The 71,158-nt window shown below is 51.4% G+C and overlaps 1 protein-coding gene and 1 long non-coding RNA gene across 2 annotated transcripts; one reads left to right on the top strand and one right to left on the bottom strand.

The window, feature by feature from the left end:
* Positions 1–25,864: 25,864 nt before the first annotated feature.
* LOC146764532 (uncharacterized) lies at positions 25,865–27,739 on the top strand. Its single transcript, XM_085564520.1, has 2 exons — positions 25,865–25,871; positions 25,965–27,739. The coding sequence occupies exons 1-2, from the start codon at positions 25,865–25,867 to the stop codon at positions 27,737–27,739; spliced, it is 1,782 nt and encodes a 593-aa protein (XP_085420646.1).
* Positions 27,740–59,980: 32,241 nt separating this feature from the next.
* On the bottom strand, positions 59,981–63,082 carry LOC146764531 (uncharacterized). Its single transcript, XR_014950726.1, has 2 exons — positions 62,297–63,082; positions 59,981–61,175 (listed from the first exon to the last, which is right to left on the bottom strand). It is a non-coding gene; the product is annotated as an uncharacterized LOC146764531 (long non-coding RNA).
* Positions 63,083–71,158: the final 8,076 nt, after the last annotated feature.

Below are 71,158 nucleotides of genomic sequence, written 5' to 3'. Positions count from 1 at the left end.
AAGTCACGGGTTATTAATTAGGTTAAATACGCTTGATCTCTGTTCTTTTGCTAAATTGTGAAGTTGAAGGTATCAGTTTATGTGAAGGTATAGGTTACGTCCTCTTAAGTTTGAATACAGTAAAGCTTTAAGGCCATATTCCTTTCATCCTTGCCCTCACTGTCCTCGTGTCACACACGCACAGGGACAGTTCTTGGTTCATTTCTGGTTTGATTGCCTGGATTTTGTTTGGTTTTGTTGCTGCTTTGTTTTCTTGCTGTGCCTGAAGTGTCCAGTCAGGAGCAGAGTGACTCTTGCCAAGGAACTTTGTGCTGCTGTCACTTTAATATTAAATCTGGTTTTTGCTGGGGATTTTTCAGCACTCTCAAGCCCTCGTTGATACCAGGCTGAAGGAGCCCTGTCCCAGGCTCTGGCCCTGGGGGACACAGGGACGCTGCCAGGGGGTCCCTGTCTTCCTGTCCCACCCCCCACGGCTCTAGCCCCGTTCCCCATGTCAGGCTCTGGGGTCAATCTCGTGGAACATCCTCTCGGGGATGCTGCGGCGCCGGGGGTGGGGGGACCTGGGGGGACAGGGGACCCCGCTGTGCACGAGCAGAGTTGGACTTCTCTGGGGGAACTGGGAGGGGGGCTGGGGCAGAGTGACCTCCCCAGTGACCTCAAAGAGCCCCTGTGATGTCACTTAGCCCCTGTGATGTTGGAATCCGTGGTATTGATGATTCCGAGATTGTAGAAAGTCTCTGTCTTTCTGCCCTGTTGCCAAAGAAGAAGCCATAATTCGTCTGTGCTGGTTTAGAGGTTGTTTATTCTGTTTATCTCTAACATGTTCTGCTGCCCTGCCCAGCTCTGTCCTGCAGGGCAGCGTGTGGGGCTCTGCCCTCAGTGGGATGTTACAAACATTAAATACCAGAAACTCCCTGTGCTGGATTTACAACAATAACGTGCCAATATCTGTCACCTACGTTGAACAGTGTGTCCCCAGCCTAAACCAATAGAAAAATGCCAACACTACAGTGAAACATGGAGGGCATGAAGAAGAAGGAAAAGGACAGGACACCCAATTTCCTCCATCTTGCCCCCTTTGAACTCCTAATCTAGAATCCTAAAATTTTACTTTTGCACCTGGGCCACACTTAATTATTACTCATATCAAACACTCAGAGCTTGTAATTCATTCTGTAAGATTGAAAACTCTTTTCCATGGACAGAGATCACAGACAGTGTCTCTCGGGGCTCTGTACAGGGAGGTTCCTGACCCCCTGCCAGAGTCCCAGACCTGCCAGGGAAGCCAGATTCCCACACTCTGATATCACAGAGCCAACTCTGAGATGTCACCCTGTGATATCATACAGCTGCTCTGTGATGTCACAGATGATTCTGTGATGTCACAAAGTCTCCCTGAGATGTCACTGTCTGTACTTTGATGTCACAGCCTGCTCTATGATGTTACACAGCCACACGGTGATGTCTCAACCTGTTGTGGCGCGGCATGCGCTCCTCGCCGCGGCACCCCGAGCGGTGCCGTGCTGGGCGGTGAGGGAAGAGAACGGGCGGCCGCTTTCCCCCGCAAGCTCTGCAGTTTCAGTTCGTGGCGCGCGGGGACAGACGAAGGCGACACGGGACTTGGGGGGGGGAACGAGATGGTTTTATTCCATGAGCCCCAAGACCCCGGCGGGCGGGGGGGCAAAGGTTTTATACAGAACTCAGGAGGACGGGTGTAGGAACAGTAACCAATGAGGGAATAGGAGGGGAGGAGTTTAGGGCAGAACTAACATCTGGAAGCTGAGGAGGGGGCTAGAATGAATGACAGGGAAGGTTCTAGGGAAAGGGGCAGGGAAAGGGGGGTTGGGGGGGGGGAAACAGATATTAAACAAATATCAAATGAAAGAAAAACACACCACCGCATCTCCCTCTTTTCCTTTACAAAAAGAAGGAGAATTTTGTGGTTTAAGCAAATTAATAAAACATGCAAATAATATAAAATCATATGATAACATTGTAAATTACTTAAAGGGCATGAAAGACACATTATTGCATTTATAGGGCAGGAAGAGTAGTAACAGCCTAAATTAGACACAAGACTGCACAAAACTTGCTGTTTTGCTGCTCTGGGTAACAATTTAAAATAATGTAAATAATTGAAATAATTGAAATAGAATTGAAATAATTGACAGAAATTAAATTTTAAAATTTAATTAGAATGATTAAAATTACAATTATCTAATTTAAATAAAATAATTAAATGGAATTATTGGAATTAAATATAATAAAAAATCAACTAAATATAACTAATAAATTTTTAAATTTCGCAGCAATGCAGCAAGCCTGAAGCGATATAGTAGCTGAGTGATTCCTGTAGCAATAATGGTTAAACACAGCCTTTAAGTCAAAAAATATCAGAAAAGACTGAATTAATTATAATTATAACAAAACAACTTAATATAAAATCAAATTGTAACATTACATATTATTAAAAAAACATAAATTGAAAGACATTAAAAAATGATAAACTAATTGTGATTACAACATATGAAACATATAAAAACTTCATCTGGAATATATAAAATTGTCCTAAATCAAAGTCCAAATTAAGGGTACAAAGCACAGCAGGATTTGTGACTTTATCTGATTTAGAATTTGCTTCGTCGCGGCGCTTGTGATGTTCAGCTTCTTAAATTTTTAAAGCAGAGTCAGCGGATAACGGCGCTTGTTTTAAAGTAGAGTTAGCAGATAGCGATGTGGTTTGTTCAATTTGAATGTCCGTTTGAGAGGTGGGCATAATATCTTGAGTATTAATTAACTGGGATGGTATTTCTTTCTATAAAATATAACTCAACAAACAGATTATTCAAAAATAATCAAAAGCAAAAAGAGGAATTTGTAGTTAAATAAAAAGGAATATTGGGTAGGGTACATTAAGGAATAGGATAGGGGAATCAGACAATCACTTAATTAGTGATTGCCATGATTAACAGGGGGTATCGGTAAGGGGTGGACCGGGGCGCCGCCATTTCAGGGGGAAGACAAAATGACGGATCCCCAGTCCCGGGTTTCGGCTCCATTTCCTCGGGAGAAGATCCCTCCCGACCCTCCCCCCGGAGGACGAGCCCGAAGAAGGATGGGGGAATATCCAACCCCGCCTCCCCACAATAGGGACTAGCCTCGTGCAGGGACGGTGCAGGGCTATTGGGAGAGAAATGGGACTGGCGGGAAACCAGGGGCGGAAAAGAAGGGTCAAGGCGGGAAATGGGTCCCGAGCGGCGTGGCCAGCGCCATCTTGAGAGGGGGTGCCAGATACACTGCACTTGGCCTGAGCAGTGTCCGGCAGGGCACTTGGGGCGGCTCGGCCACAGCAATCCCCAAGGGAGGATAGGAAAGGGTTTTAGGAAAGTCCGAGGGGATGGGGGCATAGGGAGCTTCACAGAAGCAAAAAGGGGAAATTTATAGGAGGGGGGGGGGGGGCCGCCCGACGCAGCTGGATGTCGGCGCAATGCGTGGGTGTAAAGGGCCCCTGTTAACAACTCTCCTATAGCTAACGTGTCGTCTTCTTAGCTGATCCCTACTGGTGTCTTTTCTACCCCCTCCGTCCAGCCCAGAATGGGGAGGGGAGGATAGAGAAGACAACTTTTTCGAGGAGAAGAAAAAGCGATCTAATCTAGGTCCCCACAGAAGACTAGGCGAAGGATAGCACTCAGTGCTAGCTTCCCCCAGAAAAAGAAAACCCACCCGCTTGCCAGGGACATGCACGGCTACAGCCCCAGTCTGGGCGCAGACGGGGGTTAAAACGCGAGAAAAAAAAAGGTGGCAGACCCAGCCGCCCGTCGGGGCGACCCCCACCCCGTGTAGCCCACCTTACCTTGCAGGCTCGGACGGAGATGGCTTGAATCTTCTCCTCGACTCGATGGAAAAGTCGCGCTAAAAACTGGGGATGTTCCTTCCTGGTTTTGGCCCTTCCGGAAGCCTGGGTGTTCCCGTTAAACCAAGACTCGTCCCCGAAGCCTTGGTTTCGGCCACTATCAGCCTCCGGTGGTCTCGCTGCAGATGCTGACCGAGGAACCTCTTCTCGGTCAGTCCCTCTTCAGGCTCCCCCGAGCCGCTGCCAAAACCGCCCTCTGTGTCCTCGGGTAAGTCTGCCCGCCAAAAAGCTCTGCAGCCCGGCTGCCCGTGCAGCGCGGCTGCTCCCGGGCGGGAAGATGGCGAGAACAAAGAGGGTCCCGGAGCGTCAGTTTTTCGCTCGGCACTCAGCTCCTCTTAGCATCAGGCAGAGCTTTTACGGCCGTAGATGTTCCTCTTCCCTCCTTCTTTTTCTGTGAGGCGGGCGCCCCCACGAATTTGCCCGTTTTTTCTACAAGACGAAGGAGGGAACCATCCTCTGCTACCATATGTTGTGGCGCGGCATGCGCTCCTCGCCGCGGCACCCCGAGCCGTGCCGTGCTGGGCGGTAAGGGAAGAGAACGGGCGGCCGCTTTCCCCCGCAAGCTCTGCAGTTTCAGTTCGTGGCGCGCGGGGACAGACGAAGGCGACACGGGACTTGGGGGGGGAACGAGATGGTTTTATTCCATGAGCCCCAAGACCCCGGCGGGCGGGGGGGCAAAGGTTTTATACAGAACTCAGGAGGACGGGTGTAGGAACAGTAACCAATGAGGGAATAGCAGGGGAGGAGTTTAGGGCAGAACTAACATCTGGAAGCTGAGGAGGGGGCTAGAATGAATGACAGGGAAGGTTCTAGGGAAAGGGGCAGGGAAAGGGGGGTTGGGGGGGGGGAAACAGATATTAAACAAATATCAAATGAAAGAAAAACACACCACCGCATCAACCCACTCTCTGATGTAACAGAGCCACCCTCTATTATGGCAGAATCTCCTCTATGGCATTATACCCTCCTCTCTGATGTCACAGCCTGCTCTGTGATGTTAAAACCCCCTCAGTGATGTCACAAAACCCTCCCTGTGACGTCATACTGCCACTCTGTAATGTCACAGCACACACTTTGACCTCACTTCCTGCTCTATGATGTCATACAGACATGTCATGATGTCACAGCCTGCCCTGTGATGTCACACAGTCCCCTCTATCATGCCATAGCTGCTCAATGACCTCACACAGCCCACTCTGTGATTTCATAGCCAATCTGTGACCTCACACAACCCAGTGTGTGCTGTCACACAGCCCCTTTCTGACATCACAGCTGCTCTGTGCCCCTGTGGCACAGCCACAGAGGTGCTGCTGTGACACAGCCCCCTCTGGGACATCCCACAGCCCCTGCCAGTGCTGAGCCCCTGTGAGCTCTGTCTGTGCCCTTCTCGTGTCCCTGGGATGCCCTGGCAGTGCCCCAGCCCTGCTGGGCTGTGCACAGGAGCTGCTCCTGGCCGCCAGAGCTGTCTCTCTGCAGCGCTGCCCTTGCCAGGAGCTGCCTCTGGGCCAGGAGCCTGGCCCAGCTCAGCAGCACAGACACAGCACAAGGGCTTTAACAAGCCTCCGGGGCTTTGGTGTTCTTTGCATCAGACCCATACCCTCAGAGTGTGCTCAAAGAACTTCTTGAGAACTCCAAGTGAGATTAAAACACTGAAGTTTCTATGACCTTGAAGAGATCCCTGTCAGGGACACGACTGAGAAAGTGTCCCCAGGTTCCAGTTAGAGCAGAACACTGGAGGCAGAGATGACAGCTGGGGACAAGCAAGGCAAAGGTGTCTCTGGTGCTGAGCAAACCTGGATGTGTTTCAGGAATGCAAAGGGCCCAGGCCTGAGCCCCAGCCCCTGGCAAGGCAGATCCTGTCTCTCCCTCATTGCTCAGGGCTCTTCCCAGGATGAGCACTGCCATGTGGGGATGTGCAATGCCAAGGGCAGGACCATGGGGCGGCCCTGCCAGGCTGCTGAGCAGGGACAAGGAGGCACTGAGGCCCCAGGGCTGCAAGGGTCACTTGTCCCCTCGTGGCTCAGGCCCAGGGCCAGCAGCCACGGCCAAAGGGCTGCACAGATTGGCTCTGTCAGGGCCTTGCAGCTGCTGCACATCCCTGAGCCCTCTGCAGCCCAGGCTGTCCCACGGTGTCCCTGCCCTGAGCCTCTGTCCCTGCAGGCTGTTGTCACCCCCGGCTGCCCCACCTCGCTGGCCCTTCCTTTGCTGGCAGCTCTGCCTCCTGCCTGCCCCTGCCTGGCCACACAAAGCCTTGGGCTGCTCCAGGCTCCTGCTGGGGACGTGTTGCACCACAGCCCTGCCCTGGGAGGGAAATTCCTTCCTCCTGGTGTCCAGTCTGGACCTCCCCAGCTGTCCTTGGCATTAATTCTTTCTTTCTCTGGCTGTTCTCTACTATGTCAGAAGGATCCACCATCTCTAAAACCACCCTTCAGTCCCTCCCAGGGCTCTCCTCTGCTGTCTTCAGTCCCCACCCTACTGAGCACAGAGATCCTGTGTCCATATAGAGTGGTCAAGTGCCTGAGGCCAACAGCATCTGGACAAGAGGGACAGTTCTTTTCTTCAGGAGGGAAACCACAGAGCCCCAGGGCTTTGAAGGCAGATGTGAAGCTGTCACCAGTGACCAAGGCAAGCCTGACCTGTCTGTACCTGCAGCTTCTGTCTGAAAGCAGCCTTTGGATATATGAGGAGTTTTAGGGTTGGAACTCCATTTCAGCTGTGGGTTCCTGGACTGGAATGACAGCTCTCATGGGAAGGAAAGGGTGGAGTCCCAGTGTTTCAAAGGCTGCTTAGAGGCAGCCCCAAGGAGGGCAAGGCAGCCAGACCTGCCAGCCAGATCTGTTGTCAAGGAAGAATTCTTGGATAGATATAATCTGGGAGGCCAAATCCCACTTTTGACTATGGGCATTGAGACAAGAAGGACAATTCTGTTCCATACAAAGGAAAATACACAGCCCCAGTGTTTGAAATGCATGTGAGACCTGGCCCAAGGGAATCTAGACAGTCCTGGCAGCTTTTGTCTGGGAGCTGTTTATGGATATAAGGAATTTTGGAGGTGCATTCTCAATTTTGGCCATGATTTTTTTTTTTTTTTTTTCATGGGAAGAAAAGCACAGCCCTCAGTGTTTTGAAGCCAGATGAGAGGTGGCCCAAAGAGGCCAAGGCCAGCCCAGAGTTGTCTGTCCTGGCAGGTTTCACATGGGAATAATCTTTGGATATAATCAAATTTGGAGGAGTAATCCTAATTTCAGCCATGAATAACTGGAGGAGAAGGACAGTTCTTTCCCACGGGAAGGAAAGCATGTAACTCTAGGGTTTCAGGGACAGATGAGAAACAACCCTCAACATGCCAAGGTCACTTGGACCAGCCAGGCAGCCCCCCGGAGGCCCAAACAGACAGACCTGTTCCATGTTCTTGGATTCTTGGGGCCCTACGGCATCACATTTTCTCCTTGGTTCTATGTGGCCCTGTAGGATCACAACAGATTTTTGTTTCCACGAGGCCCTGTGATATCACAATGGTTTCCTTGGCTCCACAGTGGCACAATGGCCCCTTGCTTCCATGAGGCCTTGCAGTGTCAAAATGGTTTCCTTTTTTCCATGGGAAAATGCCACAATGGCCCCTTGGTTATGTGAGGTCACGGAGTCTCAAAATGGCTCCTTGGTTCTGTTGGGTTCCCCAGGATCACAATGGCCCTTTGGTTCCACCAGGCCTGGATGTGTTACACTGGCCCCTTGTTTCCATGGGGATGCAGTGTCACAATGGCCCCTTGCTTCCATGGGGACTCGGAGTGTCAGAATGGTCGCATTGATTCCGTGGAGCCCCGCAGTGTCACAATGGTCTCTTTTGGTTCCACAGTGTCACACTGGCAACTTGGTTCCATGAAGCCCTGAAGTCATAATGGATCCTTGGTTCCATTGGGCTCCTCACTGTTACATGAGTCCTCAGTGCCACGGAGTCCTGCAGTGTCACAGAGCTCTCCTGGGTTCCATGGTGCCACACAAGGTCACCACGGCCCCTCAGCTCTACAAGGCCCCACAGTGTCACAAGGGCCCCTTGTTCCCATGAGGCTGGGCCATGTCACAATGGTCTCATTGGTTCCATGAGGCCCTGCAGTTCCACAATGGCCCTTGAAGTGTCACCATAATCTCGGTGGGTTCCCCCCCGGGTTCACAATGTCCTCCTTGGTACCATGATGCCCCATAGTGTAACAATGGTGTCCTTGGTTTCACAGTCAGAATGGCCCTGTGGTCTCATGGAGACCCACAGCCCCTTATAGAGCCCCACAGCCCCTTATGGAGCCCCACGGCCCCTTATGGAGTCCCACAGTGTCACTGTGATCCCCTTGAATCCATGAGGCTGTGTTGTGCTACCATGGCCCCGTGGTTATACAAAGCCCCGCAGTAACACAATGGCCCCTTTGGTTCTAGTGAGTCCTGAAGTGTCACAATTGTTGAAGAATGATTGTTGGAACAAGGCCATGATTCTATGGAATACTTGTTTTAAAAAACCTCTGTTTAAGACCCCAGAATCAGGCTGTGTCTGACCTGGGAACAGAGCTTGGGAACCAGGTTCTGTGTCTAGGCTTGGGAAACCGCATTCTGTACAAGGTCTAGGAATGAGATAATAAGGACAGGTATAGCCTTGAAGATATGCTATGATACAAGGACAGGCTGTAAGATATGTTCAACAAAGATGAAATGTCCTTGGAAGACATGATGTAGAGATGAGAATTTAGCTTGAGAAACTTAGCTGCAGCTATAAGTGCACATAGGAGAAATAAAACAAAGACCTTTGTAAATTAACCAATGAGAGCTTACTGCTGATTATGCTTGTAGAATACCTATATATGTTAAGTGGCTTTTTGATTAAAGTTGGAGCTTGCTATCAATCATATTGATTGCATGCCTTTTTCCCCACCACCCACATCACATAATGGTCTCCATGGTTCCATGAGGCCCCACAATGTCACAATGAACCTTTGGTTCCATGAGCCTTTGTACTGCCAGCAACAGTCTCCTTGGTACCACAGTGTCACAATGTACCCTTGGTTCCATGAAATGCCTGGCCTCCCACAGCCCCGCCCAGGCGTGGGGCCCCTCATGGCCCCTCACAGCCCCTCACGGCCCCTCACGGCCCCTCATGGCCCCTCACAGCCCCTCACAGCCCCTCACGGCCTCTCATGGTCCCTAACAGCCCCTCACGGCCCCTCACAGCCCCTCACAGTCCCTCACAGCCCCTCACGGCCCCTCACAGCCCCTCATGGCCCCTCACGGCCCCTCACAGCCCCTCACGGCCCCTCAGGGCCCCTCACAGCCCCTCATGGCCCCTCACGGCCCCTCATGGCCCCTCACGGCCTCTCACAGCCCCTCACGGCCCCTCAGGGCCCCTCACAGCCCCTCACAGCCCCTCATGGGCCCTCATGGCCCCTCACAGCCCCTCAAAGCCTCTCACAGCCTCTCACAGCCCCTCACTGCCCCTCACGGCCCCTCATGGCCCCTCAGGGCCCCTCATGGCCTCTCACAGCCCCTCACAGCCCCTCACGGCCCCTCATGGCCCCTCACGGCCCCTCACAGCCCCTCACAGCCCCAGGCGTGGGGCTCCTCCCAAAGGAGAAGGGGTCGGGCCCTGCTGTTCTCCTTTAATTTCAGTCCCTTCCCAGTGCCGAGCAAAGAAAGGCTGGAATGGAGCCTTTCCCAGCCTTTCGCTCTGGGCTGGCTGCGGGCTGAAGCTCTGTGCCGGCGCTGGCCGAGCACCAACAGCCCTGCAGCCCCGGCCTTTGCTGTGCCGTGTCCGTCCCTGTCCCGACCCCGCCCGGCTCTGGCAGCAGCAGCAGCCGCAGCACAGCGGGCGCCGGCCCGGCCCGGCCGGGGCTCCCGGGCAGGAGCAGCAGCAGCGCCGGCCCCTTCCCGCCTGCTCCTGCCTCGGCTGCCGAGGGCTTTTCCAGACGGACTCTGGAGCAGAGCAACAAGCACCCGCACACAGCCCTGGCTCCTCAGGGCCCGCCTGTGCTGCCCCGAGCCAGCCCTCAGGGGAAGGAAGGATCGGGTTCCAGCGCTGTTTTCAGCACTGTTTTACTCACCCTGAGCTGACAGCAGGAGGCTGCTGCTGCCTTTGCCTTGGGAATTGCAGATCACGGCTGCTCTTGTCCTTCTACTTACCACCTGAATTTTATCCATAAAACTGCAAGTGCCTCTTTCAGTTGGTGCTACCCACAGTGCTTTCATGACAGTGAAGTCAGTATTTTTGTCACAGGCATGAGGATCAGCAGATACTGGAATGCCCACCAGTTCCTGAGCACTAAGGTGAGGGGAATTAAAGCCACAAAGGCCACATTTGCAGTACTCAAACACAGCCCTGTTGCTGGTGCTGATGAAATAGAATAAACTGAAAGAGGCCATCACAAAAATTGCCTCTGTAGTATGGAATTGAATTTAAAAACCCACCAGGAGAAAGCAGAACTTCTCGATTTGTTTCATTGCTTCTTCCCAGCAGCAGGAAACTTAGATGCCCAGAGGTGTTTTCCCTGCTGGTGAGCACAGTGAGAGCCCAGCCTGTGCCCAGTCCCAGCGGGAGCCTGAGCCCAGCCCAGGGAGCTCAGCGCACGCGGGGCCAGGCCCAGAGCCCCGGGCACGGCCGCCCATTGCGGGGCAGCGGCGCAGATGGAATGTCCTGCGGCCCAAACCTCCTGCTCCTGCCACACAGCGCTCAGCACTCTCCCCCTCCTCATCCTCTCCCAGCACGACACAAATTCCAGCTCGGAGGAGGCTTCCCCAGAGAGGGCTCCGGCTCCTGTCTCAGCCTGAGTGTCCCTGCAGAGGAACAGGGCATCTTTCAGGCACTTCCACAAGCTCACGCTTCTCACTTCATGTGAATCTGGGGTGGAAATGTGCTTGTTAATAAAGCCAAAAGCCATGGGAATGGACTAGTAATTATTAGAAGAAAAACACTCTTTTCCAGGGAAGGTTCACCAAGTCATTGCCTGCATTTGTCCTTTTCAGATTCTTTCAGTTGGCTACTCTGAGAAGTCCAGCTTGTTCTGGTGCTTATCAGGAACTGATTGTACTCTTGATTTATGCATCAATGCACCAGATGTGGAATCATCTACACTGAACTCAGAAACAAACTCCCTCTGTCAGAGCATTTTCACATTCCAGATCATTTTCAAGATGTCCACTGACAAGCTGGAATGATTATTATTACACAACTCTCCAATTTGGGCTGCAGGCTCTGGAGATTCTTTCTCTGAATTCAGCCAGGTTTGTATTCTCTTAACAATTCATGGTAACACCTCCTGTTTTCTTAGCCTCGAACAGTAACAATGAAAACCTTACCCCCAGCACAACTCCCCAGCCCACCAGTTAAAGAAAGGACAAGCTGTCAACTTCTCCAAAGCTTTGTCCTGCTCTGCTGCAAGAGTCCGGCGGCACACAGGGTGTGGAAACCCAAGAGAAACTGCAGTTGGTGGCACATCCTGTGGCAGGAGCTTGACCTCACTTTCCAGGAAGGGTTCTTGAGAAGAGCAAACAGGACTGTGGAGAAGATTCCTGAAAAAACTAAAACAGCTTTCCAGAAGTGAAATGAAAATGAAAAGAAACAATATGAAATGTTTTCCCCTATTTATTTCTATGCTCCCCTTTTCCATCTTGTTTTCCATCTCATAAACTCCAAATGCATCTCACATCTAAGATCAATGACTTAGCAAGTTTTAGACACTCTAACATACCATGAGCTACACACAGTTTGCCTTCCCCTGTGTCTGCTGGAAAGCAGTGCTGGAGCCATAAGAGCAGTGCTTGGGTCGGGCACAAATCCTGCAGCCAGGGAATGTGCCCCGCCAGTGTGAGACCCTCAGCAGGGACAATACACAGCAGCGTTGCTGTGCTGGGTCTCCATGGAGCCATCCCAGGAGCAGCTGCTGAGCTCAGAAGCCATCGCAGCCACCGCCCTGCTCCAAAAACCCTTGGCAGGGTGGGCTCCTGGCCTGGCTCTGTGTGCCAGGAGCCGGCAGCGCTGGGTGCAGGCAGCCCAGGGAGGGCACAGAAACGCTGGGTGAGAAATGCTGGGGCACAGCGAGATGGGCAAGTGCAGCCGGCCAGGGCACAGGAGCAGCGTGCACAGGGGACACAGCCCCAGGACAGATGGGCAGGGCTGGGCAGGGCTGGCAGGGCCAGAGGCACAAATCAGAAAGAAAGAGTCTACATTTTTTCATTTCAGGGGAGGGTCTTGCCTTTCTCAGCACACACCTGTCATTCCAAACCAAAACAGCTCCTTTCTCTCCTGCCTTCCTTTGCCTGCTCTGTTTCTCTCTCAGTGTCTCCCCTGACCCAGGGCAGCTTTCACCAAAGGCCCTGCCCTAATTTCATCCCTATTCCACCAGCTACAACAACCATGGGTGAACTTATGAAGGCTGGCAATGAAATGTCACTGTAAGATCTTACTCCACTTGGCTTTTGGGCCTTCCATAAGAACTTTGCCTTCAAGGGCAGGAACATCTTTTCCTGACTGGGAACTGAAATTCCAGGCCCTGGTAGTGTGTGCCATGGATCCCAGAGGGGCATTCCCGAGGCTCTCAGGGTGCTGCTCCTGCCGTGCCTCCCAAGGAGCTGTGCAGGACAAAGGACAAGGTGCAGCAGCTGTGTTGGTTCTGCAGTGTCACAACAGCCCCTGGTTCCAGGAGTTTCCATACTGCCAACAGTGGTTCCTGGGTTCCATGATGCCCTGCTATGTCCCCATGGATATTTGGTGCAATGAAGTTCTTCAGTGTCACAATGGTGATCTCGCTCTATGAGCTTCTACAGTGTCCAAATGGCCTCCTTGGATGGGCAGTGTCACCATGGACCATTGGCTCCATGCAGCCCCGCTGGGTCACCATGGACTCCTTGGTTCCATGAGGTTCTGGGGGTGTCTCCATGGTCTCCTTGGATCCACAGTGTCACAATGGACCACTGGATCCACGTGTCCCTGCTGTGTCACCATGGCCCCTTGGTTCCATGGGACCCCAGGGACACAACTGACTTCTTGCTTCCACGTAACCCCCTCAGTGCCAAAATGGCCCCTTTGTTCCATAGGGGACACAAAAGATTTATAGAAACATTGAACAAATCCTGCTTAACACACATGGGAACACCTGTTTGCCTTCCAAAGAAAGGTTAAAGGTGAGGATGGCCCCAGCAGCTTCCATCTGCAACAGAGATCCAGGGAAAGGACAGGGACAGAGAATTCAGCTGGGAGACTCAGAGAATTCTACTTCCAGAGATCATTTCTGGTCACACTGTCCCTTGTAGAAAGGTGACACCATTCCAGGCAGCCTGTACTGAGCAGGTGGCTCCTGAGTGGGGTTTGTTGTTTAGGAAACCTGCTCAGGCTTTTCCATTCTTTGCTTCCTAGTAGGAAAATCTCTCCTGGGTCTGTGTGCAGGCAGAGCGCTGAGGAGAGCAGGTTGGACACGGTGCAATGGGCTGGGACATGGAGCTGCAGAGCTCAGGGACAAGGTTCTGCTGTAGGGCACAGGGATGTCAGTGCCAGGTGGGTGATGTCAGACATGGGGAGGCTGGGGGTGAGGGGCAACTTGTCCAAACAGGGTCAGCCCTCATTGGGCTCATTCTTCTACATGCCCAGACCTCCTAATGAGACACTGAGCATTAAGGTCACCTGGGGAATGCTTCTATCAGTTCTTCTCTGAACTGAAAAATAAAAAAAAATACTCACTTGATTAAAGAAAAAAAGTCATGAATTGCACTTTGAAATCTTCCTCCTTAACAAAACTCCAGACTGTGTCCAGTGAGCTGCACAAGCTCTGGAGATTTGCAGACCATTGTAGGAAGACAAAGCACCCTTGAGGGCTTTGTGTACTTTAATAAGCCCTACAATGGATCTTCAGCTGAGTCCAGGAGCCTCAGGCACTGAGAGAAGGCTGAAAAAGCTGCTCAAGGAGTCAGGAGCAAAACTCCAAGTCCTTTGGAGCATCACTGGGCCCCATAGAGGGCAGGGACTGCCAAAGGCTCCCAGGCACTGGAGAGAGCAGATCCTGGAGGCCAGGATTGCAAGGAGCCCAAGACTCAGAGCAGGGAGCTGCAATGCTGAGCAAGGCCTGGGCTGGCTGGGGGAAGCAGAAAGGCCAAGCCCTGAGTCCAGCCTGGCACAGCAGGGCCCGTCCCTGACGGGTGGCTCGGGGCTGTTTGTGGGGCAGGGGGATGTGAGGGGCAGCAAGGACAAATGCCATAAACCTGCAGCCCCTGCCAGCCTCCTCAGGGAGGGCGAGGGAGAAGCAAAGTGCAGCCCCTCCGAGGGAAGTTCCTTCTGTGGGGCTCCCGAGGCACTGCCCGAGCCCAGGGACAAAGGCCTGGGTGCCTCTGGCCCTGCCAGCCCTGCCCAGCCCTGCCCATCTGTCCTGGGGCTGTGCCCCCTGTGCGCGCTGCTCCTGTGCCCTGGCCGGCTGCACTCGCCCATCTCGCTGTGCCCCAGCATTTCTCACCCAGCGTTTCTGTGCCCTCCCTGGGCTGCCTGCACCCAGCGCTGCCGGCTCCTGGCACACAGAGCCAGGCCAGGAGCCCACCCTGCCAAGGGTTTTTGGAGCAGGGCGGTGGCTGCGATGGCTTCTGAGCTCAGCAGCTGCTCCTGGGATGGCTCCATGGAGACCCAGCACAGCAACGCTGCTGTGCATTGTCCCTGCTGAGGGTCTCACACTGGCGGGGCACATTCCCTGGCTGCAGGATTTGTGCCCGACCCAAGCACTGCTCTTATGGCTCCAGCACTGCTTTCCAGCAGACACAGGGGAAGGCAAACTGTGTGTAGCTCATGGTATGTTAGAGTGTCTAAAACTTGCTAAGTCATTGATCTTAGATGTGAGATGCATTTGGAGTTTATGAGATGGAAAACAAGATGGAAAAGGGGAGCATAGAAATAAATAGGGGAAAACATTTCATATTGTTTCTTTTCATTTTCATTTCACTTCTGGAAAGCTGTTTTAGTTTTTTCAGGAATCTTCTCCACAGTCCTGTTTGCTCTTCTCAAGAACCCTTCCTGGAAAGTGAGGTCAAGCTCCTGCCACAGGATGTGCCACCAACTGCAGTTTCTCTTGGGTTTCCACACCCTGTGTGCTGCCGGACTCTTGCAGCAGAGCAGGACAAAGCTTTGGAGAAGTTGACAGCTTGTCCTTTCTTTAACTGGTGGGCTGGGGAGTTGTGCTGGGGGTAAGGTTTTCATTGTTACTGTTCGAGGCTAAGAAAACAGGAGGTGTTACCATGAATTGTTAAGAGAATACAAACCTGGCTGAATTCAGAGAAAGAATCTCCAGAGCCTGCAGCCCAAAGTGGAGAGTTGTGTAATAATAATAATTCCAGCCTGTCAGTGGACATCTTGAAAATGATCTGGAATGTGAAAATGCTCTGACAGAGGGAGTTTGTTTCTGAGTTCAGTGTAGATGATTCCACATCTGGTGCATTGATGCATAAATCAAGAGTACAATCAGTTCCTGATAAGCACCAGAACAAGCTGGACTTCTCAGAGTAGCCAACTGAAAGAATCTGAAAAGGACAAATGCAGGCAATGACTTGGTGAACCTTCCCTGGAAAAGAGTGTTTTTCTTCTAATAATTACTAGTCCATTCCCATGGCTTTTGGCTTTATTAACAAGCACATTTCCACCCCAGATTCACATGAAGTGAGAAGCGTGAGCTTGTGGAAGTGCCTGAAAGATGCCCTGTTCCTCTGCAGGGACACTCAGGCTGAGACAGAAGCCGGAGCCCTCTCTGGGGAAGCCTCCTCCGAGCTGGAATTTGTGTCGTGCTGGGAGAGGATGAGGAGGGGGAGAGCGCTGAGCGCTGTGTGGCAGGAGCAGGAGGTTTGGGCCGCAGGACATTCCATCTGCGCCGCTGCCCCGCAATGGGCGGCCGTGCCCGGGGCTCTGGGCCTGGCCCCGCGTGCGCTGAGCTCCCTGGGCTGGGCTCAGGCTCCCGCTGGGACTGGGCACAGGCTGGGCTCTCACTGTGCTCACCAGCAGGGAAAACACCTCTGGGCATCTAGGTTTCCTGCTGCTGGGAAGAAGCAATGAAACAAATCGAGAAGTTCTGCTTTCTCTTTCTCCTGGTGGATTTTTTAATTCAATTCCATACTACAGAGGCAATTTTTGTGATGGCCTCTTTCAGTTTATTCTATTTCATCAGCACCAGCAACAGGGCTGTGTTTGAGTGCTGCAAATGTGGCCTTTGTGGCTTTAATTCCCCTCACCTTAGTGCTCAGGAACTGGTGGGCATTCCAGTATCTGCTGATCCTCATGCCTGTGACAAAAATACTGACTTCACTGTCATGAAAGCACTGTGGGTAGCACCAACTGAAAGAGGCACTTGCAGTTTTATGGATAAAATTCAGGTGGTAAGTAGCAGGGCAAGAGCAGCCGTGATCTGCAATTCCCAAGGGAAAGGCAGCAGCAGCCTCCTGCTGTCAGCTCAGGGTGAGCAAAACAGTGCTGAAAACAGCGCTGGAACCCGATCCTCCCTTCCCCTGAGGGCTGGCTCGGGGCAGCACAGGCGGGCCCTGAGGAGCCAGGGCTGTGTGCGGGTGCTTGTTGCTCTGCTCCAGAGTCCATCTGGAAAAGCCCTCGGCAGCCGAGGCAGGAGCAGGCGGGAAGGGGCCGGCGCTGCTGCTGCTCCTGCCCGGGAGCCCCGGCCGGGCCGGGCCGGCGCCCGCTGCGCTGCGGCTGCTGCTGCTGCCAGAGCCGGGCGGGGTCGGGACAGGGACGGACACGGCACAGCAAAGGCCGGGGCTGCAGGGCTGCTGGTGCTCGGCCAGCGCCGGCACAGAGCTTCAGCCCGCAGCCAGCCCAGAGCGAAAGGCTGGGAAAGGCCCCATTCCAGCCTTTCTTTGCTCGGCACTGGGAAGGGACTGAAATTAAAGGAGAACAGCAGGGCCCGACCCCTTCTCCTTTGGGAGGAGCCCCATGCCTGGGGCTGTGAGGGGCTGTGAGGGGCCGTGAGGGGCCATGAGGGGCCGTGAGGGGCCATGAGGGGCTGTGAGGGGCCCTGAGGGGCCGTGAGGGGCCATGAGGGGCCGTGAGCGGCTGTGAGGGGCCATGAGGGGCTGTGAGGGGCCATGAGAGGCCGTGAGGGGCCATGAGGGGCCGTGAGGGGCCATGAGGGGCTGTGAGGGGCCATGAGGGGCTGTGAGGGGCCATGAGGGGCTGTGAGGGGCTGTGAGGGGCTGTGAAGGGCCATGAGGGGCTGTGAGGGGCTGTGAGGGGCCATGAGGGGCTGTGAGGGGCTGTGGGAGGCCAGGCACCTCATGGAACTAAGGGTCCATTGTGACACTGCAGAACGAAGGAGATCATTGTGACACTGCAGAACCAAGGAGATCATTGTGACACTACACTGCCCCATGGAATCAAAGTGTCCATGTTACGCTACTGAACCTCATGGAACCAAGGGTCCATTGTGACACTGTGGTACCAAGGAGACTGTTGCTGGCAGTACAAAGGCTCATGGAACCAAAGGTTCATTGTGACATTGTGGGGCCTCATGGAACCATGGAGACCATTATGTGATGTGGGTGGTGGGGAAAAAGGCATGCAATCAATATGGTTGATTGCAAGCTCCAACTTTAATCAAAAAGCCACTTAACATATATAGGTATTCTACAAGCATAATCAGCAGTAAGCTCTCATTGGTTAATTTACAAAGGTCTTTGTTTTATTTCTCCTATGTGCACTTATAGCTGCAGCTAAGTTTCTCAAGCTAAATTCTCATCTCTACATCATGTCTTCCAAGGACATTTCATCTTTGTTGAACATATCTTATCTTACAGCCTGTCCTTGTACAAGCATATCTTCAAGGCTATACCTGTCCTTATTATCTCATTCCTAGACCTTGTACAGAATGCGGTTTCCCAAGCCTAGACACAGAACCTGGTTCCCAAGCTCTGTTCCCAGGTCAGACACAGCCTGATTCTGGGGTCTTAAACAGAGGTTTTTTAAAACAAGTATTCCATAGAATCATGGCCTTGTTCCAACAACCATTCTTCAACAATTGTGACACTTCAGGACTCACTAGAACCAAAGGGGCCATTGTGTTACTGCGGGGCTTTGTATAACCAAGGGGCCATGGTAGCACAACACAGCCTCATGGATTCAAGGGGATCACAGTGACACTGTGGGACTCCATAAGGGGCCGTGGGGCTCCATAAGGGGCTGTGGGGCTCTATAAGGGGCTGTGGGTCTCCATGAGACCACGGGGCCATTCTGACTGTGAAACCAAGGACACCATTGTTACACTATGGGGCATCATGCTACCAAGGAGGACATTGTGAACCCGGGGGGGAACCCACCGAGATTATGGTGACACTTCAAGGGCCATTGTGGAACTGCAGGGCCTCATGGAACCAATGAGACCATTGTGACATGGCCCAGCCTCATGGGAACAAGGGGCCCTTGTGACACTGTGGGGCCTTGTAGAGCTGAGGGGCCGTGGTGACCTTGTGTGGCACCATGGAACCCAGGAGAGCTCTGTGACACTGCAGGACTCCGTGGCACTGAGGACTCATGTAACAGTGAGGAGCCCAATGGAACCAAGGATCCATTATGACTTCAGGGCTTCACGGAACCAAGGTGCCAGTGTGACACTGTGGAACCAAAAGAGACCATTGTGACACTGCGGGGCTCCACGGAACCAATGCGACCATTCTGACACTCCGAGTCCCCATGGAAGCAAGGGGCCATTGTGACACTGCATCCCCATGGAAACAAGGGGCCAGTGTAACACATCCAGGCCTGGTGGAACCAAGGGGCCATTGTGATCCTGGGGAACCCAACAGAACCAAGGAGCCATTTTGAGACTCCGTGACCTCACATAACCAAGGGGCCATTGTGGCATTTTCCCATGGAAAAAAGGAAACCATTTTGACACTGCAAGGCCTCATGGAAGCAAGGGGCCATTGTGCCACTGTGGAGCCAAGGAAACCATTGTGATATCACAGGGCCTCGTGGAAACAAAGATCTGTTGTGATTCTACAGGGCCACATGGAACCAAGGAGAATTTGTGATGATGCAGGGCCCTAAGAATCCAAGAACATGGAACAGGTCTGTCTGGCTGGGCCTCCAGGGGGCTGCCTGACTGGTCCAAGTGACCTTGGCATGTTGAGGGTTGTTTCTCATCTGTCCCTGAAACCCTAGAGTTACATGCTTTCCTTTCCATGGGAAAGAACTGTCCTTCTCCTCCAGTTATTCATGGCTGAAATTAGGGTTACTCCTCCAAATTTGATTATATCCAAAGATTATTACCATGTGAAACCTGCCAGGACAGACAGCTCTGGGCTGGCCTTGGCCTTTTTGGGGCCACCTGTCATCTGGCTTCAAAACACTGGGGGCTGTTCTTTCCTTCCCATGGAAAAAAAACATCTTTCATGGCCAAAATTGAGAATGCACCTCCAAAATTCCTTATATCCATAAACAGCTCCCAGACAAAAGCTGCCAGGACTGTCTAGATTCCCTTGGGCCAGGTCTCACATGCATTTCAAACACTGGGGCTGTGTATTTTCCTTTGTATGGAACAGAATTGTCCTTCTTGTCTCAATGCCCATAGTCAAAAGTGGGATTTGGCCTCCCAGATTATATCTATCCAAGAATTCTTCCTTGACAACAGATCTGGCTGGCAGGTCTGGCTGCCTTGCCCTCCTTGGGGCTGCCTCTAAGCAGCCTTTGAAACACTGGGACTCCACCCTTTCCTTCCCATGAGAGCTGTCATTCCAGTCCAGGAACCCACAGCTGAATTGGAATTCCAACCCTAAAACTCCTCATATATCCAAAGGCTGCTTTCAGAAAGAAGCTGCAGGTACAGACAGGTCAGGCTTGCCTTGGTCACTGGTGACAGCTTCACATCTGCCTTCAAAGCCCTGGGGCTCTGTGGTTTCCTTCCTGAAGAAAAGAACTGTCCCTCTTGTCCAGGTGCTGTTGGCCTCAGGCACTTGACCACTCTATATGGACACAGGATCTCTGTGCTCAGTGGGGTGGAGACTGAAGACAGCAGAGGAGAGCCCTGGGAGGGACTGAAGGGTGGTTTTAGAGATGGTGGATCCTTCTGACATAGTAGAGAACAGCCAGAGAAAGAGAATTAATGCCAAGGACAGCTGGGGAGGTCCAGACTGGACACCAGGAGGAAGGAATTTCCCTCCCAGGGCAGGGCTGTGGTGCAACACGTCCCCAGCAGGAGCCTGGAGCAGCCCAAGGCTTTGTGTGGCCAGGCAGGGGCAGGCAGGAGGCAGAGCTGCCAGCAAAGGAAGGGCCAGCGAGGTGGGGCAGCCGGGGGTGACAACAGCCTGCAGGGACAGAGGCGCAGGGCAGGGACACCGTGGGACAGCCTGGGCTGCAGAGGGCTCAGGGATGTGCAGCAGCTGCAAGGCCCTGACAGAGCCAACCTGTGCAGCCCTTTGGCCGTGGCTGCTGGCCCTGGGCCTGAGGCCACGAGGGGACAAGGCACCCTTGCAGCCCTGGGGCCTCAGTGCCTCCTTGTCCCTGCTCAGCAGCCTGGCAGGGCCGCCCCATGGTCCTGCCCTTGGCATTGCACATCCCCACATGCCAGTGCCCATTCCAGGAAGAGCCCTGAGCAATGAGGGAGGGACAGGATCTGCCTTGCCAGGGGCTGGGGCTCAGGCCTGGGCCCTTTGCATTCCTGAAACACATCCAGGTTTGCTCAGCACCAGAGACACCTTTGCCTTGCTTGTCCCCAGCTGTCATCTCTGCCTCCAGGGTTCTGCTCTGTCCGGAATCTGGGGACACTTTCTCAGTCGTGTCCCTGACAGGGATCTCTTCAAGGTCAAAGAAACTTCAGTGTTTTAATCTCACTTGGAGTTCTCAAGAAGTTCTTTGAGCACACTCTGAGGGTATGGGTCTGATGCAAAGAACACCAAAGCCCCGGAGGCTCGTTAAAGCCCTTGTGCTGTGTCTGTGCTGCTGAGCTGGGCCAGGCTCCTGGCCCAGAGGCAGCTCCTGGCAAGGGCAGCGCTGCAGAAAGACAGCTCTGGCCAGGAGCAGCTCCTGGGCACAGCCCAGCAGGGCTGGGGCTCTGCCAGGGCATCCCAGGGACACGAGAAGGGCACAGACAGAGCTCACAGGGGCTCAGCACTGGCAGGGGCTGTGGGATGTCCCAGAGGGGGCTGTGTCACAGCAGCACCTCTGTGGCTGTGCCAGAGGGGCACAGAGCAGCTGTGATGTCAGAAAGGGGCTGTGTGACAGCACACACTGGGTTGTGTGAGGTCACAGATTGGCTATGAAATCACAGAGTGGGCTGTGTGAGGTCATTGAGCAGCTATGGCATGATAGAGGGGACTGTGTGACATCACAGGGCAGGCTGTGACATCATGACATGTCTGTATGACATCATAGAGCAGGAAGTGAGGTCAAAGTGTGTGCTGTGACATTACAGAGTGGCAGTATGACATCACAGGAAGGGTTTTGTGACATCACTGAGGGGGTTTTAACATCACAGAGCAGGCTGTGACATCAGAGAGGAGGGTATAATGCCATAGAGGAGATTCTGCCATAATAGAGGGTGGCTCTGTTACATCAGAAAGTGGGTTGAGACATCACCGTGTGGCTGTGTAACATCATAGAGCAGGCTGTGACATCAAAGTACAGACAGTGACATCTCAGGGAGACTTTGTGACATCACAGAATCATCTGTGACATCACAGAGCAGCTGTATGATATCACAGGGTGACATCTCAGAGTTGGCTCTGTGATATCAGAGTGTGGGAATCCAGAGCATCCCTCTGGCTTCCCTGGCAGGTCTGGGACCCTGGCAGGGGGTCAGGAACCTCCCTGTACAGAGCTCCGAGAGACTCTGTCTGTGATCTCTGTCCATGGAAAAGAGTTTTCAATCTTACAGAATGAATTACAAGCTCTGAGTGTTTGATATGAGTAATAATTAAGTGTGGCCCAGGTGCAAAAGTAAAATTTTAGGATTCTAGATTAGGAGTTCAAAGGGGGCAAGATGGAGGAAATTGGGTGTCCTGTCCTTTTCCTTCTTCTTCATGCCCTCCATGTTTCACTGTAGTGTTGGCATTTTTCTATTGGTTTAGGCTGGGGACACACTGTTCAACGTAGGTGACAGATATTGGCACGTTATTGTTGTAAATCCAGCACAGGGAGTTTCTGGTATTTAATGTTTGTAACATCCCACTGAGGGCAGAGCCCCACACGCTGCCCTGCAGGACAGACCTGCAGCAGGGCAGCAGAACATGTTAGAGATAAACAGAATAAACAACCTCTAAACCAGCACAGACGAATTATGGCTTCTTCTTTGGCAACGGGGCAGAAAAACAGAGAATTTCTACAATCTCGGAATCATCAATACCACGGATTCCAACATCACAGGGGCTATGTGACATCACAGAGGTTGTGTGAGGTCACTGGGGAGGTCACTCTGCCCCAGCCCCCCTCCCAGTTCCCCCAGAGAAGTCCAACGCTGCTCGTGCACAGCGGGGTCCCCTGTCCCCCCGGGTCCCCCCACCCCTGGCGCCGCAGCCTCCCCCAGAGGATGTTCCACGAGATGGACCCCAGAGCCTGACACGGGGACGGGGGCTGGAGCCATGGGGGGTGGGACAGGGGGACAGGGACCCCCCGGCAGCGTCCCCGTGTCCCCCAGGGCCAGAGCCTGGGACAGGGCTCCTTCAGCCTGGTATCAACGAGGGCTTGAGAGTGCTGAAAAATCCCCAGCAAAAACCAGATTTAATATTAAAGTGACAGCAGCACAAAGTTCCTTGGCAAGAGTCACTCTGCTCCTGACTGGACACTTCAGGCACAGCAAGAAAACAAAGCAGCAACAAAACCAAACAAAATCCAGGCAATCAAACCAGAAATGAACCAAGAACTGTGTGACACGAGGACAGTGAGGGCAAGGCTGAAAGGAATATGGCCTAAAAGCTTTACTGTATTCAAACTTAAGAGGACGTAACCTATACCTTCACATAAACTGATACCTTCAACTTCACAATTTAGCAAAAGAACAGAGCTCAATTGTGGAAAAAATGACGGGAGACAAGTCCATTCTATAATGTCAACAAGTCTCAGTTTATTTCAAGCACACATGTATAGTTATACCCGTTATAATGAAGCTTATGCATATTGCAAAATTTAAGCTCATCATTGGTGTATGAAAAACAGGTCAATCCCGCCTTTGGAGCTTTCTAAGCTTGCTTTGTTTTCCCTTACATTTATCTTTTTGCTGAACATTCTACTGTTGGGAACCAGCTTACCCAAGGACATAAGATATTGTTGCTACATCTGCTATTGCTGCACTGTGCAATTTTCAGCTACTGCTTCACTAACTGCACGTAGTCATGTCCTTTCTCACGAAGCCATTCATCCACAAAACTCTCATTATAACAGCAAGGAGCTCAAGTTCCCTGATTTTAGAGTGTGAGCAGGAGAGTTTGAGGACCTGTGGGTTTCACAGAAGAACTGGCCCAGGGCATTGCCCTGGCACAGGGGCATGGAAAATGTATTGGCCGTGAGCAGCAGAGCATTGAGAATGGCACTGGCCCAGGCAGCTGCTGCCATGTGGGCACAAGCTCTGCTGCCCAGGAGGGTCCCGTAGTGCAGGGGTTTGCAGATGGACATGTAGCTCTTGTATCACATGAAAGTGAGAAGGGAAACCTCTGCTGAAATGAAAAAGACAAACAGAAGCAGCTGTGCAGCACACCCTGAGTAGGAGATGTCCCTGGTGTCCCAGAGGGAATTGTGCATGGCTTTGGAGACAATGGTGCAGATGTAGCCCAGGTCGCTGAGGGCCAGGTTGAGCAGGAAGAAGAACATGGGTGTGTGCAGGTGGTGGCCGCAGGCTCCGGCGCTGATGGTGAGGCCGTTGCCCAGGAGGGCAGCCAGGGAGATGCCCAGGAAGAGGCAGAAGTGCAGGAGCTGCAGCTGCTGCGTGTCTGCCAGTGCCAGCAGGAGGAAGGGGCTGATGGAGCTGCTGTTGGACATTTCTGCCTCAGGAAATTATTGTCTCCTGAGGAGAAAAATACAGCACTGAGTCAGGCCACACTTCCGTGAGCAAAATCTATTGCATATCTCATAGCAATGGAACATTTAGGGTCTCTCCTTTTAAGAACACTTCTCTACATTCCCCTCACCTGGGCTCTTGGTTTTGCAGGAATTCAGAGCACGGCTCAGGAGGATTCCTTCTTCTTGAGCAGTGAGAGGTAACTGAGAATGCTGGGTGATCTCCAATTAAATGAACTTGGAAACACCAAAAATCATTTCAGCTCTGCTGTTTGCATTTTGCCCATCTGAAGAACTGAGCTGAGGGAATTCCTTGTATTTGTTCACCCAGCTGCAGCTGCCACAGTCAGGAGTGGTTGTGGCTGTTTGAAATCCCTGACATTTCTAATTAACTGCAGGTGAAATCGTGTGGGTCTGAGAGGCACAGGGATGGTCTCTCAGTGCAGGGACAATGGAGCAGCTCTGGCCATCAGGGCTGTTCTCAGCTGTCCCTTGCTGGCAGCTTCAAGCTGCAGGAGAGGCATGCAGAAGAGTTCCCCTAGAGTGAACCAGGGCAGTGCTGAGAGCAGAGGCTCTGGGGTCAGACAGCACATGGACAGAGCCCTCGCCTTCCCTCAGGGTGCCTCACTGGGATCTCAGCTGTCTCCTGCCAGGCTGCTGGACAGAGGGATCACTGCAGCTGCCCAGGTGCAGGTGCCCAGCAGCATTTCCCTGGCCCTAAACTGAGCTGTCTCCTCCATGAGGATCCCACGCAGCACAGAGACACCACGGGAGAGCTGTGCCCTTCTGGAGGGCACCTGCAGCCCTGCAGGACAACCAGGGAATCAGCTGAAGGGCCCCTGAGGGCACCTGGGCACTCTGCTCCGACAGACACATGTCCACAGCAGGGTCCCAAGGCTCCCTGCATGGACGGGCACCTGCCACCACCAGACCCTGGCACTGCCTTAGAAAACCCAATGATGGCAATGGGGACAACACAGGCATCTGGGCATGGCAGTGAAATGTCACAATGCTCCTGCCAGTGGAGGAGGGACAGAGAGACTGATGGAAACCGGGGCCTTGTCCTTCCCTGCCTGGGCTCTGGCTGCTGCAGGGGCCCTGCACAGCTGAGCCTGTGTGGGATGAGGGCAGGGGCTCTGCTTGGGATGGGAAAGGAGCCTGGGCAGGAGCTGCTGGGGGAAGGTGTCTGAGCCACAGGGACAGCAGGGAGGTGGCACATCCCCCTGCCCGGCATTTGTGGCAGCAGCTCCCTGTCCCTCCCTGCCCGTGTCTCTGCTGAGGGAGCTGTTCCTGCCAGCAGCGTCTCCCTGTGCCCAGCTCCACTCCCTGCCAGCGCTCACTGAGCCCATCCCCACCCCACGGCCCCGGGGCAGCTCTGCCTGTGCAGGGACCTGTCCTGTGCCTCTGAGGGGGCAGCAGGGAAGCCCCGCTCTGGAGCTTGTTCTGCTCCACGCCAGGACATCCAGGAGAGCCACCCTGACAGGTCCTGTCAGTGCTGGCATTGTCAGAGACACTTCCAGGAACTTACCTGCATTGCTCTGCAGCCAGAGACTCAGCGTGTCCAGGGGCTGTGCAGATTTCTCTATGGAGAGTTTTGTGGAAGAATGGCTTCGTGAGAAAGGACATGACTACGTGCAGTTAGTGAAGCAGTAGCTGAAAATTGGACAGTGCAGCAATAGCAGATGTAGCAATAATATCTTATGTCCTTGGGTAAGCTGGTTCCCAACAGTAGAATGTTCAGCAAAAAGATAAATGTAAGGGAAAACAAAGCAAGCTTAGAAAGCTCCAAAGGCGGGGTTGACCTGTTTTTCATACACCAATGATGAGCTTAAATTTTGCAATATGCATGAGCTTCATTATAACAGGTATAACTATACATGTGTGCTTGAAATAAACTGAGACTTGTTGACATTATAGAATGGACTTGTCTCCCGTCATTTTTTCCACAAAATGGTGACCTGATCGACATGATAGGTGCCACGGTGGAGTGACGAAAAAAGGGTTCGGGTCCTGATGCAGCCAGGACGGCAAAAGTGCTGAATTGAAATAGAGTGCACCGTGCCCCAGGTGACTGCACAGGCAAGCCTGGCCGATACGTGCTGCTGACGACCTCGGAGGGCTGCAACAGCGCTGGCAATATAGGTATGGAGAGGCAAGCAGCATATGATTTATTTACTACATTCTTGCAGAGAAGGCAGATTAAAGGCATTGATTTGCAAAAAGATCTGCCAGGGTTATTAACATATGGGTATTCTAAGGGGTTCTTTGTAAATCCTCATACAGTACATGAGTTGTCTGAGTGGCGTAAGTTTGGGGATAAACTGTGGGAGGAAGTTTTAGATGATGATAAGACAGCTAAAAAGTTGGGAAAGTGGTGGAAGGTAGTTCACAATGAGTTATTACAACATCAGGCAGAAAAGAAAGCTGCTGAACAGAGAACTTCAGCACTAGAGAAAAATAGAGGTTTTAGCGGGGAGGATTGGTTGCCTGGTGTTTCCATGCCACCTGCTGTGTCTACAGTGGAGTTACCTCCATTGCGACCTGTGTCTGAGGACACGGAAACAGAGTCACATTGTGAGCCCACGGCTCCTCCAGCCCCCTCAGAACAGAAATCGACAGTTTGTCAAAGTTTGTCTGCCAGTAAGCCGACCCCTAGGGCAGAGTCTGACCTAACGGAGGCTCTGGCCAGGGAACGGAGGGAAGTTTGGGCGACTTTGGCAAGAGAGGAGCTGGACAAAGGAGATGGGCAGGCTTTGGAACTAGCAGCAGAACTGGCTTGTCCTGTAATTTTTCAGCAGCAGGCAGGCGGAGGGTTAACAGCTCAGATTACACCGTTAGATTGGAAGTTATTGTCACAGTTGCGAGCTACAGTGAGTCAATTTGGAGTTACTAGTGAACCGGCTAGGCAGATATTGGATTATGTTTGGAGTACTAATATATTGCTACCAGGAGATTGTAGAAGTCTTGCTAAGCTGATTTTCTCGCCACATCAGAGGCTTTTGTTTGGTGCACACTGGCAGGCAGAAGTTAATGAAGCTGTAGCTATACAAAGGCAGCCTGGAGATCCTCTTCATGGAGTAACTATGGATGAATTGATGGGCTTAGGAGCATATTTTCGCACTGAGGCACAAGCTATGCTAGGACCTGAGAAGTGTCGAGAGGCAATGCGACTAGCTCGAAGGGCTATAGATAAGGTGAAAGACCCGGGAGGTTTGCCAGCATATATGGGAATTAAACAAGGAAGGGATGAGACTTTTGGAGCATTTATTGATAAGGCAGCGGCAGCAATAGAGAGAGCTGGAGTGCCTGAGTTTATGCGTGGATCATTGTTGAAGCAGTGTGCTTTGCAAAATTGTAATGCTTCTACAAGAAGTGTGTTAAACACATTAGGAGCTAATTGGACTATAGAAGATGCATTAGAGAGGATGGCTACTATACCAACGGGGCAGCAGGCATTTTTAGTTGAGGCTATTAAAGAGCTGGGGGAGGGATTAAAAGAGCAGGCAAAAGCTTCACAGACACAGGTGTTAGCTGCTCTTGCACCCCTCCAAGCGTCAGTAGCAACCCAGGGAAGTCTTTACGGCAGCCGTGTGAGATGTTTCCGATGTGGAGGGACAGGACACGTTCGGCGAGAATGCTCTGCTGCTGGAGTATGGTGTCCTAAGTGCAAATCGGATACTCATAACATTGCTGCCTGTAAGAGGAGACCGGGAAACGCCCGAAACAGCGCGAACAAGAGCAGCCGCGCTCCGACACAAATAGCTGCTCCAGCCTTTCCAACAGCGACACCTTGCATCCAGCCACAAGAGAGAGCCTCGGAATGGACTTGGCAGCCGCAGTAGAAGTGACTTTAATGACACCACAGCCGCAGAAGGTCCCCACTGGAGTTAATGGACCTATTATAATGGAGGGCAGGACAATGGGAGCTTTGTTATTGGGAAGATCGTTGGCCTCTATGCTTGGATTATTTGTGCTGCCTGGTGTCATTGATGCAGACTATACTGGTGAAATTATGATTATGGTTCATACTCCATTTCCTCCTATTCGGAATAATAAAGGACAAAGGATTGCTCAATTGGTTCCTCTGGAGCAAGTTACTAAGGCTGTATCCTCACGGAAAAGCCGTGGAGGAGATGGATTTGGATCTACAGGAGGCTTGACTCTATTAACTTTGGATCTGAATGACAGACCAAGAAAAGAGGTTTTGTTGGAGTATAAGGGACAAAAATGCATGCTTACAGGTTTGCTGGACACAGGTGCTGATTCAAGTATTATTGCACCACAGTGTTGGCCTGCACATTGGCCTTTACAGCCAGCTGCTACAGCAGTAACAGGAGTTGGAGGTTTAACTCTTGCAAGTCGCTCGCCACCTCTTACTGTCTCAATAGATGGTAAAGTCATAAAAGCAATATTTTCTGTTGTTCAATTACCACCTACGGTGCAATGCCTAGTTGGGTGAGACATTTTAACACAGTTAGGGGTTGTCCTGACAAATGAGCACCCTTTGGGATAATAGCCATTGCTTGGACTTTCCCGATTCCCATAATTTGGAAAAGTGATGAGCCTATATGGGTAAAGCAATGGCCTTTAAAAAGGGAAAGTCTGCAACATGCTCATGCCTTGGTCACTGAACAATATCAACAAGGGCATCTGAAATTGTCTACAAGTCCTTGGAATACCCCTATCTTTGTAATAAAGAAAAAGTCAGGGAAATATCGCTTGTTACATGACTTGCAGGAGGTTAATAAACAGATGGAGCCAATGGGTGCACTACAGCCAGGTCTGCCTAATCCAGCAATGTTACCTGAAGGATGGCCTCTATTGATAATAGATCTCAAAGATTGCTTTTTTACAATAGCTTTGCATGACAGGGATACAAAGCGCTTTGCATTTACTTTGCCAGCTCTGAACAGAGAAGGTCCAGATCAAAGATTTGAATGGACGGTTTTGCCTCAGGGTATGCGTAACAGCCCTACTTTATGTCAACTTTACGTAGATTCTGCATTACAACCATTGAGGCAACAGTGGCCACAAGCTATCATTTATCACTATATGGATGATATTTTGATTGCTCAGCCTAAATCATTTACAGGTTAATATGTACAAAACTTGCTGGGACGTTTTCAGCTTGTTGTGGCCCCAGAGAAAATACAGTTAACTTCTCCTTGGAAATACTTGGGATGGACATTGTCTCAAAGCTTGGTAACACCTCAGAAATTAGAACTGAAAACACAGATTGTTACTTTAAATGATGCTCAGAAATTACTAGGTGATTTACAATGGCTTAAACCTATAGTGGGCCTTCCAAATGAACTGTTGGATTCTCTTAGACCCTTATTAAAGGGCACAGACCCAACAGCACGAGTGACCCTTAATCCTCAGCAGAAAAGAACTCTTCAGCAAATTACAGACTGTGTGGTTCAGGGTCGTGTACATCGGCGAATACTGGGAATCCCGCTTAATCTCACTATATGGTGTGGTGAAAAACATTTGCTGGGATCTTTAACCCAGCTAGAAACAAAAACGGGGGAGATAAGGGTGTTGGAATGGCTATCCCCTCCACTTCAGCAAACAAAGACTTTAATTCAAAAAATTGAAGTGTTAGCAGCTTTGATAAAACGGGGTCGTGAGAGAATTTTGCAGGTTGATGGGCGAGAGCCTGAATTAATACAGATTCCTATGAAAAAGGACTCTTTACAAGGGTATTTGGTCAATAGTGAAGAACTGCAGGAAGCTCTGCTAGGAATAGGAGGTGCTGTCATAACTGAAAGTATTAAAAATCCTCCATTACAGTGGATTGGAAAACTGAGTTGGATGGTTCGGCCACAGCGAGAAAAGGAGCCGATTCCTGGTGCAATAACGGCATACACAGATGCAGGGAAGAGGTCAAGAACAGCAGCAATTACATGGCAGGAGCAGGGAGTCTGGAATCATGAAATCCTTACTGCAAATAACTCAGATACCCTTCAGACCTTGGAGTTAGCAGCTGTGGTTTGGGCTCTGACAGTCCTGAAGGGGCCTTTGAATATTGTTACAGATTCCTTGTATGTAGTTGGTGTTGTGGAAAGAATAGAAGATGCTGCTATCAAGGAAGTACGAAATCAGAGACTATTTGAACTGTTCATGCAACTTCAAAAAGCAGTAAAAATCCGAGAACATCCTTATGCTATCATTCATATAAGAAGTCACAAATGGGAAATTGGCTTAGGAGGGGGTAATGCCCGGGCAGATAAGCTTGTCACAGTGACTCAAACTTCTCCTTTGTCAGGGCAAAGGCTTGCTAGGGAGGCACATTCTATGTTTCATCAGAATGCAAAAGGGTTACAACGGGAGTTTGGAATATCCCATGCAGATGCCACTGCTATAGTGAGAGCTTGTCCTATCTGTAGTCATCATAATGGGGGTCATGGCATGGGATGGGGAGTTAACCCACGAGGTCTTTCATCTAATGAACTCTGGCAGATGGATGTTACTCATGTAAATAGTTTTGGTCGCTTGAAATATGTTCATGTTACTATAGATACATATAGTAAATACATCTGGGCAACAGCTCAAGCTGGAGAAAAATCATTAAATGTTATAAGGCATTTGTGTAGTTGCTTTGCAGTAATGGGAGTGCCAAAGCAGATTAAGACAAACAATGGTCCTGCATACATTGGTGGCAGGGTGAATAGATTTTTAAAATCATGGGGAATTAAGCACATTACAGGAATAGCACATTCTCCCACTGGACAAGCAATTGTAGAAAGGGCAAATGGAACTTTGAAGAGATATCTGGAAAAACATAGGGAAATTAGAGATGTTCAGGAAAGGCTAATGAAGGTGCTCTTTGTTCTTAATAATTTGTGTATATTTGGGGATTCAGAGGCACCACATGCGATGATACATTATGGACAAAAAGAAATAAGCAAAAAGGGCAAAGAAGTATGGGTCAGGTATAGGGACCCTAAAACAGGGGGTTGGCAGAACCCAGCAAAGGTCCTATATTGGGGAAGGGGATATCTTTGTGTTTCCACCCCTACAGGTTCACTCTGGGTGCCAGCAAAGTGGACCAAACCAGCTCTGGATGAGTCGTCTCTTAGCTTGCCTGACGGATCAGGACCAGAGGAGAATTGAAGAGAAGCTGATTCGCACAGTGGGACCTATTCTTCAAGAGATAAGAGGACTTTCCCCAGTGATTGATCAACTTTTGCCTTCAGAGTCAACTTTTCTAGCAATTGTTACAGCTATTGAGGCTTTACAGACTGTTGATATTCCAGGACCAAAGAATCCCGAGTGTCTTAGTTGTGGGAATTTTAATTGTAACAGTTGGATTGCTTTTGTTTGTGGGGGTTGTGGAAAAACATACTGGGAAGATCAAGTATTTTTAAAACGACATTTTTGGTGTAAACATTGTGACTTTCGAAAACGAGGAGATTCTTGGCAGAGAGATTTAATACGAGACACAGGCTTAGGAGTTGCTATAGCTTTACAGTTATTTGAAGCACCAGAACAAAAGATATTAGCTTTTTATAGGTGGGAAGCAGAACACGCTTGTGATAGATTAATTAAGCAAGCAAATTCAAAAGTTTTATCAACAAGGTGTCAAAAGCAAGTGAAGGTATCTATAAGATCTTATTTAGGAAAACCAGTAGTAGGAAATCCAGACATAGAATTAGATAAGCTTATTAAATATGTGCAGACATTAAAGTTAAAATTCAAGCAAAAGAAATCATGAGGGCGATAAGGTGGATAATCTATTTTGTTCTTTTGACTAATCTTTGTCATGGACTAATACAATTTAATCAGCCCAGAGAAAATATTTGGGTAACCTTGGCTAACATGACTAATCAAAGTTCGCTATGCCTTAGCTTGGGAGGAGTGACAAATCCATTTCGTACCTGCCTAACAGGTGTTCCTGTCTGGAGACCAGAGGAATTTTGTGGGTTGATAAGGAATCAGACGCTTTGCAAGAATTTTGCAAAGGTGAAAGGGCCAGACAAGAATATTGCTTACACAGAAGCTCAACGAGATGGCTATAGGCAATGTTTGTTGGTACTGTCACTTAAAGAAACATTGCAATCTCCACCAGAGGAATTAGATCTCTTTGGAAGTGCTAATGCTAGTTTAGGGAATGTTTCAACAGGAGGATGGTTTAGCTTTGTTCCATTGAATTTGCAGAGTGTAAATAACCCAAGAAACAAATGGGCTTCTCTAGACTCTTCACTGGACTCAGGTAGGGTAGCATCACAGTTATATTCTAACTGTGATGGTTCCAAGATAACCAAACCCTTAAGGTTGCCAAAGGGTGTATTTTTGATCTGTGGAAATAGAGCTTGGAATGGAATTCCGGTAAAACCACAAGGGGGACCATGTTACCTAGGAAAACTAGCACTGTTCCATCCTAATATATCCTTGCTAATGCAATGGGACAGGCTAGGGAAGACAAGGAAGAGGCCTGATGTGCATGACTTAAAATGTGATCAGGTTGGACAACCTCAATTTTGGAGTACTTTAAAACAGGTAATAGTGGCAACCCTGTTACCAGGAGGAGCTGCCAGAAAGGCTATGGTGTTAGCTGAACAATTGGGATGCTGGACTAAAGATGAACTTAACAAAACATCAGAGGTTTTATCTATGCTTGCTATGGATGTACAAAGTGTAAATCATGCTGTACTACAGAACAGAGCAGCCATTGATTTTTTGTTGTTAGCCCAGGGACATGGATGTGAGGAATTTGAAGGAATGTGTTGCATGAATCTCTCTGATCATTCTATATCAATACATGCTAAGATTAAAGAACTACAACAGGGCCTTCATCAATTAAAAGAAGAAGATGGTCTGGGGATAGAAGAATGGCTTAAAAGTTTAGGGATTGGTCCTTGGCTAAGAACTTTTATCATGTATGCAGTAGGAATCTTGATTGTTGTTTTACTACTCTTGCTGATTTTACCCTGCCTGTTTAATTGTCTTCAGAAGCTGATAGAATGCATGGTTCAAAAGATGTGGACAACTAACTCAATGGTCCAAAACAAAAACAGGGGAAATATGGAGAGTTTTGTGGAAGAATGGCTTCGTGAGAAAGGACATGACTACGTGCAGTTAGTGAAGCAGTAGCTGAAAATTGCACAGTGCAGCAATAGCAGATGTAGCAATAATATCTTATGTCCTTGGGTAAGCTGGTTCCCAACAGTAGAATGTTCAGCAAAAAGATAAATGTAAGGGAAAACAAAGCAAGCTTAGAAAGCTCCAAAGGCGGGATTGACCTGTTTTTCATACACCAATGATGAGCATAAATTTTGCAATATGCATAAGCTTCATTATAACGGGTATAACTATACACGTGTGCTTGAAATAAACTGAGACTTGTTGACATTATAGAATGGACCTGTCTCCCGTCATTTTTTCCACACTGTTAGTGCCTTTTTGTCATTTGCCTGTTTTGTGTTCATGGGTTTCTCCTATGTGCAGATCTTTAGGGCTGTGCTGAGGATCCCCTCTGAGCAGGGACGGCACAAAGCCTTTCTCACCTGCCTCCCTCACCTGGCCGTGGTCTCCCTGTTTCTCTGCACTGCAGCCTTTGCCTACCTGAAGCCCCACTCCCTCTCCTTCCCATCCCTGGATCTGGCAGTGTCAGTTCTGTACTCGGTGGTGCCCCCAGCCCTGAACCCTCTCATCTACAGCCTGAGGAACCAGGAGCTCAAGGATGCCCTGAGGAAAATTATGACTGGCTGCTTCTCTGAAGCTACCTATTGCCTGTTTTCTTCTGCCAAACTTTTGGAATGGAACTCATGACATGCCCAACAGGCCTGCCCAGATCCTTGGGTAATGTTCAGTGGGTTTTTAGCTCATAAAAGTATCCTCAATAACATTTTTTTAACCCCCACCATCTAATTCACTGTCTGCCTCTTGAATGTGACCCATAAGCTCTGTTAACCAGGTTTGTGCTATTGCTACATTTGAACAAAATAAAGTACCCTGCAGTGCCTGTTTTATCTGGGATCCCAGCTCTGAGGCCTGCATGAAGTTAGAGGGGAGAAGGGGAAGAGAGCTCCAGCAGAGCAGCACTGCCAGGGAGCAGCAGGGATCGGTCCTTTTGGAGCTGCCCTTCCCACTCCACCCTCTCCTTGCCAGCCCTGCTGTGGCTGTGAGGCCGCAGTGCTCTGGCAGCTTGGTCACTGTCCTGCTGCGTGTCCGTGCTGTGACCACAGGCAGGGACAGGCCGTGGGCACTGCTGGGACACAGCTGGGCTCCAGCACAGCAGCTCCATCAGCCAAGGGCATCTCCTGAGGGCAGGGCAGGAAGGCTTTGCTCTCCTCCAGAGCTGCTGTCAGCAATGTGCTCCAGGAATGCCCTGGCACAGCAAAGCCCAGTGCCTGGGCAGAGGGGGAGTGTGCAGGGAGGGCACACAGCAGTGTCCTGGCACAGCCAGAGCTCCTGGCATGGCCCTGATGGAGGAGCAGAGCAGGGCCTGGGCTGTGTCTTTGTTCTGGGGACAGCCTGGGAAGGTGCCCCACGACAATTGTCCCACACCAGCCCCTGCAACCACCACTGCCAGTACTGGCCTCTCCCCCACCTGCAGGAGATTGTTTGTCCCTGCATGGAGGGACACCAAGTGACCAGGCCAGCAGGCCATGTTTGCTCTGTACTGGGGAGATTTCAGCAGTGCATCCTGTGTGTGTGGGGAGATGAACCTGAGTGAGCACACACACCATCAGCAGCACTTGGGGGTGGCACAATTCCAGTGGCACAAACAGTGCCTTGAGGCCATTTTACTCTGAGAGTAATGTCCTCGGGGAAACCACCTGAATTCTTTGCTGGGCTGTGGTTAGGACAGCATAGAGACAAACATCCTGGGCAGGGAGGCTCCAGGAAAAAATGCTCAGGGCATCCATGGACTGCACAGAGAGACATTGGAAGGAGTGAGGGTCTGTGGGGAGAAAACCCTGCTGCCTCCCTTCTGAAGCACCCTGAGGACCTGGATAGGCTGTGCTGTGTTCTGGGCACTGATCTCGGACTGAGGGATGTGGAAAAGGCCTTTGGTGTCAGGCCTGTTGAGAAGGCTGGGCAGTGTCACTGTGGGACCTCTCTCAAACCCCCTGGAAAGGCCAGAGCCATCCCAGAGGGTCCTGGGCCCTTGGGAAGGGCAGCCATGGAACCAGTCTGGGCAGGGAGGGGCACTGGGAGAGTCACGGACTGGTCAGGCTCAGCAGGGAAGGGGATGTGGCAAATCCTCCTGCAGCCATTCCAGGCACTGGCAGGACAAGGCAGGGACTGCAGAACCCACGTGGGAGGGAAGAGAAGGGGATGTTGTGTGCCCAGGCTTCAGCAGGCCTGTGACAGGGTCTGCTGTGGTCTCCTCAGAGCCAGACTGGAGAGAGCTGGGCTGAAGGAGTGGAACATGGGGTGGGTGGGAATGTGGCTGAACAATGAGGGTCAAATGTCATCCATGGTACAGAGTCCTCTTGGCAGCCACGCCCTGGTGACATCCCTCAGTGACCAGCCCTTGACCACCACTGTGGATTATTTCTATTATCTCTACAAGGACATGAAATGCACTTTCAATACTTTGTGGATGCTGCCAAATGGCAGGGAGTCTGTGACTGAACTCATCTAGTTAATGGTCACTGCTAAACATAACTGGGCAAGATGACTGAGTTGGGTAAATTTGTCTTGCAATCAGGTGCCAAGCAAGCTATAAGGAAAGGGAGAAAAATTGTATGCATGAGAAGAAAGGCAGTTCAACAGGGAAAAAAACAAAGCCGACCAAAAAAACCCTCCAAACCCAACTAAAAAAAAGCACAGCAAGACACACTAACAGAAGAAAAGCAAATCCACAGGAAATTGCCTACCAGCAGAAAATGTCTGACAACCTTGTGGCAGGATAAGATTCTGTGTGTGTAGGTGCTGCTTTGAAAGAAAAATATCTTCAAACAGAAATTAATCCTCTACCCCCTTTGTCACCAGTTCTCTCAGTTGATTGCTGATCATGGTGTCACATGGAATGGAACATCCTTTGGGTCAGTCCAGCTCAGCTGGCCCATCCCTGTTCCCCCAGGAACATTTGCCCTCCCCAATCCCAGAGGTTGCAGGGCTTGCAGACACATCTCATGCAGGGTGAGCACTGTGACAAGGACAGGAGAACAGAACATTTACTCTTATGAAGGACAGCAGAACAATCCTTTTATTCCATGTGGTGTCAGTGGCATGGTGGCAGAGGAAACTTTTCCTTTAAACATCCACCCCAGCACCAGCAGTCAGGGTGCCAGGAGGAGCTGTGTTTCCATGACAATCACCTCCAAGGTGGCTTGAACTCTTTCACGGGCAGCCAGGATTTCCTTCTCTGTAGGAGTGTAGTTGGCTTCAGACCCTCTGAAACTTTGGCTGCAGAAACCCAGTGGTCAGCCTCGAGTCTCCCCAGGCACCTTCTGCCAAAGGCTCCAGGACAAACCATTGCTCCTGGCTGCAGAGTAGAGCACATTCTTCACCTCTGGTCCTGTCCTGACTGGGCCAAGGGCTACAGCATGAGCAATTTCCTGCTTGATCTGGGCAAAGGCTTGCAGCTGCACAGGGCCCCCGTGAAAATCGTTCTTCTTGTGGGTGACCAGGTAAAGAAGGCTCACAATCTGGTTGTACTCGGGAATGTGCATTCTCCAAAAGCCAATGGTGCATAGGAAAGCTTGTGTTTCCCTCTTGCTGCTTGGTGATGACATTGCACTGATCTTATTGGTGACCTCAGTGGGAATGTGACTCTGTCTGTCTTGCAACTTTGCTCCCAGGAACTGGATCTCTTGGGCAGGTCCCTTAACTTTGCTCTTCTTGATGGCGAAGCTGACTTCCAGCAGAATCTGGATGATGCGCTGTTCTTTCTCAAATACTTCCATTGCTGTGTTCCCCCACACAATGATGCCATCGATGTACTGCAGGTGTTTTGGAGCTTCACCATTTTCCAGTGCAGCCTGGATCAGTCCATGGCAGATGGTGGGGCTGCACTTCCACCCCTGGGGCAGTCGGTTCCAGGTGCACTGCACGCCCCTCCAGGTGAAAGCAAACTGAGGCCTGCATTCTGCTGCCAGAGGAATGGAGAAAAACGCCTTAGCAATGCCAATAGTGGTGTACCACCTTGCTGCCAGCTCGTGCTGGAGTTCCAGCTTGTCCGGCACAGCAGCGCTCAGTGGTGGAGTCCCTTCATTCAAGGCATAATAATGCAATCAATCTCCAATCTTCCTCATCTCCTCTTTAAACTCCTCTTTGAGTTCCTTGATCACAGCAGAGCCATGAGCCTGCATCGGGCCATTGACCATACTCTCACAATTTCTAAACTTGTTGGCAGCAGAACCCACTATCTCTCGGTTGGTATCAGCAGTAATCGTTGCAATGAAGGTGGTGCTTGACATGGCCCTAGATTTGCCAGAATCCACAGCATTTGCCCTGTGCACCTGACCTTGCCAGGGTCATTATCATGCTGTCCATCCCTCCCAAAGAGAACCTCCAATGCTGCCACTTTTCTCAGCTGTTGGATCCCTTCCTCAAGGGTCTTCCAGCACATTCTATGGTGGTGCTCCTGCATTCTCTCCTTGTGGACAAACCTCTCTCTGACACTCATTAAAAGCCACTCCCAGAGGAAAAGGGAGCCTGGCTCTCTTACAAAAATCTGATTCATACCTGGCTCCTGGGTCAAGGGTCCCAAATTCCTTGCCTCACCACCATCCAGGTGCATGCCTGTTCTCCTAAGGTCCCAGACACGCAGTTACCAGGTTGTATAAGCCTCATGTCCCTGTCGTACAATGTCTTTGTGCAGATTACAGAGACTTTGTACGTCAGGGACTTGGTGATGATCTCAACTATTGGCTCCCCCGTGGGTGGCGAGGGCCTTCCTTTCTTATCCTTGTCTGGGTGCTCTGATTTCATCTCAGACCTCCTTGAGTGTGAATGAGGGCAGTGGGCAGTCAGCAGGGGCTGGCCGGGCGAGCTGCAATGCCTGGGCAGGGAGCTGCAATCCCTGGAGAGGGCAGAACCAGAGACCATCCGGGCTTAACCGAGAGCTTTGGGTGTGCCTAAGAGCAAATGAAGCAGCAGCACGGTGCCCGAAACTCAGACTGTGCCAGAGCCTGGAGCGCTGTCAGGCAGTGCCGGGATCCCAGGTGTGGTTCTGGTCCCCATAACCCAGGAATGGAAGCCCCAGCCTCAGAGCCAGTCAGAAAGCCAACCAAGTGAGACCAGGGGGAGGGCACCTTCCAGTTTCTCCTGGGTATGGCTGCAAAACAACACCTGCTGCTTCTTCCTCTGCCTGTCTTTGGGGTGTGCTGGTGGCAGAGCCAGCCAGGTTGTGCTCTGCCTTCCAAGGCCTGTTGAGAGCGGGCATGAAAAACGCTGCGTGCACAGCGGAGAGTCCTGGAAGGTGCTGGCAAGAGCATCCTGTGGGAACAGGGCTCTGGGCTCTGGCTGGGAACAGCCTGGTTTTGCTGCCGTGACCACAGGCTGGAGTTGAGGCAGGTGAAGAGGCAGTGGACAGCTTGTGTTTGTAGAGGGCCTGGAGCTGCACCTCTGAGCCTCCACCTGGAAACACACTTGGGGGAATACGGGCTACAGCTGGAGCGCCTGACTGGAAATCATTCAGCCTTGCCAGCTTTTCTTAAGAGTGTGTTGGTGTTCCCCAGGAAAGATACACATTTGGGGAAATGCCTTTGGAGGAAAGGGGCTTGCTTCTCAAGGACAGTGCTTCCCAGGGAGCTCCCAGTGATGCAGGTGCAAGGGTCCCCCTTTGGCTCTCTGAGGTCCTTTCAGTCCTTGAGGCATGTTGTGCTTGGCAGAGGGGCAGGGCAAGGGAGAAGGCTGTGAAGAGCAGGTTTGGCATCCGCCTCGACCTGCAGAGACTGACCAAGCACCTGCAGCAAGGTGTGATCCCCCGCTTTGGACAGAGGTGTGAGCAGCAGCATCTCTGTCCAGCTGTGAGCCCCAAAGCTCTCTCTGAGAGCTGTGAATTAACAGGCCTTTACACACACACTTTTCACATCTTCCCTGTCTGCTATGTTTCAACTCTTGGCTACATGCATTTGCCCTTGCTTGGTGGAAGCTGCTGTGGCCCAGGGCCAGCACAGAGCAGGGCTGGGTGGGCCAGGCAGCGTGGAGAGTCTTGGCTGATCTTGGGGTGTCCCTGGCCTCAGAAAAGGCTTGGAAGGATTTCTTCCCAAATGTCCTGCTCTGCTTCTTTGGCTCTCCCTGTGCATCTTGGAGAGAACAAGGTAGGCCTTTCTGGAAGCTGGGCATCAGCAGGCCAGCAGGCCTTCCAATGGGGGCGTGTTGTGGAGCGAGCCCAGCTGAGATACCCTGAGAGGAGCCCAGTGCTCCTTGCTCCCCTCTGCTGACACATGAACATTTGTTTGTTTTCGGGATGACCCTGGCTGTGTGAGGGGTGCTATGTGGACACGACACAGGCAGTCCTGTCCTGCTGGGTCCCAGCAGTGCCTCACAGCAGTTCTGCATCCACGTCAGGATGCTGGCCAAGAGAAGTCCTGGAAGCTGAGGCAGCAGATTTTAAGCTTGTGCAGCTGCCTACAGGTCAAGGCCAATGGTGTTCCCTCAGGATATAGCAGTCCTGAGGGGTCTCCCTCATTCAAAGAAATTGGCAGGCAAATGCACTGTCTGCCAAAAGCTCTTTTATTGACCTGGCGGGAGGGGGGGATCTGCACCCCACTCAAATATTCCTCCGCCACGTATAAATTTCAGTGGGTTGAGGCAGGAACTGTACCAAACATACCATCCATCTTTACACTGCTGAGGCGATTTGATAGGCAGGGGGTTGGAAATATATTGGGTCAGATTCCTATCCTTGAAGCTGATGTCCAGGCACTGGCCAGGAGCGGTCTCGATGCCCTAAAGCAGCACAAAGTCTTCCTCATGGCTTCCCTGCACAGGGCTGACTCCACACTTGCCCTTAGTTCTTCTGGTACACTGTCTAAAGCTTTTTGTCAAGTCACTCTCAGGTCAAGTTAGGCCTGCCAGGTTTTTCTTATGCTAACTGGTGCTGAGTACTTATGTATGGCTGTGCTAATTACCTGTTTACTTTTGGGAATTGCTTGGGCTTACTTATGTCAAACAAAGGCTTTGTTTCATTGCCAAAGGTGCTTGAGGCCACCCCTCTCCTTGTGGCATCAGTTGCTTTCCTGTGGAATGTTCTACCTTTCCAAGAGTAAAGAGGGAGCTGGAGAAAGAGCTTGTCAGGCTGCTCTCCATCCTTTACCAGCACTCCTGGTTTAGTGGAGAAGTCTGAGCTGAGCCCAGAGGTGCAGATGGAACAGCCGTGCACAGGAAGGCTCGGTGGGAAGGATGATCCAGGATCCATAGGCCTGGCAGCCTGAGCTTGCTCCAGGGGAAGGCCTTGGAGCAGATCCTCCTGAGTGCCATCCCACGGCATGTGCAGGGAACCAGGGCGTCTGCTGGAGGGTGGGAAAGCTCTGCAGAGGGATGGGGACAGCTGGGGCCCCTGACGGGGTGTTGAGGGCTTCTGTGCAGGAGTTTGGGGGGTTGGTGTTAGTGGGGTGTTGAGGAAGGAGTTGTCTGGGAGGTGAGAGCTCTAGGCTGGAATTAGAGTCACTTTGAAGGCAGCATCTGTGGTTTTGCACAGCTGTGGTTACGGAGGGCAGAAAGAATATTTGTGACTTTTCCTTTTCATGGTCCTGATTCTCCTGCAGGGAACAAGATGGGAGAGCTGTACTTTATTGGACAATTAGTTATCTGTAGCGGGGGAAGATTAGCCCTTTTGCCATCTATTCATTTGTTTGAGCTACTTGTTGTGGCGCGGTACGCGCTCCTCGCCGCGGCACTCCGAGCCGTGCCGTGCTGGGCGGTAAGGGAAGAGAAACGGGCAGCCGCTTTCCCCTGCAAGCTCTGCAGTTCAGTTCGTGGCGCGCGGGGACAGACGAAGGCGACACGGGACTTGGGGGGGAACGAGATGGTTTTATTCCATGAGCCCCAAGACCCCGGCGGGCGGGGGGGCAAAGGTTTTATACAGAACTCAGGAGGACGGGAGTAGGAACAGTAACCAATGAGGGAATAGCAGGGGAGGAGTTTAGGGCAGAACTAACATCTGGAAGTTGAGGAGGGGGTTAGAATGAATGACAGGGAAGGTTCTAGGGAAAGGGGCAGGGAAAGGGGGGTTGGGGGGGGGGAAACAGATATTAAACTAATATTAAATGAAAGAAAAACACACCACCGCAGCTACTTTTGTACCACTGAGTGGACTTTCATTTCTTGAGAGCTTTTAATCCTTAAGAGACCTAGGATATTATCATCCCTTCATAGAAAACCATTTGCAAACCAAAGGATGGCCCTTGGTTTTGCCCTTTTTTTGTGTAGTGTTATGTTCTGTAAAGTGACCCTCAGTGGATGAGGTTAAGGCAAATGAGTTGCTGCTTTGAGATGGGAAGCAAAATTCCAAATCTTCACCTCCTCAGGCCATCCCAAATAATTTGAGAAGTTTGCACTTGTTTGGAACTACTTGAGTTGAGCAATGGGATGTAAAGCTTTCCTGAACTGAGGATTCTTCCTTGCCAGATTTTCCTGTGCCTTTGCCGCTAAGGTGTTTTTGTGCTGAAGGCAATAACTTCAATGAGAAAATAATTTCAGCATGGAGTAAGAGCTTCTGACAGAGACCAAGTGTTCCCAGCAGTTGCTCCAGGTGTTCCTGCTAACAGCCCCTGCAGGCAGGAGCACAGCCCCCAGTGCACCTGGGCTTTGGCTCCCTCTGGCACAGAAGCCCCCAGGGGCACAGGTCTCTGGGGCAGGACACGGCACCAACCCTGCCAGGGCTCGGGGGTGGCAGGTCTGCTTGGGCAGGGACTCTGCCTCACCTGCTGGTGTGAGCACTCCCCAGGCCCCAGGGCTCAGAGCAGCATTCCTGCCCTGGCCCACAGTTCCTTGTGTGTGCCACACCTGCGGGTTTGGGATGGCCACAGGCTGGGACGTGTCCCAAGGAGGCCGTACCAGCTTCTGTGGAAGGCCCCGTGCCCTTCCCAGCACGGCTGCATCGGCAGCCCTGGGGGCTCCTTCTGCTGCCCTGAGCCCGCAGGGCAGGGCAGCGTTTGCTGATGGTTTGAGCCATTCCTGAAGACCCTGTTGGGCTGTCTTAGACACTTGGGATGAGGGATTCCTTCCAACCTGAGCCACTTTGGGTGAGCCAGGGGCGGCCGTAGCGCAGGGGGCAGTGTGTGCAGGGGCCCTTTGTGACACGCTGCAGCATGGTCACCATGGCATGGAACAGTGTGTCAAAGGGCCCTTTGTGACACGTGGTGACATAGGAGCTGACAGTGACAGGACCATGCCACAGTGCTCCGAGCACGTGACGGGACAGGACAGGACAGAGCAGTGCTGTGAGGAGCCCCCGCACAGCACACTCGTTCGTGTCTGACCCAGAGATTTCTGAGGCGTTATTCCTGCAGCTGACGTCGAGGCCAGACCACAAGACTTGCTGACCCGTGGCCTTCCTAGGCTTCAATTCTGCAGGTGCCCTCAAGGGCAGAGCGTGGGACTTGGTGCCCTGGAGGCATCTCCCATCCCTGCCACCAGTGCCCTCGAGGCGAAAGCACAATCCTTGACAGGAGTCTCCTGTCCTTGTGGCAGGAGCCCTCGAGACCAGAGTGCAGGACTTGCTGTCCTGAAACTTCCTGAGGCTTCTCTCTTGAAGGTGCCGTGCAGGCACAAAAGCAGGACTTGCTGACTCGGAGTTTTCCGAGGCATCTCTCCTGCAAGTAGCCACAGATCCAGTCAGTGACATGGAGCAGAGACCCCCAAGAGTGCCCAAGCTGGCCTGGGTGGAGGAAGAGGAAGAAGGCCCTGGAGCTGCCCCAGTGCACGAGACTGAAGAGATGGTGCCATTCAAGCAGCTGCAGGAGGGTGAGTGGCAGTGCTGGGTTGCTGGGCTGCATGGCTGGTGGCTGCAGCCAGCTTGGCCACATCCCATCCCATCCCATCCCATCCCATCCCATCCCATCCCATCCCATCCCATCCCATCCCATCCCACATGCCCATGGATAGGACAGAAGCTGGGCTGGGCCTGGACCACATGGCAGCTCCATGCCTGGGGCATCGCGAGGCTCTCCCTGCCAGGAGAGAACAGGGCTGGGCTGTGTTTTCTGGCCTCTCCTGCAGCCCCTCAGCAGCTCTGGCCGCGCTCGCTCTTTACCAGATGCAGCCCTGGACCGGACACAAGAACAGGAACCCGCCCATGGCCGCTTCCGCAGAACAGCGCAGGTACCTGCGGCCATACCCACCTGGGCTGGGCCTGCTGGCACTGCTCAGCCCAGCACCGAGTGGTTGCAGCACTCCATGCATTCTCCCTCTCTTCCTGCTCTTCTCCTGCAGACCATCTGTCAATTCATCACGTGCATTAGGCAGGAAGAGACCACAGGTGTGCGCACCGGGACCTTGGCAAGCTTTCACCTCTTCAGTGCCGAGACCAGTGCTGCCATGCTGGATTTGCTGGTGGAGAAGGGTGTCTCCAATGCAAAGCAAGTAAGCAGTCTGGGGCAAGGGCTTGATTGCCCCAGGAATGGTGTGGCACATCTTGCTGGGTCTGCTGGGCTCCCTCAGCCTGTGAGGTCCAGCCCAATGTGGTGGAAAGGGAAGCACTCCTCAGGGGAAGCTGGGCAAGTTGCTGCCCTGGCAGCTCTCCAAGTCTCCCTGTGCCTTCTGTAGGTGCCAGCCATGGTGAGGTACATCCACCAGTGGCTCACGGCCAACAAATCTGCTGAGCACAGGCTGGACAAGGCCCTTCTGGAGCTGACCAAGGAATACCCCTGTGACGTGCTGATCACTCTCTTGCGCTGGGCCCCATCGTGTGACAGGCATGGCATCCCCACCTGCCTCGAGGCCTTAGGCTTCACCGGCCCCCCCACCCCGTAGAGCCTGTCCCTGACAGACAGGTGGAGAGTTCCAGGAGCCTCTGGCCCCTCTGTTTTCCAGTCCTGGCATGTCAACTCCGGAGCCTGCTGCCATGCTCCCTCCCTGCCCCTCAGTGCCTGGACCCACGTGGGCTGGCTGGCTGCTGCCAGCCAGGGCCAGGAGTCAGAGGCAGGGCTGAGGGCCAGTGCAGGCCCCTGCAGCTGCCCAGACCACGCTGCTGTGGCTGAGACCCCCCTGACACAGAGCTCTGGCCCCACAGAGCTGCCGTGATCATGTGGGGGACCATCATGTCCTCGAGCAGGACCGCGGAGCCGGCGCTGCAGATCCTCCTCGATGTGCTGAGTGCCTGGCCAGAGGACAGCGTGTACACCTCCGATGGGGACAGCACAGGGGTCTTTGCCCTGGCTGTGAGTTTCTGGAAGCGGCCTTTGCCATCCCCCAGGCCACCTCTCCAGCAGCTAGCTCTCTGCCCTGCCCCCAGCTGCATCTCCCTGCCTCAGGCGCTGGGCTGAAACCTGGCTTGGGGGCAAGGTTCTGGGGCACCAGGCCGGCTGCTCCCCATGTGTCTCCCTTGGCCTCTCCCTCGCAGGCTGGGGCCATGCCACATGCATGTCTTGGCACTGATTACTGTCTCTGGCTGTTTTATTTCTTGCAGGCAACCTTGACACTGTGGAGGCTCTTCAATCTGACCTGGTGCCCACCTGTAGTGCTGGAGTATTTCCCCAACCTCTTTCTGCGTCTGCTCTTCCAAGCTTACATCAGCACTCTGAATATGCCAGAAGAGGTGGATACCTTCTGGAAGAGATGCCAGGAGCAACACGGCCTTGCCGCCCACCCCAACAGGTGCTCCATACCAGCCTTCCCAGTCTCCCCATCCCTGCCATGCTCCCAGGGCAGGAGCCGGGCCTCCCAGCGTGACCTGGGCTTTGCTTTGCACACAGCTTTGCACTGCAGACCCTGAAGGCCCTGCTCTGCCAAATGCAGTACGAGGACGTGGTGCTAGCAATGGAACGCAGGTGTGCCTGGGACACACTGCTCTGTGCCAACACCCACCACTATGCAGTGGGTCTGCTGGCCAGGTGAGACCTCATTCTCCCCACCACCCCTCTCCTTTGTGCCCAGATCACCCCACGCAGTCCCTGTGCTCATGGGCGGCAAGGCCTTGTCCTCAAGGGAGGGATGAGCAGACTGGAATGGGCTGGGAGAGGAGGGTGCCCTGGAGCAGCTGCCTCCCAAAGAACCCGTGCTGGGGAGTGCTCGGGAGAAGACCAGACTTCTGTGAGTCAGCCCTGGGAGAGGTTTGGCTACTCAGCTCAGGAGCAATGGTGCCTTTTTCTCCCCCCCAGGGAGATGCGCCGTGTCTCCATCATCTGGTGTTGCAGCATGGCATCCTGCCTCTTTGACTTACTAAGCCAAGACAGTTCAGACTGGGAACTGCCCGCTCTGGCCTTCCTGGTGGAGGTGAGCCTGATGGCCAGCGCTGCCTCGCTCAGCTGCCTCCCACGCCTCTGCCCTCTGGTAGCCGCAGCTGCCTGGGATGGTGCCCTGTGCTGCTGCTTTGGTTCAGCCCTGTGCAGTTCTGAGCTCCTGCCAGCTGGGCACTCCTGTCACTGCTCTGTGCCTTTCAGGTCCTGGACTGCCTGGACTTGAGCGAATACGGTGAAAACGTCCTGCAGATCATGACAAGGCACCTGCAGAGCAAGTCCAGAGAGATGCGTCGCGTGGCGCTCAGAGGCCTCGTGGTGCTCAGCCAGGACCCCTCGATGGTGAGAAGGAGGCAGCAGCTGAAGCTGTGCTGGCAGCGTGGGGCTGGGGAAAGCAGCTCCTTGGGCTTGGCTCCTTTGGGAGCTGTGGCAGCTGCTCCCAGCTCTCCAAGGTGGCTGTTCAGCTGCCTGAGTGCTCTGGGACAGGCCTTCGGCCTCTGAGCCCTGCAGCAGCAGCAGCAGCAGCGTGGGGTTGTACAGCCTTGTTTTCCACACAGAACGAAAGAATGTACAGCCTGACTGAAAGCCTTGGCAAACTCCTGTGGGCTGTGGATGAAGACATTGTTGAGATGTCCATCGTTGTTCTCAGCTCTGTGCTTTGCAACAAAGACCTTGCAATAGCCAGCCCCATCGCCCTGCAGCTGGCTGAGGCGCTCTGGCAACTCTTTGACAATGTAAGGCTCTGTGCCCCCAGCCTTGGGCACCGGGTGTTGCCTGGAAGCCCGGTGCCTTGTGCCTGTGCACAGGGGGGCCTGAAGCAGCTGGTGTGGAGGGGTTTTGCTTCCATTCCAACAGGACAACAGCCTTGTGAAGCTGCTCTCCGTTTGCCTCTTCCAAGAGGTGATGAATTTGGTGGTGGCCAAGGGAAAAAAGCCCCTGAAGAAGCCTGTGAGCCAGAGCCTGCTCCCACTCTTCTTCAACTGCCACGATGAGAACTGGCGTGTGGCACAGGTGAGGGCTCCTGGGCGCCGGGGTCCCCATGGCAGGGGGCTCAGCTGTCTCCCCAGAGCCTGGCTCCTCCTCATGGGCTCCAGCTCCCTCCTGGCCTTGGCACGGGGACGTGGTTCCTGTGCCCTGGGCTGCGGTGCCATCTCCGGCTCTCTGCCGCCCTGCAGGCCTCTCGAGAAACGCTGCTTTCTGCAGTAAGGTTCCTGAAGAGAAGGGATCTTCAGCAGCTGGTGAAAACGGATCAGATGTGGAGCTTTGCCGAGCGCTTGGTAAGCACAGCCCGGAAGCCCCAGCCCCGGCCTGGAGAAGCCGCCTGCCCACGGTGCCCAGTCTATGCCCTGGCAGCTGCGGCCCCTGCCCAGTGCTGCCCGCAGGGGCACCGGCCGGCGCCCCACACGCCGCTGCCTTCCCTGGGCCGCGCGGGCTCTGCTCCAGGCTCCTCTGGCCCCAAGGCCAGTGCTGAGGGAGCCCCGAGGCAGCCGGGCTCTGCCGCGGGGCGGCACCGTGGCTCGCCGGGCCCTCTGCTCCCTGCAGAGCCCGGCGCCGGCGGCTGCTGGCCGGGCCTCGGCGCTGTGCGGGCAGGGGGAGCGGCGCCGGGCGGAGGGAGCGCCCGGCCGAGGGGCAGGGCCCGCACCAACCCTTCCCTTCGTGCCCCGCCGCTCTCTGCAGCTGGCAGAGGACAGGAGCCGAGCGGCCGAGCACCTGCGCCGGGCCCTGCCCTACGTGCAGAGCCCACAGGAGCCCCTGCGAGAGGCGGCCGTCAGGTTCATGGGTGAGCCACGAGCCCGGCTCCTTCCCCGCCCCGCCGCAGCTCGGCCCCAGCCCTGCCTGCTGCCCCGGCAGCAGCATCCGCGCGCGGCCATCTGGAGCCCCGCCTGGCCTCGGCGCTGCCGCCGCCCTCTGGCAGCCGTGCCCTGGGGCGGCAGGATGCGCCAGGGGCCCGGGCCGAGCCCTGCCGGGCCAGGAGCCCGTGTGGCCTCGGGCCGGGCAGCGCCCGCGGGCGGCAGCTGTGGCTCTGAAGCCAGCTCACGCTCTCTGTTCCCAAGGGATGGCCGGGCGCTGCCTCAGAGGACAGCAGCAAGAGTTCCGCATCCTCTGCAGGGGTGAGTGAGGCCAGCGGGCTCTCAGCGGGGGCTGCCGCTGGCAGCTGCCTTCCCTGGCCCGGCACGCACCAAGGGCAGCGTGGGCACAGCACACAGACCTTTCGGGGGCCTGTGGCACATTCGTGGCCAGCACCTTCCAGCTCGCCCTTCTTGTCTCCTGCTTCCTCCAGGCCATGGCAAGAGCTGCCTGGCATGGATGTGGAAGGAGGGTCTCCCCATGTTTCTGCAGACGCAGGCTCTGACGGTGGCTCTTTTCCTCTCTCTCGCAGCCCTTCAGGACCTGGCGGATGACGTCAGCCCTGCCATCTCATGCCTGGCCCTTCAAACCCTGTACATCAATTTAGCTGTACAGGCCATTCCCTCCTCCCGACTCCAGAATGTGCAGGATCAACTCCGCTGGCTCTGGAAGTCACGGCCTTTCCCGTGCCGCCGTGGCTGGCTGTTCTGCTGCAGCGCTGTGGAGAACTGATCTGCCAGGCTGCGTCTGCTGGGGCCACCTGAGCCTGCGAGGAACAGCTGCCCTCTGCAAGCCCGTCCTTTCACCCCAGAGTAGCATTAATAAATGGTTGTTGTCATACCCGGAGGTCCAGGAGCTTTCTCTTAGTGCCCAGATTCTTCAGGCCAATGAAGAGGAGGGGAAAAAGGGCGCTTGCACTCGGCTAGTTGCCCAAGCGTGCGGTGGGCAAGGGAAAGTGGCCGAAAGCCCCCTGGCCTTTGGTGCTCCTGTTGAATGTTTTTCTTCCTGCATCAAGCCTTCGGGAGCTATGGGAACAAGTGTGTTCTGTGTCCATGGAACAGCAGAAAGCGGCAGGATGTGTCTGCTTCCAGTGCTTCTCTTGGCTCTTCCTTCACACTGCTGGCACCATCATCAGAGACACGGAACGGCTTCTCTCATGCCAGCATTATCCCAATCTTCTGCACTTCCCCAGGTTCCTCCCAGCTTCAGCAGGGAAATTCTCTGCTCATGCCTGTCCATTCCCTTGCTCAGAAGGCAGCACCCACTTTTCTTTGGACATGAGCTGCTGGCCACAGCCAGACAGGCAGCAACCGGAGCATTGGGCATCAGATGCTGGGCTGATGTTCTTTCCCGGAAAGCTAGAAAAAACAGAAGGACACAAGGAAACTTGACAGTATCTCTGTAATAATGCCATTGTCCTCTGGAAGTCAACATTGGATGGTGTTTTTGTGTTGCAGATTATCACTTCCAAGCAAAAATCATTCTAGGAAGGAGCAACAGCTTTTGACAGATACCAAGGGCTGCTCCCGGTGCTCCTGCCTGCAGCCACCTGCAGAAAGGATCACATAGACACCAAGGCACGTTGGCTTTGGCTGTCCTTTGGCACACAAGTCCCCCGGGGCCACAGGTCTCTGTGGCAGGTGACAGGCACCAGCATTGGCAGAGCTTGGGGCTTTTTCCAGGAACTCAGGGGAAAAATTAGGATGCATCACTTTGGGAGGGAGGACCAGGAAACTCAGGACATGTTTATGGATGTTATTAGGTGTCCTGGGTTGTAAGATAAGCTTGTATTCCATTTGCCATCTGTTGAAGGCAAACCGGTTGGACAGGTTTTTGTTATCTCTCTCAGAGACAATGGTTTGCCCCGTAGAGGCAATGGTTTGTTTATACACTATTGACTGACTCACTGCCGGGCTGGTAAATATAACACTATCCCATTGTGAGGGGTCCCACCCAGAGGGGGAAGCCAAGCACTCTATTATTGTATAAAGGGGTAGCTGTTTGGGGAGAGAGGCAGCTGGCTCTCTCTTCGCGGGATTCCCAGAGAAGCAGCTCTCTTCGGCGGCACTCACAGCGAAGCAGCCGGAGCGCGCTGAGGCGACGGCAGCGGAGCTCAGAGGCAACCCCGGCGCAGAGGAAGACCGGCCCCACTGCCACCAGATCTTCAGAGGAAAACTGTACCCTTCTAAAGATCACCACTTCAGCTGCAACTCATCAACCATTGCAAGGGGAGCAATTGTCCCAGCAGAACTGCTACAGGCACCCCGACTCCTCAGGTTCTGGACTTTCTCACTGGTTTTGTTTGTACCAATTGCATTTGCCTTTTTAAATTGTTGTCTAGTTTTCTCCTAGTAAAGAATTGTTACTCCCATTCCCACATCTTTGCCTGAGAGCCTTTTAATTTAAAGATCCTGGTAATTCAGAGGGAGGGGGGTTTGCCGTTCTCCATTGCACAGGAGGCTTTGCCCTCTTTCACAGACTCCTGTCTTGTCAAACCAAGACATTAGGTCATGCAGAAAGCAAATTAGAGCGGTGAAAGGTCAATTAGGACTTAACCAGGCCACTTCTGTGAAGGAGAATAAAAATGTTTTTATAACTACATTATGGCAAAAGGAATGGTAAGGACAACCTCCATTTCTTATTGTGGGGGATATGGTTACCAAGGATGAGGAAAAGGCTGAGGTACTTAACCCCTTTGCCTCAGTTTTCAAGAGTAAGTCAAGTTGTGCTCAGGACAAGTGATCTGAGCTGGTGGATGGGGACAGGGAGCAGAACAATCCCCCTGTAATCCAGGAGGAAGCAGCTGGGGTCCTGCTGAGCCACTCAAATGCTCACAGGTCTCTCTGGGAGCAGATGGGATCCATCCTAGGGGGATGAGGGAGCTGGTGGATGAGCTCCCCAAGCTGCTCTCCATCATTTACCATCAGTGCTGGCTCAGCAGGGAGGTCCCAGAGCACTGGAGGTACGAGTGTGAGCCCATCCCCAAGAAGGGCTGGAAGGAGGAACTCCAGGCCTGTCAGCCTGACCTCGGTGCCTGGCAAGGTTATGGAACAGATCACCCTGAGTGCCATCACAGCGCACCCACAGGATGGCCGAGGGATCAGAGCCAGCCACGTGGATTTCAATGTCGGCATTAAATGATGCCACGGGCAGAGGGAAGCACAATCAGTATGATTGATAAGCGAGCTTCATTTTTTCAAAAATCCTGTCAGTTTTTATAGGGTTTGCTACAAGCAAAGTCAGCAACAGCTCTCATTGGTCAAGTTTACAAAGGTCTTTGTTTTATGTCTCCTATGTGCATTTACAGCTGTAGCTAAGTTCTCCAAGCCAAGTTCTCATTGCTAAGTCATGCCTTCCAAGGACAGAGCATATCTTCAAGGCTATGCCTGTCCTTATTATCTCATTGCGACCTTGTTCTATTTCCCAGGCCTAGACAGACCTTGTACAGTTTCCCAGGCCTAGACACAGAGCTGGTTTCCCAAACTCTGTTCCCAGGCCAGACACAGGCTGATTCTGATTCTGGGGTCTTAGAGAGAGGTATCAATGAATAACTGTTCCATTGATCCATGACCCCTCTCCTGCAACCATTCTCCAACAATTCTCCTCTTTTTCTCTTGCACCAACATTGCCTGATCAGTGACTGATGAGGCAATTTGGTGCATAGCTCTCTGAAGGCAAGCACAAATATAGCAAGCATATAATCAGCAAAATCACTAAACCAAGCATAATCAGATATTGAATGATAGAGCGAAACCATGGTCCTAGACTTAATGATTTTATCCAGTCATCTAACCCAAAGCCATGTTGTTGTTGTAACTGAGCAGTAAGCCTGTGCAATTCACTAATCTGCTTATGTATCGACTTAGAATGATCAGACAGATTCATGCAGCACATTCCCTCAGAATCTTCACAGCCATGTCCCTGAGCCAATAGTAAAAAGTCAATAGCAGCACGATTCTGTAAAGTAGCATGCCAAATAGAATCTACATCCAACAAGAGACTAGATAATGCAGCAGATGTTGGCAAGCCAACAACCTAGTCTGTTTAACAGTGTAAGTGATCTACCTGCTTCTGCTCCAGGGACAAATATAGAAGAAGTAACAATTGCTTCTGTGGACCAAAACTTAGCATCATCCCTACAATTGCTCTGAAATGCATGGGTCATCCTTTTTTGTCTATGTTGTCGGTACATCTGTAATATCATGGACATAGTAGGTGTCAGTAGAGACAGTCAACCAATTTTGCGAGGACCTCTTTTGAGTTTAGAAGGGATACCAGACCAGGCACAATCTCCACAGATGAGAAAGTACCCAGCAGGTAGCTGCAGTGGAGAACTGGAAGAAACTGAAACATGTGCTGAAGTGTAATTACACCAATAGGAAGAATTTCTATATATTGGGAGACTGGAATTTACTGATGCCGGATACTTGTCAGGATTTTGTTGCTCCATACCAGTCCAATTAAAAACAATGCATGCATCAGCTTGAATTGATCCCAAAAGCTCTAACTCTTGTGGTTCAAGAGGAGCAGGGGGAAGGTGAGGAACCCAAGAATCCCAATTATCCACATTATTTTGGGGATTTGTCACCTTACAAGATGGTGTGTTCTGAGGGCAAGGCCAATTGTCAACAGGTATCCCTACCAGACAGGTAGAGAATGGATTTCCAGGTGAGGATAGAGACAGACAGCACTCCGATTTGTCAGCTTAGCTAAAGTAACCCATATGTTTGTTCTTGGTTGTGCAGGAGCCCAAGCATTAGCTTGCAACAAAATTGACAGTATCAGAGTCAAAAGTATAATTTTGTTCCTTAGAACATAATTTATTTCCTGTAGAATAGGCTCAAGCCGAAGTCGTCGTCTGTGGAGTCTTCGGTCTTCGGCAGAGGTGTTGGCAGCCGTGTTGAAACAGGACGTGTCCACTTCCTGGGAACCCACAAGGGCCCTGTAGGTGTAGACACACACATATGACCTCTACCCATATCATTTACAGGTGGTGGTCCTGACCATATCCCTGTAGCAGGATGCCTATGCATTACGGTCATTGGCTTATCAACACCTTGTTTTGCAAGTATCCCATGTACCTAGGCAGGTGGCATATCATGAACACCAAATATACAAAGATGATTTAAAGTAAACAATGCTTTTCCCAATCTTTCCTGAGGATCAGTAATTATCTTAAATTTTGCAAGATACTGTTTTAGAGTTTGGTTTTCCCTTTCTACTATAGCTTGTCCTGTGGGAGAGTGTGGTATTCCTGTAATATGCTTAACACCCCATTGCTGCCAAAAGCAATTAACTTTCTTCCCTACTTATGCAGGACCATTATCTGTTTTAATAACTCTAGGTACCCCTAAGATAGCAAAGCACAGTGTTAAATGTTGAATAACATGAACTGCTTTCTCTCCAGCTTGTGGGGAGGCCCAAATGAAGTGACTGTAGGTGTCAATGACCACATGGACATAACGTAAATGCCCAAATTCATTCACATGAGTCACGTCCATTTGCCACAACTCAGTGGGGCCTGGACCTCGGGGATTTACCCCCAGGCCAAGACCTGGTCCATTGTGATGACTACAGTCTGGACATGCTCTGACAATTCCTCGGGCTTCCTCCATGGTAATATCAAAGCAACATCGTTGCCCTTTTGCATTCTGATGAAATGAGGCATGAGCATTGCATGCTTTTGTAGAATTCTCCATGGGTACAGTCACTGATACCAGCTGATCAGCACAAGCATTGCCCTCCCCTAATCCTTCCATCCACTTGTGACTCCTGATGTGAAAAACAGCATATGGAGAAGATCTTTGTCTAATAGCTGATTGCAATTGTGCAGAAAGTGGAATCAGGCATTGATTCTGTACTTCTCGCAGCAATGCATCTTCAATACGCTGTGCTACTCCAACTGCATACAAGGAATCAGACACAACATTTATAGGGTCATGCATCCATCGACAAAATGCACAAACAATAGCTAAAAGTTCTAAAGTCTGCAAAGTGTCTGATTTCTGTCCCTCTAAAATGTTATGATTCCATGGTCCTTGCTCATTCCAGGTGAGAGCAGCTTTTCGTGATTATCTGCCTGCATCTGTGTATACAGAGACAGCTGAGCCCCCTGCCATGGGGACCCCGGCGCCCAGGAGCCCTCACCTCTGCTGATTTCACATTATACTTATAGCTAGTTATACTCAGGTATATGTCAGAAAGTACAAAAAGAACTCTTGGTCACTTTGCTTTGTTTGTTTTAAGGTCTGAGGAGTCTTTCTTACCTCTTATCTTTTAGTGTGGAAATTTGCATTAATTTTCTTTAGCCAGGGTAGTTTTGCAAGTGCTGCAGTTATTAGACTAAACAGCACATTTAGCAAGCTCAAAGTGGCACATTTTACTTAAATCCAAATGGATTTCTACACTGTTCATTCTGTCTCATTCCCCCCTTTCCTTAAGATGATAAGTAAATTATTTTAATGTAAATTTTTGAATTAGTAAGTGCCCATTAGTGATTTACTATGTACATTTGACATCAGAAGGATTTTTTTATTATTTTTTCTTTACTGAACAGTCAGTAAAGAGAGCAACAATCAGGAGATTAGAATGGCAGCAAGGAAGTGGAGTGCCCAAAAGGGAGCACCGGGGTCCCAGTGCACGATGGAATGCAGAAAGGGATTTCTCGAGAAGTGATAAATAAAATAAATAAATAAATAAATAAAATAAATAACTTAAAGTGATAAATAAAATAAATAAATAAATAAAATAACTTAAAGTAATAAAAAAAAATAAATAAAATAAATAAAGTGATTAAATAAATAAGTAAAAAATAACTTAAATAAATTGATAAATTAAATAAAAAAAAATAAAGTGATAAATAAAATAAATAAATCCACTACTGTTCTGGAGGATATAGTGCTAGGGGAAAAGGAAAATCGCACTGAAACAGAGTAAGATTTAACAGGGTAGAAAATCCATCTGGCTTTAGGTGAAGTGTACTGCATAGTGGCTTGCTAACATGAGTGAAATATGCTGTTTAGTCTGTTAACTTTGCTGTGCTTGTAAAACTGTCCCAGCCAAGGAGAAAAGAATGTAATCTCCAAGGTGAAGAGATAAGAGGGGCCCCTTGAACTCTAAAACTAAGAGAAAAAGAAGTCTGAAAAAAGAGACAAAGGAATTAGAGAGTTCTCTGTACAAAGGGCCAACTGTAAATTGTAAGGCAAAATCAACAGAATGAATATGCATGAACCTATTCTAAGATTCTATATATATATGTAAATTAGTGCAAGATAAAGAAAAGATCGAGAATCCCCAAGGGGCGCTCATGCCCTTTAAAGAGAGATCCCTGCAGCAAGGGAAATCCTGGTGTGTGCCCAGCCCTAGAAAAAAAAAATAAAATTACCCTTTCCCAACAAATCTTTATTAAAATTGTAAAGTTGCAATTTTCATCTGCATATCAGCACTCCCTTGCCACAAGCAGGATAAAATGCTGATGTGGGAGTTGGAACTCCTGAGAGACCTATAATTACTATGGCCCCACAGGCTAATGTTGTTAATTGGAGTCTCAGAAACAACTTTTGCCATCCTCAGCGAGTTGGGTGCTGCCGGCTGCAGTTAAGGAGGCTCACCAAAAATAAGACTCACACAAAAAATGAGGTATCAAAGTCACCACTGGCTTCTGAGATGGAGACTGGAGAAAAACTGAGAATCCAAGTGGACAAACTTATGACTGAGAAAGATCATCTCAGGACCCAAATTTCTTCGGCAGAGTGTAAAGAAAGACAATTATTTGAGAATTTGAATAGGGAAAAGTATAGAAGAGAGAAACTAGACTTGAGAGGTAACCTGATTTATCCCCGTTACTGAATTGAACATTTGCAGAAACATTTCCAGAAGGAAAAGGAGAAAATATGAAAACTGAAAGAAATGGTAAAGGTGATGCTTAAGCAAGCTCCCAATTCCCCCTGTGTTGTGCAGAGTCCATTCAGGTGGCTGACTGGCAGAAGCATCCCAGGCACAAGCCAAGTGAGACTGAAATGCAGTAAGTGGAACCCCATCAATACATATGTACTAATCCCTATCAATACATCAATACAAAACCCCATCAATACATATGTACTAATCCCTATCAATACATCAATACAAACCCCATCAATACATATGTACTAATCTCTATCAATACATCAATACAAACCCCATCAATACATACGTACTAATGACCCACACATCCACATTCACACTGGCTCTTGCCAATGACTAATTACATTTCTAACAGATACAGGAACACAGCATTCAGCACTAACAAAGCAGGATGCCGAGAAGCTGGGTGTGTGACTCGGATGCCAAGTGTCAAAATTACTTTACTAAAAGGAGCAAATATTATCTACCAAGCTGCTAAGGTTAATTTATAGGTCCTGGATGAGATGTGGATATTGGCTACTTGCTTTGCAATCAAGGATCACAATGACAATATTGCGGTGTTTTGAACAGTCAAATCTGATATTCTGAACAATCAAATCTGTTGTCTGCCTGATGGCAGGGACTCAACGTTAATGTTTGAACATTGGCCCAAAGCCTAAAAGGAGTCCAGAGACTGTGCTGACTCCATGTGGCACCTGCACCCCTGGTCCAAGCACTGCTAGTATCCCCGTGCTGGATTTCTGCTGCAGGGAGAAGTGGAATTTCGGAAGTTCTGACCAGTTTGTCCCCACTAACAGCTGACGTAGCCAATGCTGTAAACCTAACAGCCACAATATAAGCACCCATGTGCCTGGGCATTGATGGGGTGGTGACAGGTTAAGAGAAGAAAGGAACTACCACTCAGTCCCACTTCTATCTCTCCTGTCTGAGACAGTGGACAGTGATCATTTTAACACACTCCAGTCTCATAGAACTTGCCAGTGTTTAGCCAGTGTTTGCTGTTGACATTGCCATTGCAGAAGACCCCGCTGAAAACACTGGAAGCAGCAACAGCAGTGGGCAAGCACTTCATAAAATAGAGGTTGAGATTCCTCCTGAAGGATATCAAGGCCTAGCACCATGAAAGACCAAAGAAATATTCACCATTCAACTCAACCGCATTAAAAGAGATGGAACAGGGGGATTCTGAGTTGGAAAAAGGACTTTTGTCATTATTCTGAGTGATTAAACAACTTGAGCCACTAAGGGGTAACCTGTCCAGGAGACACATACTGTTTCTATCCAGGAATGGTATCAGCAACAATCCCAGCACACCCCCAATGAGGATCAAGTTAACCATCAAAGGACAGCTTATCCTTATTGCAGGAGCAATCCCTGCCAGCAGGAAACAAATTTAACAAGTTTAAATTAACAAATTCAACCCACAAGGTAGAATTACTTCTTTTATTTAAGCTAGGAAGTAAGGTAACTTAGTACATGCATTCTACACCACACGTGCTTGTCAGTTGTAAGTGCAATTAATTGAGTATGACCAGGGATTTTACCCATTACCCAAATTAGGTAACACTTCCATTATTATGTCCAAGGATGGATCCCACTAAAAGGTGCCACGATAGAGAGGTCTTGGCTGGCGTTCCCTGGCTCCCCTGTGCAGCCTCTCATCAGCACCACAAACACTGGGGCCACGTGCTTTCCTTCCTACAGAAAAGAACTCTCATTCTCATCCAGAAGCGATTATTCAAATGTGGATACCACCTCCCATATTATATGTGCCCAGAGATGACTCTCATACAAAAACTGCCAGATCAGAAAGCTTTCACTGATCTTGATAGTAAAAGGGTTTTAAAATCAAGGGGATTTAGGGTTAAAAGGAAAATTAAGCTTTGTAGGCCCTGAAAAAAAAAATAAATGTCCTAGGTACATGAAGGATTTGTACCTTGCTAGAACTGCACCTGTGTAGCTAGTACATGATAAATGATATGACTGTTAGATGTGATGATTGTTTAGTAATTAAATATAATTACTGTTTAATCATAAGAATAATTATGAGAAACTGTGGTAAGTGGCCTCAGAAAGATCATGAGAAACTCATGTCAATGTATACAACAGAACAATATAATTTTAATAATTAATATGTAGATTATATAACGATAGAATATAAAATACATTAAGCTCAAAAGCCATGTTGGAGTCAGATTTGGGTCTGTACCCCTGATTGCCAGAGTTCTCAATAAAAGCACCTGCAGATGATCATATCCCGTGATTATGTGTGTTCCTGAATGCTAACACACTGTCTGTCCACATTTTGTGTGGGAGCAATCCTTGGATGTTTTCAGTGCTGGAGGTGGTATCCAGATTTCAGTGGATGAGCTCCTTAAAGATGATTGAAACACTTTTACAGGGGAAGGAAAGCCCCTAGGCCCAGGGTTCAACGTGCAGATTACATGCTGCCCAGGGAGGTAGAATTCAGTAATAATTTTCTGACCTGGCACATACTGTGTGAGAGCAATCCTTGGATATATGTCATGTTGGAAAGTTGTATCCAAAGTAAGATGGTGGACTCCTGAAGAGGAATAAAGTGATTTTCTACAGGAAGGAAAGGACATAACCCACTGTTTCTAGCGCAGATATGCTTCTCAGGGGAGGTAAAGGCCACAAAGACCTTTCTGCTCTGGATCGTCCTGTGTTAGACATCCACTGGAAGTATTTAGTATTGGTGTGTGGCTCCAAATGCTGTAACTGTGCTCCTGGACATGAATGACAGTACCTTTCTTTGGGAAGGCAAACACATAGTCCTGCTGGTGGTGTTCACATGACTGCAAAGTGAAGGTAAAAGCCAGCAACAGCTTTCTGTTCTCACATGCTTTGTGTGGCAGCAATCCTTAGACATTCAATATTGGAGCTTGAATCCAAATGCCAGAACCCAGGCCCTCCAAGTGAATGACAGTACCTTTCCTAGAAAATGAAACTCCCAGTCCTAATGTTGGTGCCACAGATGATCATCTGCCTAGTAGAGAGACAAGTCAGCAAAACCTTTCTGTCCTGGAGTCTTTGTTTGGCAGCAATCCTTGGACATATTTGATATTGGAGGTGGTTTACAAAAGTTTTGACTCCTGAAATGGAATGACAGTGCTTTTACATGGGAAGGAAAGCAGCTAGCCTCAGATTATAAACTGGAGAGGGGAGGAAAATGCCAGCAAGAGTTTCCTGCCCTAGTCTGTTTGGTGTGAGAGCAATGTCTAGAGCCCTAGATGTATTCAATACTGGAACTCAGCTCCAAATGCTGCAGCTAGGTTCTTCAACGTGAATAACAGCACCTATTCTTGTGAAGGGAAACACCTTGTCCGACTGACAGTGCTGCAGATGATCATCTGCCAGGTGGAGGTGAACGCCAGCAAAACGTTTTCATCCTAAAACACTGTGACTAGTGCTTTATTTTCCAAGGAAAAATATTGTCATTCCCTTTCAGGAGCACATATGAGGAATTTGGAAACCATCTCTACTAACGAATATGTCCAAGGATTTCTCCAACAGAATAGGTGTCTGGAGAGATAGGTCTTGTTTGCCTTTTCCTTTCCTGGGCCAACAATCATCTGCAGCACTAACAGTAAGACTAGGTGTTTCTCCTCCCAAGGAAATGTGCTTTCATTCACTTTCTGAGCCCAACCTCCTAAATTTGGCGCTAAGCTCAAAATTTGGATCCATCCACGGATTGCTCCCACACAAAATGTTCCAGGACAGGAAGGTCTTTACTTCGCCCGGACAGCCTCTCATCTGCCCCTGAAACACTGGCTACCTGAGGCATCGTGGGCCCACTGAGCCAGAAATAACTCAGCCAAGTGTGGCCAGTCCAGACCCACCTGGGACACTTTAATCCTGGCAGCCCCATCCCCTTGTCCATTGCTATGATGCTCTTCAGTGCCCGACTCTTGGGTACGTGAGCACCCACAGGAGGGACTTTCACAACCAGCTTGTCCCCTGGGCAGTGATGTCCTGCCCCAGCCCAGCAGCCCCAACGGGTTTCCCTTGTGCTGCCAATTGTCCTTTTTCCATTGTTCCAACCACCCCACAGAGCACTTGCCACCATCCATGAGTCAGTGCTGAGGTAGAGTTGGCCATTTCTCTCATTCAGCCATGTCCAAAGCTAGCTAGACGGCTTTAGGCTTTAAGCTCTGTAACGTGCCTGGAGCCACCTTGTCCTTCAGTGGCTTCCATAAGTTGCCATGTAGCATGTAGCATCCCATGAACTCTCCCACCTCACTCCCAAGTCCTCAGCCCTGGCAACAGCAGTAACTGCTCACCACAGAGCCAGTCCTCCTGGGGGGAAAAGCAGTCTCGCATTTGAGTCTCTGTGTCAACTTCCCCTGTGCAACTTCCCCTGGTTTCTCCTTTCCCTGTCCCCTCACAGGATCGGTAGCCCTGGTGGCCACCCCCCTTTCCCTGGAGACCAAACCCCTCTGCCCAGCCCTTAGCCCTGTCCCCCACCCCTTCCCCTTCTCAAGCTGTCTCTTCCACATGGTCCCCCTCTTTTATCTCGCTGAGCTCCCTTCAGCCACATGTGATATCCTCCACTGAAATAAAACCCTGCAAAAAGAGCCTTTCTTGCCTCTGTCACTGAGCCAGCTGTGGTGGGTGCTAATTGAGGGTCTGACTGCATTGACTGAAGGTTATCTCAACTTGCTTTTCCGCAGGAGACAGATTATAGGCAGCAGCAACCACTACTCTAACACCCACATTTTCAATTGATGCACAACTGGGCCCTGACCTTGAGGCTTTACTGAGCCTTTTGGAAGCATCTCCATTGGATCTCCTCTGGATTCTAAATCACTATCAGAGAGAAAAACCCCAATTTTCTGGGGGATTTCTCTGGGGGTGGCCGACAACCCTCGAAGCTTTGAGGACCAGTCTAATCAGTGAAACCTCCTCTGAAGAGTTTTTTCTGACACACCAAGGTGGCAAGTATAGCCTAGTGACAGTCACCTTTTTGTATTGTTTTCCCTTTTTTTTATCTCTTAGGAGGCAAAGGGGTTAATGGAGTAGGACTCCACACAGCAGCTTTCCATTTTTGATGCATCCCTACAATATGGCAGGAACCATCAGGAACATGAGAGTGACGCTTTTCATTTCCTGGTAGTCAGGGCCTCCCTAGCACGTGCCACCTTCACCTCTTCCCCTTCTGATGATAATCTGAAAATTTTGCCACAGGGCCAGTTTGTAATGACTTCCAAGATATCATTCCCTTTGAACATCCCATCCCAGCACTGGCAGTCGGGTGCCAGTGGGAGCTGTGCTTCAGTGCCAGTCCCTTCTGAAACAGATGGAACCTCCTCATAAGCTGCAGAGTGCTGTATGGGTATAGCTGGCCTCAGATCCTTTGTATCCCAGACTCAAGAACCATAGGGTGGTCCTCCAACTTCCCCAGGTCCCTTCTGCTGGAGGCTCCAGGGTGGACCATTCTCCCTGGCTGCAGTGTGGAGCATTTTTTCCATACCTTGTCCTCTCCTGACTGCCCCAACGGCTACTGTAAGGAAGAATCTCCTCTTTAATTTGTTCAAAAGCTTGTTGCTGTGAAGGACCCCACTTGAAATCAATCTTCTTCGATGTCTGTCATATGATAGAGAGGGTTTACAATCTGACTGTAACCTGGAATATGCATATTCCAAAATACCACAGTGCCAGGAAAGCCTGTGTTTCCTTCCTGTGGGTCAGTGGGGATATGGCTGCTATTTTGTTGACCACATCCGCTGGAATCTGACAATGTCCATCTTGCTATTTTACTTCTAAAAACTGAATTTCTTGGGCAGGTCACTTGACTTTACTCTGTTTTATGGCAAAACCAGCCTTCAGGAGGATCTGAATCACCTTATCCTCTTTCTCAAAAGCTTTCTCTGCTGTGGCACCACTTTGCTGCCTTGGACTCCAGCTCACGCTGAAGTTCCAACACGTCCAGCATGGCAGCACTCAGTGATGGTGGGACTTCATTCAGGCCATGACAGTCCGCTGCCAGTGTCCACTCTCCACGGGACTCAGGCAGGGGCCATGTGGGGCTACTGAGGGGTGAGCGAGTCTTGCTGAGCACGCCCAGCTCTCCAGCGCCCGGATCAGCTCATGGACAGCCTCCTGAAGTTCCACTTGGTGCCATGTTGCCGATGGGACACTGCTGGGCTGGCCATCAGTACCTGCTGTTCTTCAACCCTCAGCAGTCCCACAGCAGAAGGGTCCTCTGAAAGACCAAACAAGAGATTCAGCTGTCTAAAGTTCTTCTTTATCCACAGCAGCTCTCCCAAAGCCCGGCGGTGTCCTTTTGGGTTTTTGAAATACCTCTCCTGAGGTGACGTATGCCCAGGATACACGGAGCCTCTAGGCCAGTAACAACTGCATTTTTCTGTCACTCATGCCCAGTCAGGAGCACTTCAGCCCCCAGTATAGTCCCTGTTGGGACCCCCCTGTCATCCCAGAAACAGCGATGGATTCTGCCCCTGCATGATGGCATCAGGGTACATTATCCACCCATGTCAACTAAGGCTGCTCCTGTGGCTCTGCTGTGCCAGGCCATGGATCCACACAATCCAACAGACCCCATTGTCCTTTTCCCACACCTGGCTGGAGCCAGGGCCCCTCCAGCTCTGATCATGGTACTTGTTGCTCGCCTCTTGTAAATATGACCTGGAGGTTCCTTCCAGAGGGTCTGAAGTAACATCAGCCCTTCAATTCTGCCTGAGGACTCGCCCAGTGGAAACTGAGTGGCATTTTTCCTTAAAGAGTTTTCTGCCTGCAAGAACACTTTGAGACTTCTATGAGACTTACCCTTGTGACACCCCTGTGAGACCCTCATGAGACCCCCTTGAGAGACCCTTGTGTGAGAGACCTCAGGTGTCCTCCAGGTACCCCAAGAGTCACCAGAGGGCATAAGCCCCCAGGAAGGGCAGGTAGAAGTAGCGGTGCTCAAGGACCATGGTGACAGTGATGGAAATGGCACTGCACAACCAGCTGAAGGCCCTGAACTGCAGCACAATGAGCCTGTGCCCCACAGGTGACTTGTAGGGGTGCATCACCCGACCAGGATCAAAAAACTGCCTCTCCCCCCAAAGACAAACTCCACAAAGCAAACACCATCCAAATACCCCATATCCCTTCAAATGCCTCCCATATTCCCCAAATACAGCTGGGCACATGGGTCTCACCTGAACCTCAATTATAAAGCACCTCATGGTGGTCAAAGAACTGCCCCCCAAAATGTACCTCCTTGTGGGCAAAGAACTGCCCCTCCATCCCAAAATACCCCCCAAATACCCACAAACCCTCTATATACAGCAAAAATACAGGTGGGTGTAGGGGTCTCACCTGGGCCTTGTAGGCGAGCAGGGTGATATGGGTGACACTGTACAGGGTGACGTTCATGGAGAGCTGGATGGAGTTCCCCAGTCTGATGTGGTCTCTGAAAGCAACAACCCTCTGGGTGCCCCATAGAGACCCCCAAACTACCCCACAGACCCCCTGCAAATGTTCTATAGGGACCCCTGACTGCCCCATAGTGACCCACAGCTGCCCCCGTGCTCCCCAATCACCTCCCCATACCCTCCGTGGTACCTGTGATGGAAAAGCACTTGCCCAGCAGGATGAGCACGAGGAGGAAGATGAGGAAGCTGATGGGGTGGAGGGAGCAGCCAGCATGGGGGTATGGGGAGGGCTGGGCACCCCCCTTCATCACATCCCCGACACGAGGGTCTGTGCACCCCTACACCTCCTGTACTCCCCCAAGCCCCTCATTAACTCCCATGACTTCAAAGTGCCCCTGTGCTCCCCCATACCCCCTATACTTTGCTGGGAAAGGCCCCCAAACCCACCCAGAACCCCCAGCCCCATCAAATCTCAATATGCCACTTGGACCTTGAACCTCCCAGTCTCTGAAGATCCCCCAAATCCCAATGTAACTTCCCCAGAGCCCGATGCTCTCCAGTCCCTGCAGCTGCTGCTGGACCCCACAAACCTGCCCATAGCCCCACAGGCTCCCCCTTCATGCTCCATGCTGGCAGCCACCATGAGCCTCTTCAGGTGGTGTGGAGCGGCTGCCACCCTAGACAGGTCTGGGGGGACTGGAGGGGTGAGCACAGGATCTCTCATAGCACTGCCTCCCCCAGACCCCCTTGAAGCTCAGATCTCCCCCAGCTGCTCGCTGATGAGTAACGTGAGGATGATGATGGGGACGAGGGTGATGTCTGTCTCCAGAACACCTGGGGAAGGTGGGGGGCAGGGTGAGAAGGGCTTGTCCTGGGTTGTAAGATAAGCTTGTATTCCATTTGCCATCTGTCGAAGGCGAACCGGTTGGACAGGTTTTTTGTTATCTCTCTCAGAGACAATGGTTTGTGTATACACCTTCGACTGATTCAATGAAGGGGGTCCCACCCAGAGGGGGGAAGCAGCTCTCTCCCTCTTCTTCGCGGGACTCCGAGAGAAGCAGCTCTCTCTCTCTCTCTGCGCGGGATTCCCGGGGAAAGCAGCTCTCTCTCTCTTTCTTCGCGGGATTCCTGGGGAAGCAGCTCTCTCTCGCTCTCTCTTCGGCGGCACTCGCAGCGAAGCAGCCGGCGCGTTGAGCCGACGGCGGCGGAGCTCAGAGGCAACCCCGGCGCAGAGGAAGACCGGCCCCACTGCCACCAGATCTTCAGAGGGAAACTATACCCTTCTAGAGATCACCACTGCAGCTACAATTCACCAGCCACTGCAAGGGAAGCAAATTGTCCCAGTAGAACTGATACTGGCACCCCGCAGGTTCTGGACCTTTTTTTTTTTCTTTCACTGGTTTTGTTTGTACCGATTGCATTTGCCTTTTTAAATTGTTGTCTAGTTTTCTCCTAGTAAAGAATTGTTACTCCCACTCCCATATCTTTGCCTGAGAGCCTTTTAATTTAAAGATCCTCGTAATTCAGAGGGAGGGGGGTTTGCCGTTCTCCATTGCACAGGAGGCTTTGCCCTCTTTCACAGACTCCTGTCTTGTCGAACCAAGACAGAATTTGGCGCCCAACGTGGGGCACGAGGGCATTGAGAGGGAAAAAGGATTAACAGTTCTTAAGTAATTTGGTTTTGTTGTGTGTAAAAACATCTTCAGCATCACCATGTGGTCTAGTTTACCTTGGTTTGGGTGGCATGTGATCGTAGCTATACTTTTCCCATTTGCAGACCCTTATCTAAAAATGGGTCCTATAACTAAGGCTACGGTGTCTGTTATCAAGTTTGGCTTCTGGGTTAATTGGGTGAGGAATTCATGGATCTTTAATTTCCTCTGGAAGGCAGGTACATGGATTCATAGCTATCACACGTTAACTGTATGTTTTTGGGGTTACTTTAATAACGGTACCTACTGCGAGGAAATAGCACCTGGGCAAACTTTCTCTCAACCTTTTAACCATCTTTTTGGGTCTGCTCCACCAGTTCTCAAAGGGTTAAGATCCTTTATAAGTGCTAATGATACCATACAATGGGTGGTGTTGCTGATAGTCCTGTTATATTTAGCATTCAGAGATAAGGGAAGATTAACCTGGATAACTACCCTCACACCTACACCACAGACTCGAGATGCTGCTGCTCCAGAGCCTGACCCTGCCCCACAGCCCACCTCAGAAATGAACCGCCCAGATTGGGTGAGGGTTCTGGTTAAGGAGATACGAGAGATGCTGAAGGAGTGCATTTCCCCAGCTGGTGAGAAACCGGCCCTTTGCCTTGAGGAGGGACAGTCTAATAGTACAGCTGTGGAACCCACAGATGTTACAACTGTCCAGGTTCCAGCTGAACCACAAAGGCAGTCACGGTCAGCAGCAGTGGCCCCGGTAGAAACAAGGAAGTCTAAGGTGAAAGCAGAGCACCCTGCAGATAGGGACAGGAATGGAGGAACCTCACAACCCACAGGGGACCCAGAGATTGCTATCATCACCGAGTCCCTGACGTACGAAAGTCTTCGCAATCTGCATAAAGACATTGTGCGACGAGGGCGTGAGGCTTATGCTACCTGGCTACTCCGGGTTTGGGATCTTATGGGTACAGGCGTGCAGCTGGACGGTGGTGAGGCAAGGAACTTGGGACCCTTGACCCAGGACTCAGGTATAAATCAGGTTTTTGTAAGGGAACCAGGGTCCCTTTCTCTCTGGGAGCGGCTCTTAATGAGTGTCAGGGAGAGGTTTATCCACAGAGAGAGAATGCAAGAGCACCATCATAGAATGCGCTGGAAGACCCTCGAGGAAGGGATCCAACAGCTGAGAGAAGTGGCAGTATTGGAGGTACTCTTTGGGAGGGATGGACGACACAATAATGATCCTGACAAGGTCAGGTGTACGGGACAAATGCTGTGGAGTCTGGCAAATCTTGGGCCATCTCAATACGCCACCTTCATTGCAACGATCAATGCTGACACCCACCGGGAGACAATAGGTTCTGTTGCCAACAAACTTAGGAATTATGAGAGTATGATTAATGGCCCAATGCAGGCTCATATCTCAGCTGTGATTAAGGAGTTTAAAGAGGAGATGAGGGAGGAGATAAGGAAGGTTAATACAGCACCCGTGAGAGTCACAGGCCCCAGAATCAGCACCCAACAATCCCCAGCTAGAGAGAGAGGGTACACCCCAAGGGCTAATCTGTGGTTCTTCCTGCGTGACCATGGGGAAGACATGGGGAGGTGGGATGGGAAACCCACTTCTGTCCTGGCAGCACGGGTCCGTCAACTCAAGGAGGGAAACTCTAACCGGGGGAGTTCCACCAAAGTGAAGGTAGCCTCAACCTCCCGTGACCAAGCTTGTGGGTACGATCTGTCAGACCCCCTTGAAGGGACCTCTAGTATGTATGCCCAGGGAAGGAATGATAACCAGTGTTAGAGGGGCCCTGTCTCTAGCCAGGGAGAGGCACGGGAAAACCGGATCTTCTGGACAGTGTGGATCCGATGGCCTGGCACATCAGAGCCACAAAAATATGATGCTTTGGTTGATACTGGTGCACAGTGTACTCTGATACCATCGGGACATGTGGGGGCAGAGCCTGTTTCCATTGCTGGTGTGACAGGGGGATCACAACAATTGACTCTGGTGGAAGCTGAGGTGAGCCTGACTGGGAAGGAGTGGAAGAAACACCCTATAGTGACTGGCCCAGATGCTCCGTGTATCCTAGGCATAGACTTCCTCCGGAACGGATATTACAAAGACCCAAAGGGACTCAGGTGGGCTTTTGGAATAGCCGCTGTAGAGGCAGAAGACATTAAGCAATTGAACACCTTGCCTGGACTGTCAGAAAACCCCTCTGCAGTAGGACTCCTAAGGGTGGAAGAACAACGCGTGCCAATTGCGACCTCGACAGTGCACCGCCGGCAGTATCGGACGGATCGAGATGCCGTGATCCCCATCCACAAAATGATTCGGGAGCTGGAGAGCCAAGGGGTGGTCAGCAAAACCCACTCACCCTTCAACAGCCCCATCTGGCCTGTGCGCAAATCTGACAAAGAATGGAGATTGACTGTGGACTATCGTGGCTTAAATGAAGTGACTCCACCGCTGAGCGCTGCTGTGCCGGACATGCTGGAACTCCAGTACGAGCTGGAGACCAAGGCAGCAAAGTGGTATGCCACCATTGATATTGCTAATGCGTTTTTCTCCATTCCTCTGGCAGCAGAATGCAGGCCTCAGTTTGCTTTCACCTGGAGGGGCGTGCAGTACACCTGGAACCGACTGCCCCAGGGGTGGAAACACAGCCCCACCATCTGCCATGGACTGATCCAGGCTGCACTGGAAAAGGGTGAGGCTCCAGAACACCTGCAATACATTGATGACATCATTGTGTGGGGGAGCACAGCGGCAGAAGTGTTTGAGAAAGGTGAGAGGATCATCCAGATACTACTAGAAGCTGGCTTTGCCATCAAGAAGAGCAAAGTCAAGGGACCTGCCCGAGAGATCCAGTTCCTGGGAGTGAAATGGCAAGATGGACGGCGCCAGATTCCCACTGAGGTCATCAACAAGATCACAGCTATGTCCCCACCAACCAGCAAAAAGGAAACACAAGCTTTCCTGGGTGCCATAGGTTTCTGGAGAATGCACATTCCTGAGTATAGCCAGATTGTGAGCCCTCTTTATCTGGTTACCCGAAAGAAGAATGATTTCCACTGGGGCCCTGAGCAGCAACAAGCCTTCACCCAGATCAAGCAGGAGATCGCTCATGCTGTAGCCCTTGGCCCAGTCAGAACGGGACCAGAGGTCAAGAATGTGCTCTACTCTGCAGCCGGGAACCATGGGTTGTCCTGGAGCCTTTGGCAGAAAGTGCCTGGGGAGACTCGAGGCCGACCACTGGGATTCTGGAGCCGAAGTTACAGAGGGTCTGAAGCCAACTACACTCCCACAGAGAAGGAAATCTTGGCTGCCTTTGAAGGAGTTCAAGCCGCCTCGGAGGTAATTGGCACAGAAACACAACTCCTCCTGGCACCCCGACTACCGGTGCTGGGGTGGATGTTTAAAGGAAAGGTTCCTACTACCCACCATGCCACTGACGCCACATGGAGCAAATGGATTGCCCTCATCACTCAACGCGCCCGTATTGGAAACCTGAATCGCCCTGGGATTTTGGAGATAATTACGAACTGGCCAGAAGGTGAAAACTTTGGTCTCACTGATGATGAGGAGCAGGTACAAGTGACAAGGGCTGAAGAGGCTCCACCATACAACCAACTACCAGCAGAAGAGACCTGCTACGCTCTTTTCACTGATGGTTCCTGTCGCATTGTAGGGATGAACCGGAAGTGGAAAGCAGCCGTATGGAGCCCCACACGCCAAGTTGCACAAGCTACCGAAGGAGAAGGTGGATCGAGCCAACTCGCCGAACTCAAGGCCGTTCAGCTGGCTCTGGACATTGCTGAAAGGGAGAAGTGGCCAAAGCTCTACCTTTATACTGATTCATGGATGGTAGCCAATGCTCTGTGGGGCTGGCTGGGAAGGTGGAGGAAGGCCAACTGGCAACGTAGAGGAAAGCCAATCTGGGCTGCTGATATATGGAAAGACATTGCCTCTCGGGTGGAAAAGCTGACGGTGAAAGTCCGTCATGTAGATGCCCATGTCCCCAAAAGTCGGGCTAATGAGGAGCACCGAAACAACGAGCAGGTAGATCAGGCAGCAAAAATAGAGGTGTCAAAGATAGACTTAGATTGGCACCATAAGGGGGAGTTGTTCCTGGCTCGATGGGCTCATGATGCCTCAGGTCATCAGGGCAGAGATGCCACCTACAAGTGGGCACGAGACCGAGGGGTGGATCTAACCATGGACAGTGTTTCCCAGGTTATCCATGACTGTGAGACGTGTGCTGCCATCAAACAGGCCAAGAGAGTGAAGCCCCTATGGTATGGTGGGCGGTGGTCCAAGTACAAGTATGGGGAGGCCTGGCAGATTGACTATATCACACTGCCCCAGACACGCCAAGGCAAGCGCTACGTGCTGACCATGGTGGAAGCCACCACTGGATGGCTGGAGACTTTCCCTGTACCTCATGCCACTGCCCGGAACACCATCTTAGGCTTGGAAAAGCAAGTCCTGTGGAGACACGGCACCCCTGAGAGAATTGAGTCTGACAACGGCACCCATTTCAAGAACAGCCTTATCAACACCTGGGCCAGAGAACATGGTATCGAATGGATATATCATATTCCCTATCATGCTCCAGCTGCCGGCAAAGTTGAACGGTGCAACGGACTCCTTAAGACTACCCTGAAGGCACTTGGTGGGGGAACATTTAGAAACTGGGAAATTAACCTGGCAAAAGCAACCTGGATGGTCAACACCCGGGGGTCTGTCAATCGAGCTGGCCCTGCTCAGTCAGAACCCTTACACGCAGTAGATGGAGATAAGGTCCCTGTAGTACATATGAAAGGTATTTTAGGGAAAACTGTTTGGATTAATCCCACCTCAGGCAAAGACCAACCCATTCGTGGGATTGTCTTTGCTCAAGGACCTGGTTACACTTGGTGGGTAATGCAGGAAGATGGGGAGACCCGCTGTGTACCACAGGGAAACTTGGTCTTAAGAGAGAACTGGGTGTAAGATTTCATGGTGTGCAGATGGAAATAGAATAAGGGGTGGATAATGTCCTGGGTTGTAAGATAAGCTTGTATTCCATTTGCCATCTGTCGAAGGCGAACCGGTTGGACAGGTTTTTTGTTATCTCTCTCAGAGACAATGGTTTGTGTATACACCTTCGACTGATTCAATGAAGGGGGTCCCACCCAGAGGGGGGAAGCAGCTCTCTCCCTCTTCTTCGCGGGACTCCGAGAGAAGCAGCTCTCTCTCTCTCTCTGCGCGGGATTCCCGGGGAAAGCAGCTCTCTCTCTCTTTCTTCGCGGGATTCCTGGGGAAGCAGCTCTCTCTCGCTCTCTCTTCGGCGGCACTCGCAGCGAAGCAGCCGGCGCGTTGAGCCGACGGCGGCGGAGCTCAGAGGCAACCCCGGCGCAGAGGAAGACCGGCCCCACTGCCACCAGATCTTCAGAGGGAAACTATACCCTTCTAGAGATCACCACTGCAGCTACAATTCACCAGCCACTGCAAGGGAAGCAAATTGTCCCAGTAGAACTGATACTGGCACCCCGCAGGTTCTGGACCTTTTTTTTTTTCTTTCACTGGTTTTGTTTGTACCGATTGCATTTGCCTTTTTAAATTGTTGTCTAGTTTTCTCCTAGTAAAGAATTGTTACTCCCACTCCCATATCTTTGCCTGAGAGCCTTTTAATTTAAAGATCCTCGTAATTCAGAGGGAGGGGGGTTTGCCGTTCTCCATTGCACAGGAGGCTTTGCCCTCTTTCACAGACTCCTGTCTTGTCGAACCAAGACAGGGCTTCACCCCATGAAGCCCCCAATACCCACCAGGGTATCCACAGATGACCCCTGCATTGCAGCCCCACCACAATTCCCCATGTACCCCAACCCCTTTAGCTTCCTCTCACCTCAATAACCTCAAATATATCCCCCATACTGATGCACCCCAATCCTTACAAACCCCCAAACCCCTAAACAGTCCTCCAGACCCTCATACACATCGCCATCTCAAAGTGCCCCAATCCCTGCAGCCCCCCAGACCACCATAACTCCCCATGTAGCCCCAGACCCTGATGTACACCAATCCCTCATCCCCTCCAGAGCCCAATAAGCCTCCTCAGACCCCCATAACCCCCAATATACCCCCCGATCGTGATGCACACCAGTCCCCCTTGCACGGCCTTTCCCCGGCCGCGGCCGCACCGAACTCATCAGCCGAGAGGTGCCGCGCCCGGCAGGAATCCCCGGTGCTCGGCACCATCTCGTACTCCAGCTCCAGCCCATGGCCCGGGGGGCCGAGGCCTTCCTGGGCTCAGATGTGGGGTGCTCGCCCCGCGTTCGCTGAGGACTCCGCACCACCAGCGCTCGGGTCGGGGCGGAAGCTGCAGCCCCGGCACAGCGCAGTCCCTGCAGCCCCGCCCGCCCGCCCCCCATCATTGCCCCGTGCACCCCGGTCCCTGCAGCCCCCCAATCCCCCGAGCCCGCCCGTAACCCCCCGGCCGAAATGCGCCCCCCGTTCTGACGGACCCCCACTCTCCCGGCGCCCCCGTTCCCAACAGGGCCCCGCCCTCAGCCTCGGCCCCGCCCCTCCCGCAGGCCCCGCCCAGCCCCGCTGCTGCGCGGGCCCCGCCCCTGCAGGCCCCGCCCGGGTGACGTCATTGGGCAGGCCACGCCCCCAGATCAGGCCACGCCCCCTGCGCCGCAGTGGGGCCGCGACTCTGTCCCAGTACAGACCAGTACAGACCAGTACAGACCAGTACAGCCCAGTACAGTCCAGTATAGACCAGTACAGACCACTACAGAGCAGTAAGGACCAGTATAGACCAGTACAGACCAGTACAGACCAGTACAGACCAGTACAGAGCAGTATAGACCAGTACAGAGCAGTACAGACCAGTACAGAGCAGTACGGACCAGTACAGACCAGTACAGACCAGTAAAGACCAGTATAGACTTGTACAGATCAGTGCAGACCAGTACAGACCAGTACAGGCCAGTGCAGACCAGTACAGACCAATACAGAGCAGTATAGACCAGTACAGAGCAGTACAGACCAGTATGTTAAAAATAAAGGGCCAGGAGACCTTGTGCTCCTTTCTTGACAGGCCTTTATTTAATAGGAAAGCCTATGGGGGTGGGGGTGCAGGGTTCGCGACGCC

The sequence above is a fragment of the Lonchura striata genome, chromosome 33, assembly GCF_050655825.1.
Source record: "Lonchura striata isolate lonStrDom1 chromosome 33, ASM5065582v1, whole genome shotgun sequence".
NCBI classification, from domain to species: domain Eukaryota; kingdom Metazoa; phylum Chordata; class Aves; order Passeriformes; family Estrildidae; genus Lonchura; species Lonchura striata.
Note: the sequence above shows the minus strand (reverse complement) of the source record. Positions and strands in the feature narration are given on the sequence as shown.